Genomic DNA, 69581 nt, shown 5'->3' with positions numbered 1-69581 from the left:
CATTGTTGACACGGAGCTCAAGGACTTTAGCAAGGTGCCAAAGATGTTAATGTTATTCATTGATACTAAGAGTGAGGTGCAAACGCCGGCTTAGAAACTTAGAGCGTACCACTTAATCCCATAGTTTGATGCAAAAATAAATGAAGTAAAACCTTTGTTATAGGTAACGAGTTTTTACTTATAGAGGGAGAGGCTACCTAGTTGTTGCTTACCCATTTTTTACTAAGAAAGGAATTTTATTTCTGTCTATGCATAAGTTTTGCACACCCTTATACTCAATCTTCCCCTCTTACTTTGCTTGCTCTATCTCTAGTAGACTTCTTATTGTTAGGGGGGCAAATGCAAATTTTGTTAAAATTTGGTTGAATTTGGATTAAATTACATCAGCTTAGGGCCGCTTGGGTCCCCCCTTGCCTCTCCCTACCCCCGCCACCGAGTGACCACATATTCTCCATTGTGCCAATCTTGTATCTTGCTTTCTCCTTCTCCATTGAGGGATGGCTATGGCGAGTTGGCTTATCTCACATGGAGACAGTTGATGGGCACTAGGCCAGATGATACCGGACGTGGTGGAGAACAGCCGATGGGAAAAGGTAAGGTGGGGGTGACAAATCAGATTGTGGATGCAAATATGGATGACAGATCAGTCGAACAAAAACTAGAACTAAAAGTAGATAGGTGTTCCACTTGCAACTAGTGCAAATGTCGGGACGAGGAAGAATCAATAATGTGTTGAGTGCCTTCCATGCTGAGGTGATAGCCTGTTTGCAAGGCGTCCAGGTGGCGAGCAGTTTGGGTATTGGGAAGCTAATCCTTGAGACAGATGCGCTTAATATTCAGAAGGCTATGCAGTCCCAAAACTTCGATGTTCGACCTGAAGGGGGCCTGATTGAGGAGCTAAAGTCCTTTTCTAGGTTAAATTTTAGTGATTTCGTTTGTAATTTCTTGGGTAGAGCTGGGAACAGAGCTGCTCATGTATTGGCGAGTCTAGGTTATGGGTGTGTCGAAGGTGAGGCGCTATTCACTAGCGTCATCCCCGATGATGTTCTTGTAATCGTTTCTGAGGATTTGTCAGAAGAGTAATGAATCAGCCAAGTTTCAAAAAAAGAAGAAGGATGTTGGGAGCATCTGCGAGAGATGGTGGAGGTTAGGGTCTTTGGTTTTTGTTGTGAAACAATCATGGAGGTTAATTAGATAGAACAACCCACTCCCTCGTCTTTGTTCACTGGATTGGAAACAGGCTGGGCCAAGGGATGCCGCATCTATGGCTCTCAGCTGGGCTGGGTGCTCGGCCCTTGGGTTAGCTAGCTGCTACAATTTTGGCCCAACAGAGTTACTTTTTTTTTAGGGGAAGCAATATGTATTACATGTAGCTGTTACATTTTTGGCCCATGCGTGCGCACCTGCTGCCGGTTTCAGCCCAGAGTAGGATCACTGGATCATCAGAACAAAATGGAATCCATGTATGCATCGGAATCCAACTACACCCGCCATGTAGACATAGGCACGTAGCACGTACATAGGTACATACATACAGCTCATTAGACGATTTGCTCATCCGGACTGATGGCGCAGTGGTGATGCCTCCATTGCAAACAAGTCCTTGAGCTGCTTCTCGTCGCCGCCGCCCGTGTTCTGCACCGCCGCCGCCGGCTGCTGCTTCTCCTCATCGTCGTCATGGCCGTCGTTGCTGATGGTGGCCAGAGTTTTTGGCGCCTCCTGAGTCTGCTTCTGGTGGAGGTGGTCCTTGCTCTTGCCCCAGAGGACGCTGTAGAGGCCTCCGACGAGGAGGCCGCTGCCGAGGAGGCTGCCCAGGCGCACAATCTCGCCGAGGAAGAAGGAGGAGCAGAAGATGGTGAGCAGGAGGCCCAGCGGGTTGGACATGGCCAGGAACACGGGCCCACGCTTCTCGATGCACCACGCCTGTAGGTAGAATGACACGCCGGTCACCACCAGCCCCTGCATGCACGCATTGTTCATTCGTCGTGCACATGCTTGATGATCAGGACGTTCATCTGCTTGATGATGAGAATCTGATGAATCGTCAATTGTTACTACTACTCACAGAGTAGGCGACGGCGAGGAGGCCGACGTCGAGCTGGAGCTTCCAGGCGGCGGGGTCGCGCTCTATGGCGACGGCGAGGAGGAAGGACTGGGCGGTGCTGAGGCCGCACTGCACCAGCGTGGACAGCAGCTTGTTGGGGTACTCCTTGAGCAGCGACGCCTGCAGGACGATCCAGAGGGACCACGTCGTGTTGGACAGCAGCATCAAGAACGTGCCCTTGATCCATGTCCCCTTGCCGCCGCCGCCGCCAGCAGCAGCAGCATGAGGATGCTGGTGCGCGGCGAAGGCGCGGTGGTGGTTCACCGGGCTCATCGAGGGACCCGCGTACAGGGCGATGGTCAGGACCCCGGCCAGGCACAGCGCCACTCCAACCGCCTTCGCCATGCCTGACGGGCTTCTCAGCCGAACCACTTCCAGCCTGCATGCACACACATGTGTATATAAATAAAACTATTATAATGTTCAGGTTTGCTAATATAATGATGACTTCCTTTTCTGCTTCATATTATTGCCACCAGTCAAATCAGCAATGATAAGTACAGTTAATTATAGATTAATCTAAGGAAGGCGCACGCTTAATTGGAGACTAATTAACTGAATTTGGTAATTAACGCCGGCCAGGGGCTTATTACCTTAACAGGACTGCCAGGAAGAAGGTGACCACAGGGACAGAGTTGCTCGTTGCCGATGCTACGGTTGCAGAGGTGTACTTGAGGCTTATGTTGTACAGATTCATGCTCAATGTGTTGCTACAAATTAAGTTCATCAAAGACACCACGTGTCATATATATGGTGTTAATCATCAGTAGTTTTATTCAGTACAGGAAGCTTAGCTGCTAGTACCACTGATGGATCAAGTGTTAGTTACATACCCAAGCAATGCATAGAAGAACAGCTTCAGAAACAACCTGAACGACATGGGTGGTGCGTTCTTCCTGCCATCAAATCAATCACAGATACATCAATCAATTGTTTCACCGATCATATATATTATTAGAAGAAGAAAATTGAAAGGAAAAAGCAATTTCCAGTTTTAATTATACAGACTGCTACTGCTTAGCCTTAGATAAGTTCAGTTACCTTTCAAGAACAATGGCTAGGGGAAGCAATAGAGCAGTGGCCGCCGCCTGGCGGTAAAAGATGAACACGTAGGTGCTCATGCCATGGTTGAAGGCCGCCTTGGAGACAACATACATGCCGGTGTAGATGAGCTGTATGATGATGGCAACCCCATAGGCTTTCTTGCTGGTGGCATCCATGGCCTCTCCTACACTTCTACAGAGAAATGAGTGAGATGTGTTTATGTCTATCTAGCTAGCTAGCTGCAGTTACCTGGCTACACTTCTACAGAGAATGAGTGAGATGGTTTATGTCATCAGTGGCTGCGATGAAGAAGAAAAGGAGAGGAAGGGGGGCAGCCTTATATAAAGATGAAGATGCTGCATGATCTGCTCCTCTGGTTGGATGTTCCAAAGTAGCTAGAGTAGTGTGTGTAGCTTTTTCCTGCTGGCCTCCTCTGAATCACAATTTTTAGGTGTTTGGCGGGCGAGAGTCATCTTCCTCTCTCCTCCTGTCTTGGGAAAGAGTGATGTGGTCGTTTGCCTTAGCCCTTTGGTTATATCATCAATCTGCACTGCAGAAATGAATAAATGCCCGGTGAAAGGAACTAGCAGCAAGTGCATGCTGAAATGGTTTCTGTATAGCTCCCTGCTGCATTCTGCTGCCAACGTAGTGATATGCATACATGTCATGACCGCTTATTAGCTATAGCTGGATTTGTTAGTGCAAAGAGTGATGATTCATGCGCTTTGCGTGCCCATTATTGCACTTTCTTTACCTTTTCCGAGAAGCCATTTACTTTCTTCCCGAATCTACTATCTGACACCGAATTTTCTTTTCTTATTTTACATAATGGAGGATAAAACCGTCTTCAGACTTCACAGAAGAGGCATCGGTCCAAAACTATTACAAAGTTTAACTAACTCCACACACTAAGTTTAACATTAATAGCCAACGCGGAAAAAATAAAAGAACTCCAAATGGACCATAACAACCTTGACTCAATAGCTGACAAGAGTGAACTAGGTGATCCTTAAGTTCCTCAATGCGCTGTAAGCCTGTAACTACTGAGTCTAAAACCGAAGGCAATTAATGTGTGTCCTGAATAGAATCCGCAAAAAACAAAAAAAAACAAAACAAAAAAAAGGTTGATAATAGTTAAACACAAAATCATTTTTTTAAACCAAATAACCCAGCAAACAACCACAACACACTTACACACGTCAATAATAGAATATTTTGTTTTCGGCTTTGCTAGCACCCGCACGTCGTGCCTGAGAGCATCCGCAGTGTGCGGTGCTAGCATGGTCCGATACAATAAATGCGGCTATCGGACCAAGTCCTATACATTGCGGCGTCGATTCGATGGAGACCCCGCGTCTTTGTATCGAACCGGGTTCAAAGCTTCGCCCCTTCCTCTCTCTTCTACCGTTGCTGCTCCCGCCACCAAGATGAAATCAAGGACCGTGCGGAGGGGCTGTGCGGGAGGAAGAAACGGTTGAGGCATGACGACTTTTCCCCATGCGGGTCCCATCTATCGATCCAGTGCTCGGTTCTATCCATTGCGGACTAGTTAACAGATGCGGTCATGTCGTTCCGTAGTACCGAGCCCGGTTCGATACACTACAGCTGCTCTGATGCCCGCCCCCGTCCAATCAATTAACTCGGCATGTCCGAAGGCTGGTCCCCCTGGACTCCCCGTTGTTATTATATTATTTTGCATGTCCGCAGTGCAGTTGCATGTAGCTCTTGCCGCCGCCCGCACGCTGCTGCGCTTGCCCAGCATGCTTCGCGCCCCGCGCCGTGCTGCTGCGCGCGTGCTAGCAGCTCCGACGCCTGCGCGGCTCCCCGCGTCCACATCCCGCCTAATCCCCCCCCCCCCCACCCCACAACCCCCCCACACCACACCCCACACCCCCACCCCCACACCCGATCAACTTCTGCAACATCCAGATAAAATCTTTTGCAACATACGTCTAGAACAAATAAAACATTTGGAACATATAACTGAAACACCATTGCAACATGTGCAACATTTCGATCTACTTTTCAAACATACAAATGCAACACCTGCAACACACAAAAGAAGACTGATGAAACACTTGGGACATGCATCTGAAACACTTGCAACATACGTGTACAAAAAAATAGATGAAACATCGGTGATTGACGCTTGCAACATACATGTGTAACCATTGCAACATATGCAACATTCCGATCTACACTTTTGCAACATCCACATGAAACAATTGAAACAACTGAACCACTTGAAACATGGGCTTGCAACATGTATGTCTGAAAAAACATCCAGAAAACACTTGAAAACACATCATCACCGCACGGCCATGACCTACCTGAAGGACAACTGCGGTGGCGCGGGCTCACTAGATGGTGCGCGCCACACACTCCCCCGCCATGCCCGCCATCAGCCGAGGGAGAGGAGACGCTGCCGGCCGAGGTAGGGAAGGGTCAGCAACTTGCTTGAGCTCAGGCGCTAGTGCTTGCTCCTGCGGGATCTGCGGTGCCTCGCCAGGGCCAAGGCAGGGAGCTTCTCCTTGAGCCATGCTCTCCGGGAAGATGAGCTTGGGGATGGGAAGGAGCCCGTGCTCGAACGCCTCCCGCCGCGGGGCTAGGGTGGCGGGGACCGGCGGCTGGTCCAAGGCCTCGTTGGCCATCGCAGTGACGTGAGAGGGGTGTGGAGGAGGAGGAGATCTGGGAGTACGGTGTGGGAATGGCGAGGGTCAGAGGAAGTCACTCGATGTGGGCCTTCTTTTTTTCGGCATGACCGTCGCTCTATTGGGCCTGCAGGCCAAGCGCACTGCGTCCGGACGGGACGGACGCCCACGTCCTATCATTATCGTTTTGTTTTTGTCCTCTCAACTTTGACCAAGTATATCAAATACGTGTTCAACATTGGTCGGTGGGGGGACCTGTAGATATATATATATATTGGCTAGTACTATTCGCTAATTAGCTCATTGATCATGTTTGAATGAATAACATATTTTATATTTCCTGGTATATATAGTTTGAATTTTGAACCAGCAAAAATCAATGGGCCTGCATAAGTCCAGGCCTGTTCTATATTATTTGCTAGCTAGTGCCTCACTGATCATGTGAATGGTGACGATATTAGTACCTCATCTGCATAAGATAGACCACAACCAATCATGCTCAGTTTTATATAATATAGCAGCAAACGAATCCTACAAGTGCCCCTTTGCTGAGAAGATATTCTTTCTCTAGCTGATTCATGATAGCTTTTTTTATATGTGTATGAGGATGATCCATGATATCTTGTTTCTGCCACGCAGGAGATCCAGAACTTTACTTATATTATATATATGTAAATCATGACCAGCAGGCAGACAGTTTCTCTAGGCATTATGCTTGTCTGAATCATGACAATAAAGATTTCCATACAGGAGATCATTGTTTATAATATATATCTGTAAATCATGACCAGAGCTTTTTTTTGAAAATGTACATTATGATTGAGAATTTGTTCCATGAGAAAAGCACGATCTATCTGAGACAACAATATATATAGACTGCAGAGCTAGGCGAAAAAGCGCACCAACATGAACTAATGCAATTCTATCTTTTCATTGCTAGGCACGCATTCAGACTATATCACCACCTGTTGGATTCTATGCCACGCATTCGATCCATCGTTTCGGTCTTTCAGTTCTTCATTTTATCTATCATCTCCGGCCATTGAGATCTTTATTTGGTCCATGCATATCTTCAGAAATGACATGACATGGCAATATTGGATTCCCTGACTTTTTTCATTTTTGTTGTTGTGATGGTTTTAATTGACAGCTAGCTAGTAATAATGCATGAAAACAGCCTGCTTGGATATGTAATAAGTTTCTAGCTCTCCAACCAAAATTCTCTCTGATATAAACAAGGAAGAATATGATTTATACAAAAGGAGGATGTTTTCTTTTTCTAAATCTAAAATTTTTAGTACCACCATAAAAGAGGATGAGAAAATGTTAAGTGCTTGATGAATGGGACCCAAGAGCATTGCCTAGCAGGGTCAATGTTTAATGTCGGTGTAACCTTTATATTTGAATTGTTCGTCGTTGATTAATTATCACACCAATCTGCTATCCTGGTCATCTTTCAATTCAATCCGACATTAATGACACTTTTTCTGTTCGAAGGGGAATGTGGGGGAGTTTGAAGGCTGCAAGCAGCTTCCCTTTTCATTTTCTCTTTACAAATCCCTTTTCTTTTCTCTCCTCCTTTTTGAGGGCCCTAAAATTAAAAGCCTGTACCTGCTAAAAGGTGCTTTATATTATTTGCATGATTATTATATTGGGTGGCAACTCTAGATTTAATTTTCAAACGACCATTTTTTTCTAAAATACGTAGGAGGACTATATATCATCTCATCGCATAGGACAACAGCTTCTTACAACGTCTCATGGCAGCTTACATACATAGACCTAGACTATCTTTTGCTGCTAAATAAAACTGACAGGATGGTATTAACCAATTTATATTCCAGGAATTTCTTTTATAATCAAACATAACTAAAAGATATTGATGGATCAAGAACAATAAATTTCTTGGACTGTTCTAACAGTCCTCAGAGCACCTATTACTGTATAACTAATTCACTAACCCTAAAATCTTGGTCCTCGCATTTTCTCTCTTGTATTTATTATTTTTTGTTAGAAAATTAAATATAGTCTTAAAAAACTAAATGTAATTAAGGTTTGAACTTTCCCCTTAAATAGTGTTGCATTGTTGGTTAGGTTCCTCGACTTGAATGGATGGTCGCATTTTTTAGGTTTATTTAAAGGAGAAATTGAGCTATCTTTTCAATGAAGTGATATGTCTATTAACAGTGAGGCGGCGATCTAGTTTCTCGTCAATTCTGAGATTTACCATCTTAGCTTTTAGTGCTCATAGTTTGGTAATGTGGGTTAACATACATGCATTTTGTGTGTGCATATTTATGAGCATCTACTTCTATAGTTTTTCGGGTTTTTTGAACTTTTATTGCTTAAGTCATGTCACATTGTTACCGCATATGTAAAATTTGAGGTAGCTACCATCATAAAGAAGAAATATGTAATAATCACTAAGAAACATGTGGACAATACTTGGTCAATTAAAATGCTTTAATTAAAGCTCCTTCCAGGACTATTATTCAAGCCTGACCCTTTTAAAACTGATCTTATCTGATGGTGCACCTTTCTATCATAGATCATAATCTTTAATTTATCAAGTTGTGCCATCTTGATCACAAGATGGTGTAGTTTTCTACCATAGATCACAAATCATTAGTTTAATTTCATAATCCTAGAGGTCACCCACCAGATCAAACTCTTTTTGCAGGGAAGGTTCCCCACTTTGTGACATAAATAGCCTACATTAGTTGAAACTAACGCCCTGTTCGTTTGGGCTTGTTTGGCTTATAAGCCGTGCTTTTTCAGCCAACGAACATTATTTTTCTCTCACACCAAATCAGCCGACATTACTTTCAGTCATGCCTTATCAGCCAAACAAACCCAAACGAACAGGGCGTAGATCAAACTTTTGAAAAACCACGACAACCAGAAAAACAACCTAATATGGAGGATGTGCAACTTGTTTGGCAGCACTCCGGATCCATAAACTCAAAGTTAATCAGATCCATTTATGATGGATCTGGAGCCCTACCAAATCGGACTAGCTCCAACTTTTTTATTTTCTTCTCCGTCCATCGCCTGCCTCCTCACTAACAGCAGACCTATCCCCTGACGAGTTTGCTAGTTGCCTCCCCACCCCAAAGTCGTCGCCTCTGCAAGAGTATGTGCCTCATCCAGCGTAGCCACCATTCCACATGGGCTTGTCATGTGTTGTTCTTCCTCTTTGAGCTCGCTAGTGGCCACAATCACACTTGCCAAGGAGGAGAACTGAGAGAGGTGCTTCTCTAGGACCGCACCTTCACACATGAGGTAGTGATGAATGAGGATTCAGATGGTAGAGCTTAGAGATGTGGTGCTATGGGAGGTGAAGTTCATGGTGTTGGAGATTATTCGACCGAGGAGGCAGAGCTTCAGGTAGCGATGTTTGGGGAGATAGGGGCTCGGGGTTGAGAAGGGAGCTCTACAGATCTAGAGTTGGAGCTACATTTTCCTAGCTCAAAGAAAATGTACTAGGAGGTGTCCTATTTGGTAGGGCTCCAATTAGATCTACGATGGATCTTAGATCTTTGGCCTAGCTAAACATAAAGGAGTGGAACTGGTAGAACAATGGAAGCATGTTAAACACGTCTACAAGGCCACAGGGTTGGTGCTCTCTTTAATTCGGTGTATCACCATGCAGGGACTGTGCTGTCTTTTATGTGATGAGAACAAGAGGTGCAGCTTATATATATGTAAAGAAGCTTCTTTAATTTTATTTTTGCAATGAATGTGAAGCTTCTTGCTCTTACATATATAGAAAATAATAAATGTCAAAAAAGCACGGTACTATATATATATATATATATATATATATATATATATATATATATATATAGGCGCTTAATTTGTGACAAGAAAACTCCCACACTGAGTATGAAAAAGTACATATATAGTATAAGATATTTTCTTATATATATAATAAAACAAAGTGAAAGGAAGTTTATTAAGCTATGCATATGTGTGTGTGTACGTGGCAAGCTAGCTCCGGTGATATGACTGATGCATCTATCAACGTCGTTTGTACAAGTTATAAAAAAAGGAAGGGCTAGCGTACGGACGCCTGTTTCGCGCACCCACGTGGGGGCCCATGCCGTCCGGACATCGCACGTGCCTCCTAACCCCACACGGAGACCGCTCGCGCCCCCTCTGCTTCCCCCGCTCAGAGCCTGCTGCGGCAGGTGAGTCCCCAACAGCAACACTCGATCTGTTTTGGAAACATTTGCAACATATACGTGTGAAGACAGATGAAACACTTGAAACATGCGTTTGAAACACTTAAAATATGCGACTGAAACACTTGCAAAAACAACTAAAAACACGTAAAAGCCATTGAAAAACATATGCAACATCCACATAAAACACTTGCAACGTTTGTGTGAAACATATGCAACATCCAGATAAACGGACTTATAACATACGTTTGAAAAACATATGAAACATTTGGAACAGATGCTTGCAACATACGTGTATAACCATTACAACATATGAAACATCCCGATCTACTTTTGCAACATCCATATGAAACACTTGCAACATACCTCTGAAATATCTGAAACATTCGAAACATACTCTTGCAACATTCGCTTTCAAGCACAACATCTACTTGCTACTTGGACGAACGGAGGCTCGGTGTAGGGCTGGCCGCGCATACCAGTAGCATGTCGGAGGGCGGCACTAGCGCCGGCAATGTGTTGGCAGATATCCACCCTGGCGAGTGCTTGCAGGAGATGGAGGAAGGCGAGGTGGATGATGAGGTAGCATGGTTGGCTAGGTGGAGGGCCACCAGGGACGGCTCACCACGGTTATTGTCCTCTGGCGGCGATGAGCAGGAAAAAGGGGGCGGGGGGGGGGGGGGGGAATTTGCTCGGCGAGCATGCATAGGGGGGACTACGAGCCTAAGGCGTCGTTGGTGGAGCTAGGAGTGGGGCGCGAGAGGTCCAGAAGGAAAGGAAGCAACAGCGACTGGGGAGCTTCAAGCTCGATCGGCCTTGTCCGCGCGTGCGAGCAGCAACTAGAGAGGGAGAGAGAGCAGCGCGACGAGAGAAGGGAGTGCGTGACAGAGGGGGGAGCAGGCATATTGGGCTCCACAGGCCCAGGAAGGCTAACACATGCGGTAGGGCACAGTGGAGAGGGTGGCCGGCGTCGGGCGACGAGCAGGAAGTCGGAGCGAGCGATGCCGGGTGAACAAGAAAGAAAAGCGGACGAGTAATACGGATATTTAGGAGAGAAATTGGTACTTTACCTTCCGTGAATAGAGGGATGTGAAGCTGTTAGACCGCCAAGTTGTGTCTGGAGATTAAAGCCGTCTGGACGGCCTAATCCTATTGATTTCGAAAGAAAGAAAAAACGTTTGTGCAGTACACTGTACAGCAATTGGCCGGTGAACCCATACTATTGTAGCCCTGTGCCGTTATTGTGTGGTCACACAACTTTAGTGAAAGTGTCGTTGTATGATGTGTACCCATTTCACCATCGATCTATCTGGATGTACGTACGCTTTATATAAAAGTTAGATTAGATGTGCACCCGTACACACAATGCAATGCAATCATCTCTCACTGATATATGGCTCGCTCGTGCAAATACTGTTGTGGGCGGCGCGCGATCGATGTGGATGTTTTCAGTTGCACCTGTATGTTGTCCAACCAAGCAATGTAAAGTAATATAAAGCCTACACTAGCTACACACGTATCATATCGTACGTATTGTATGCCGCATGTGCGCCGGAAAATATATAGTACTACTCGTGTGTAAGTATGCATTCATACAGACAGGCAGGTCCACGTTTCGAAAAGAGAAAAAAGCGGTATGTACTTTGGTTCTTTGGCTGTTGATGATATACCGCACGTTTTAAGTACATGCACGTATATATGCATCCAGCATGTACAATACCCTATCCCCGTAAAAAAAAATAAAAGAAGGGCTATTATTGGCCTTGATGATATTAATTGATCGAGTGCACTTTATTTTTCACTTGACAAATAAGTATCTCAGTAGCATATATATTCATGGGTTCACTGTACAAAAGACTACTGCATGCAATAGCTATAGCTATAGTAGGATCGGGGTCCACATCTTGAGGTTATATATGTCCAAGAAATTAAATACATATTAATTAGAGGGTACTGCCATCAGTGGTAAATAGTAGATCTCTAGATTTAGGTTGCATGCATTGGTGAAGCATAGCCATGGCGTTTTCCTAGCCCATCTCTCTTTACTACTTATACTTAGATCCAATTTGTTGCTAGAAAAAAAAAACTCTAGCTGATCAAACAACCTAGCTTATATTCTAGCTTATAGCTCATTTTTAACTATTCATCAACCACACCTAACTTATTATGAAAAGTTATTAGCTGGTTTTCGTCCTTGGCTGTTGCAACATATATAAAGTCTGATCCTAACAGAACCTTAGCCACACGGAAGCTAAGAAGGGTAAGCCCATTGGTATAGCAGCTAGAGCAATGATGCAACATAGAAGGAACTAACCATTGACACCGTCATCCTCTAGGCCTTCCACATTGTGTAAGTGTACAATAATGCTAGAAAAATATCAGATCCTAGCTACTAGAAAGAAGTTGTCATCGATCTTGCTATACTACATCGTTAATTAAGCATCACTTGATTACATTTTGTTGACCCTATCAACCAGGTGGCAGACCCAAGGCTCAGCGACCCAGAGCGTTTGCGCGGGCTCCGCGCTGGCGTACATTTACTAGTGCATGACTGGATAGCAATCTTGGTTGGGAAACCCCAACCAGAACTACGAATTCAGGGCTAAAGGTCTGTCCTTTAGTCCCGGTCTCTCCAACCGGGATTGATTTGGGACTTTTAGTTCTGGTTGGTAATACCAACCGGTAATAAAGGCGGCTCCAGCCCGGGCCTCAGGCGCTGCCACATATTAGACCTCCAGCCCAGGTTGGTGACTGAATGTCTCTTTTTTTTTTCCTTTTTTTCTTTTCTTTTCTTTTACAGTTTCTTTACATTGAATATTGTACACACATATTAAGAGTGAAACTAATTAAGTAAGATGTTATATATATATATATATATATATATATATATATATATATATATATATATATATATATATATATATATATATATATATTACAATGATCATCCATCCCACAATCAAATTTCATACAAATCATAATAAATTTAAACCAAGTTATTACACACTGCATGTCCAATTACTCCCCAAAGTTCATGCAAACATAGTATGTCACCACCGCTACCTAATGAAGTTGACTTTCTCGTATTTTCAATTCGGTGAAGTGTAGGTCACCGATGTTGTATCAAAAACATCATTGATGAAGACCAACACATTAACTAGTGCACTCTCTCTTGTTTCACAACTACGAGCACAGGGTCTACTAACAACGTTTAACGGTGCTCGACAAGTCGGTGGGTCTCCCCTCTTAGTCGCAAGCAGCTTTGCCTGAAATCCTTCCATAATGAGTGTTGGTCATTCATGAGCATATTTTCAATCATAACCCAATTGATACATTATCTGGTTTAGAATGGCTTCAAAACTGCACCCTTTGTAAGTTAAGTCATAGTCCTCAACCTATAAGTGTTGGCAGAAAAAAGGTTATGAGAACAAAGCTTTGCAACATATAACAACAAATCCAGATATAAGTTATGAGTTTGAGTTCGACTTTACCACATCATTTCGGTTGTTTCGAGCAATGCTTGCACAAAAGCCCTCAACATCATGATGCATGTCCGCATTTATAGCTTGTATCAGCACGGAGGATAGTGTAGGCAAGGTGTACCCAATATTCGCAAGCTTAGTTACACATGCAATGACAACATATTTTTGTGCAATAGTCTGCTAGGGTGCCTTTATTCTCATCTCTGAGATTTATACAACACCTCTACTCATCCTAGCGGCGATGGAAAAGCCATTATCAACATGAAAGGTCTGAACAACCAATTTCTGAACCCCAAAATTTTAGATTGTCTCTTTAAGCCAAATGATTGGATCAATTACCTACGGTACATTTAAGAATCACATATATATACATATTAGAAAATATATTTATACAACCGTATTTGACATATTAATTTATTGGAAACATATAGAGTTGCTTACTATGCTTGGATGATTAAACGGTAAATTCAGCAACACTGGATCGAATCCCATCCACTTTACATAACCGCTGAAACCTATGACTTACTGCGGAGGGAGACGATTACGTCCAGCCATCTCTTCTCACTAAAGTCAATATATCAAAAATCATATCACTAGAGGCAATATTAAATTTTTTCATAAGTCTATAAATATCAAAATTCACATAACTAAACCGTATATATCAAAATTCAAATCACTGTAGTCAATATTTATTATATACCAAAATTCATATATGTATGTCACTGAAGTCAATTTTTTTATAAGTCTATTTATACCAAAATTCACATCAATAAACCCTATGTATCAAAATTCAGCATCTGTCCATATATATATATATATATATATTAAAATTGATATATCAAAATATATATCACTAAAGCAAATTTATATCAAAAAATATATATTTTTCATGGTTGAGTGCTCGGTTTCACACAACAGGAAGGGATGAGATCGATGTGGTTGTGTGGCAGAACCGCCTAATCTAATGCCTCCCAGGAGTACTTGTCTTCCATTAGACACTAAGTACTCAAGGGAGCACACCAAATTACGTAGTTCCATCGAGCACACCCCAGAGAAGAACTCGAAAATCTATATTTTTCCATCAGGATCACAAATGAGAGAATAAAGCTTACAATATTTTAGCCATTTCTTACATCACTTTTCATGCAACATCAAGTATAATATTTATTGTTATAACAGCGGAATGGAATCATGTTATCAGAGTTATGAATAATTTAATTTAATAGCGAAATATAAACATGTGATCAGAGTTATAGCAGAAATAAATATCTATTCCCGACATGATGAAGCATTGATATATAAACTATGACAACAGATTATAAAACTTCTATTTATAAAAACATTTAGTGAGAGTTATAAATAAAAACTATGATCGCAGCGTAAATGAATCCTCTCTGAGCTCATTAGGAGGAATCCACACGCAAGGGTCAGCTCTAGCATCCATCTGTCACCTGCAGCAGGGGAAAATAAAACCCCGAGTACTAAATTATACTCAGCAAGACTTACTCGACAGAGGAAAGAAAAGGACTTCAAGAGTATCCAAGGCTATCTGGCTTGTGGGTTTATTACATCTACAGGAAACATTACTAAGCGTGCGTCCTTATATTCAATTTTATTAGCAGTCAGCATTAGTTCATTAACTAACCATTCTATGTAAGCACATGTGCTACTTTCAAATAGATGGTAAGCAATCAGAATCATTTTACCATTTTTCATCTTCTAGTTCTTACTACGGTGCTAGATTATAGACAAGTCATACCGGATCGCCGACGATTTGTGAATCAATATGTCCAGCTAGGTACCCTAAAACACACACCCTGCTTGTACCCTAGACACAAGCAGGACCAACCCACTACCCTCCTATCACGGGGTCTAGGTCCCCGTTCAAACTTGGACTCCAAGCCCTCGCTCCTGAGTTCTGGACTCAGTGCAGTGCTTAGACCTCCACCATCCCCGTCTCCAATCAGTCAGTCCGGAAAGAGCCAGAACCTATGATAAGAGAGCAATGAGCCTTCCTGCGTCCATATACAAGTATGTGTTCAGGATAATAAATCTGTGACCTGCCTAGAATCCAATGCAACGGCCGATCCTTAACCGACACAGGCGGAACAATAATAGGATCAAATGCCAAACCAAGTCCAGATCCAAAGTACCATTCTACCCGGTCTTCAATTATCATTCATATATATTCCATGTGATAATAATATAGTAATAACAATAATATATTTCCTATCTCTCGCGAGTGACAGGCAATCACTCGAATTACCAGAGTCCTGTAGCATAGCAATCTACACGATCTTGTCATACTAGTAAGACTCATAGGATAAATATATTTATATGCAAGTGGATTTCATTCAACTCCTTGAAACTTAATGCACAAATATAATATAAAGTGCAGAAAAGTAGGGGTTATGCGCTGGGGCTTGCCTGGATAAAATATAACTGAAAGTTAGCATTCCATCTTTGTGACATGATCCAAAGCACCATCTTTCCAGCTACCCCTGATGACTCCGCGATCCATCGACGTCCCTATTATGGTATGCAATGCGATGCAGAGATGATGCAAAAGATAATTAACAAGGCAACAACAACTATTAAAACCGAGTACATAATACGAACTAACAAGCTAGCTCTAATGACAAATGTACTAATCTACGTATCACGTCGCCAAGTAATGCTTGTTCTAGAAAATGTTTTCGTTCTACTAACCCTCAATTATTTTTTACATTTGATTGATTAACTATATACTTTTGGACTAGGGCTCATTTAGTTACCTTAACAAACTAATTCCTATGAGGCTACAAAAATTACAGTGAGCACCTAACCATATGATGAACCTACCATAAAAAATTCATAGCATTTGGAGCAAGGAAACTAATTTAATTAATTACAACAACAATACATTAATTTTTAAGGCAAATTATTTTGCACTAAAGCATGTGATTTTATGCGTTCACTGCGTAGTATAATCTATGTAGAGTTAAACAAAAATTGGATTTGTCATTTTATGATTTTTATTTGATTTATTATGGATTTTACAAATCACAACCGATTAAAAGGGATTAATAAAAGTGAAAAAAGGAAAAAGGCTCACCGTCCATTACGGCCCAAGTCGGCCCAATCCGACGGGAGGCCAGCCCACGCGGCCAACCGGCGTGGCCAAGCCGGAGCAGGCCGGCCCACGCGGGGCGCACGGCACCAGGCCCAGGGACGGCGCAAGGCTGGCCTAGCTCGGAAGAGCCTAGGTGGGGACACACTTTTTGCATAATAGACCCTATAGTATTGTGAAAACCAACTCGAGATCTAGAGCACTATTTATATGAGTCATCCAATTTGTATCAAGCACCCTAGAAATGTTTGGCTTCTCCATTCCCCAGTCCTCACGAGCACCAGAGCAGAGCACGCTAGCGTGCTGTGGCTGTTCGGTGGCCAAGCTCGGTCGGGAAAGGCTCTACGGTGAGATGGTGCCGTAGGGGCTTTGTGGGGTCGCGCTGCACCGGTGGGCGCAAATAGCACCACCAGAGAAGCCCCGTGGTGGCTCAACCATGTGTGGCAGAGGTGTGCAGGGGTGATGGCGAACGACGCGTGCGATGGAGAGGGCGTCGGGCTTGGTTCCACCCCAACGGCATACGCGCGGGGCATAGGAGGTCAAGGTCGTTTTCTCCACTACTAGTCGTGTTTGGCTTGGGGGTGCTCCGAGCTGAGCTGGTCATGGACACACTCATGGCGGCATTCATGGGATGACTACGCGCGGTGGCCAGCGATGAGGCCGACCCAGTGAAGCGACGACAATACGGGGAAAACAGGGAGGCGAGGAAGGATCAAGGGCTCACCACAAACGCCACGTCAGGATTGGTTCCGGTGAAAACCGCGTGGAAGGTGCTGGCCACGTGCATGGCGGATCCGAGGCTCCGCAACGGTGGCGTCATCATCGTTCCCAGCAAACGAGGGCTCCACTGTGAACCTACTTAGTGGGAGATACCGTGACATCAATACGAAGCTAAAACATTGAAGATAGGGAAGATAAAACGAGAGTGGAGTTGTTCTTGGCTGAGCTCAAATCGATGGTCATGGCGGGCGGCAGCGGAGAAAACGGCACACATGTGCACACCGTTGAACTAATGGCTTCCAATCCATTTCGAGGCTCTATATAACCTCCTCATGGTGCTAGGGATTCAAGGAATTGGGGGGATATACCTTGTGCACGATGAATTTTGGACCAGAAGGGAGGGCGGTCGTGGCGTCCATGGCGTGCGTGCACTGGTTGTGGGCTTTGTAGCCAACTTGAGCAACGACAAGGGTGCTGCATGCTGGGGAAGGTGCAGGCATGGGTGGTTGCCATCTAGGCATGACGAACCAGCTGGAGGCGAACGAGAGAGAGAGCACGTGGGGGCGAGATTGGCGGCATGGCCGTGAGTTCTAGAGCTCTGCCATGGCATGCGCGTGGCTCGGTAGAGGCAAGCAGAGGGAGAGAGAGAAATAGCGTGAGGGCTCGGCCTCCACTAGAAGGCAGAGGGCAGTGCACAGCGCAGCATGGCACGTGTAGGGGCCTAGCGTGGTCGGCAGAGGCAGGCAAGCAGAGGCAGACAGAGACAAGCAGAGGCAGGAATGCAGAGGCAGCAGTACATCGAGTAGGTGGAGCGTGCGGACAAGAGCAAGCGGGACAAGGTAGTTGAGGTGAGCGGCTGAGATCACTCGCTACAGGCATACCGATTCACGAACAGAGCGCCAACGACACGGCTCACAGCGTGATCTAAGGAGGTTAGGGCAATTTTTGGAGTAACAACGCAACGTCAAACCACTCCACGAACTATACCATGCTATGACATCCGCAAAGGTGCAATCAATAGTGCCAAAACATGACGCTAGCGTTTAAGAATTTTAATCAAAATTTAAATTCTAATTTGATTCCTGAGCCATCAAAAATACTATGTAACAACATCTATTCACCAGTTCAACAGTTGCATTTTCCTCTACACAACATGTACATTAATTTTTATTTAAGTACCAATTACAAGTTATGTTTTATTTTTATTTATAATTTTTTTTAATACTTAATCAAATAAACAAGTCATTCGCTATTTATTTGCTATCAGGCATTTTTAAGCACTTTCTTCATACTTTTTCAAAACAAGCCCTAAACAACTTTTGTCCACAAAATTATTTAAAAGTTATTAAGCACCGAGACAAGTTGACTAGCAACACTTATTTGTTCGTTTTATTTACGAAAGCGAGTCACGCAAGATTCGTTTATGATTCCATGTGTCCTTTAAACTTTTAAACCGAAAAACTTGTTTTACTAATTACCCTTAGGCATTAACCTAGGTACTAAGCAAGCTCATAACATCCGAGGTGTTACAGGTTGGCACTGCTCACCTGGTGGCAGCAGCGAGGGCACGCGAGGCCGAAGACTAAGGCGAGGCTAGAGATGAAAGCACCGCTGGAGATAAGGGCGAGGCCAGAGCTGAGGGCAAGGATGACGGTGAGGCATTGATGAGGACGGAGGAGTGGGCGCAGACGATGGCGAGGGCGAGGGCGAGGGCGACTGTGTGGGCGACGCGACGGTGACGGCGACGGCGCGGACGACGGTGAGGCCGTGGGCGTAGGCGCGGACGACGGTGAGGTCGACGGCACGGACGACGGCGAGGGCGCGGGCACAGATGACGGCATGGGGGATTGAGCAAGCACGGCGTGGCAGCGACGGTGAGTGAAATTTCGGGGAAGAAGAAGAAAGAACACCCGTATATATACGGTAGAACCCTATAGTCCCGGGTTAGGCCACGAACCAGGACTAAAAGTTCTTTAGTCCCGGTTTGTGGCCCAACTCGGGACTAAAGCCAGATTTTGGCACGTAGCGAAACTACAGTTTACCCGACAGTTTCGTTTCCCGCCCTTACAACAGTTTTTAACATATCCTTTAATATAATAGGCTAAAAATTAGAAATTACGTAGTAAAAAATATAGCTCAAAAAATTACAATACAAAATTGCCTTCGTATCCTTTAAATGTTTAATAACATATGCTATAAATTATAGTTAGATTTTAAAAATTCAAATTTCAAAATCTAAGATTTTCAAACGACCATTTTTTTCTAAAATACGTAGGAGGACTATATATCATCTCATCGCATAGGACAACAGCTTCTTACAACGTCTCATGGCAGCTTACATACATAGACCTAGACTATCTTTTGCTGCTAAATAAAACTGACAGGATGGTATTAACCAATTTATATTCCAGGAATTTCTTTTATAATCAAACATAACTAAAAGATATTGATGGATCAAGAACAATAAATTTCTTGGACTGTTCTAACAGTCCTCAGAGCACCTATTACTGTATAACTAATTCACTAACCCTAAAATCTTGGTCCTCGCATTTTCTCTCTTGTATTTATTATTTTTTGTTAGAAAATTAAATATAGTCTTAAAAAACTAAATGTAATTAAGGTTTGAACTTTCCCCTTAAATAGTGTTGCATTGTTGGTTAGGTTCCTCGACTTGAATGGATGGTCGCATTTTTTAGGTTTATTTAAAGGAGAAATTGAGCTATCTTTTCAATGAAGTGATATGTCTATTAACAGTGAGGCGGCGATCTAGTTTCTCGTCAATTCTGAGATTTACCATCTTAGCTTTTAGTGCTCATAGTTTGGTAATGTGGGTTAACATACATGCATTTTGTGTGTGCATATTTATGAGCATCTACTTCTATAGTTTTTCGGGTTTTTTGAACTTTTATTGCTTAAGTCATGTCACATTGTTACCGCATATGTAAAATTTGAGGTAGCTACCATCATAAAGAAGAAATATGTAATAATCACTAAGAAACATGTGGACAATACTTGGTCAATTAAAATGCTTTAATTAAAGCTCCTTCCAGGACTATTATTCAAGCCTGACCCTTTTAAAACTGATCTTATCTGATGGTGCACCTTTCTATCATAGATCATAATCTTTAATTTATCAAGTTGTGCCATCTTGATCACAAGATGGTGTAGTTTTCTACCATAGATCACAAATCATTAGTTTAATTTCATAATCCTAGAGGTCACCCACCAGATCAAACTCTTTTTGCAGGGAAGGTTCCCCACTTTGTGACATAAATAGCCTACATTAGTTGAAACTAACGCCCTGTTCGTTTGGGCTTGTTTGGCTTATAAGCCGTGCTTTTTCAGCCAACGAACATTATTTTTCTCTCACACCAAATCAGCCGACATTACTTTCAGTCATGCCTTATCAGCCAAACAAACCCAAACGAACAGGGCGTAGATCAAACTTTTGAAAAACCACGACAACCAGAAAAACAACCTAATATGGAGGATGTGCAACTTGTTTGGCAGCACTCCGGATCCATAAACTCAAAGTTAATCAGATCCATTTATGATGGATCTGGAGCCCTACCAAATCGGACTAGCTCCAACTTTTTTATTTTCTTCTCCGTCCATCGCCTGCCTCCTCACTAACAGCAGACCTATCCCCTGACGAGTTTGCTAGTTGCCTCCCCACCCCAAAGTCGTCGCCTCTGCAAGAGTATGTGCCTCATCCAGCGTAGCCACCATTCCACATGGGCTTGTCATGTGTTGTTCTTCCTCTTTGAGCTCGCTAGTGGCCACAATCACACTTGCCAAGGAGGAGAACTGAGAGAGGTGCTTCTCTAGGACCGCACCTTCACACATGAGGTAGTGATGAATGAGGATTCAGATGGTAGAGCTTAGAGATGTGGTGCTATGGGAGGTGAAGTTCATGGTGTTGGAGATTATTCGACCGAGGAGGCAGAGCTTCAGGTAGCGATGTTTGGGGAGATAGGGGCTCGGGGTTGAGAAGGGAGCTCTACAGATCTAGAGTTGGAGCTACATTTTCCTAGCTCAAAGAAAATGTACTAGGAGGTGTCCTATTTGGTAGGGCTCCAATTAGATCTACGATGGATCTTAGATCTTTGGCCTAGCTAAACATAAAGGAGTGGAACTGGTAGAACAATGGAAGCATGTTAAACACGTCTACAAGGCCACAGGGTTGGTGCTCTCTTTAATTCGGTGTATCACCATGCAGGGACTGTGCTGTCTTTTATGTGATGAGAACAAGAGGTGCAGCTTATATATATGTAAAGAAGCTTCTTTAATTTTATTTTTGCAATGAATGTGAAGCTTCTTGCTCTTACATATATAGAAAATAATAAATGTCAAAAAAGCACGGTACTATATATATATATATATATATATATATATATATATATATATATATATAGGCGCTTAATTTGTGACAAGAAAACTCCCACACTGAGTATGAAAAAGTACATATATAGTATAAGATATTTTCTTATATATATAATAAAACAAAGTGAAAGGAAGTTTATTAAGCTATGCATATGTGTGTGTGTACGTGGCAAGCTAGCTCCGGTGATATGACTGATGCATCTATCAACGTCGTTTGTACAAGTTATAAAAAAAGGAAGGGCTAGCGTACGGACGCCTGTTTCGCGCACCCACGTGGGGGCCCATGCCGTCCGGACATCGCACGTGCCTCCTAACCCCACACGGAGACCGCTCGCGCCCCCTCTGCTTCCCCCGCTCAGAGCCTGCTGCGGCAGGTGAGTCCCCAACAGCAACACTCGATCTGTTTTGGAAACATTTGCAACATATATACGTGTGAAGACAGATGAAACACTTGAAACATGCGTTTGAAACACTTAAAATATGCGACTGAAACACTTGCAAAAACAACTAAAAACACGTAAAAGCCATTGAAAAACATATGCAACATCCACATAAAACACTTGCAACGTTTGTGTGAAACATATGCAACATCCAGATAAACGGACTTATAACATACGTTTGAAAAACATATGAAACATTTGGAACAGATGCTTGCAACATACGTGTATAACCATTACAACATATGAAACATCCCGATCTACTTTTGCAACATCCATATGAAACACTTGCAACATACCTCTGAAATATCTGAAACATTCGAAACATACTCTTGCAACATTCGCTTTCAAGCACAACATCTACTTGCTACTTGGACGAACGGAGGCTCGGTGTAGGGCTGGCCGCGCATACCAGTAGCATGTCGGAGGGCGGCACTAGCGCCGGCAATGTGTTGGCAGATATCCACCCTGGCGAGTGCTTGCAGGAGATGGAGGAAGGCGAGGTGGATGATGAGGTAGCATGGTTGGCTAGGTGGAGGGCCACCAGGGACGGCTCACCACGGTTATTGTCCTCTGGCGGCGATGAGCAGGAAAAAGGGGGCGGGGGGGGGGGGGGGGAATTTGCTCGGCGAGCATGCATAGGGGGGACTACGAGCCTAAGGCGTCGTTGGTGGAGCTAGGAGTGGGGCGCGAGAGGTCCAGAAGGAAAGGAAGCAACAGCGACTGGGGAGCTTCAAGCTCGATCGGCCTTGTCCGCGCGTGCGAGCAGCAACTAGAGAGGGAGAGAGAGCAGCGCGACGAGAGAAGGGAGTGCGTGACAGAGGGGGGAGCAGGCATATTGGGCTCCACAGGCCCAGGAAGGCTAACACATGCGGTAGGGCACAGTGGAGAGGGTGGCCGGCGTCGGGCGACGAGCAGGAAGTCGGAGCGAGCGATGCCGGGTGAACAAGAAAGAAAAGCGGACGAGTAATACGGATATTTAGGAGAGAAATTGGTACTTTACCTTCCGTGAATAGAGGGATGTGAAGCTGTTAGACCGCCAAGTTGTGTCTGGAGATTAAAGCCGTCTGGACGGCCTAATCCTATTGATTTCGAAAGAAAGAAAAAACGTTTGTGCAGTACACTGTACAGCAATTGGCCGGTGAACCCATACTATTGTAGCCCTGTGCCGTTATTGTGTGGTCACACAACTTTAGTGAAAGTGTCGTTGTATGATGTGTACCCATTTCACCATCGATCTATCTGGATGTACGTACGCTTTATATAAAAGTTAGATTAGATGTGCACCCGTACACACAATGCAATGCAATCATCTCTCACTGATATATGGCTCGCTCGTGCAAATACTGTTGTGGGCGGCGCGCGATCGATGTGGATGTTTTCAGTTGCACCTGTATGTTGTCCAACCAAGCAATGTAAAGTAATATAAAGCCTACACTAGCTACACACGTATCATATCGTACGTATTGTATGCCGCATGTGCGCCGGAAAATATATAGTACTACTCGTGTGTAAGTATGCATTCATACAGACAGGCAGGTCCACGTTTCGAAAAGAGAAAAAAGCGGTATGTACTTTGGTTCTTTGGCTGTTGATGATATACCGCACGTTTTAAGTACATGCACGTATATATGCATCCAGCATGTACAATACCCTATCCCCGTAAAAAAAAATAAAAGAAGGGCTATTATTGGCCTTGATGATATTAATTGATCGAGTGCACTTTATTTTTCACTTGACAAATAAGTATCTCAGTAGCATATATATTCATGGGTTCACTGTACAAAAGACTACTGCATGCAATAGCTATAGCTATAGTAGGATCGGGGTCCACATCTTGAGGTTATATATGTCCAAGAAATTAAATACATATTAATTAGAGGGTACTGCCATCAGTGGTAAATAGTAGATCTCTAGATTTAGGTTGCATGCATTGGTGAAGCATAGCCATGGCGTTTTCCTAGCCCATCTCTCTTTACTACTTATACTTAGATCCAATTTGTTGCTAGAAAAAAAAAACTCTAGCTGATCAAACAACCTAGCTTATATTCTAGCTTATAGCTCATTTTTAACTATTCATCAACCACACCTAACTTATTATGAAAAGTTATTAGCTGGTTTTCGTCCTTGGCTGTTGCAACATATATAAAGTCTGATCCTAACAGAACCTTAGCCACACGGAAGCTAAGAAGGGTAAGCCCATTGGTATAGCAGCTAGAGCAATGATGCAACATAGAAGGAACTAACCATTGACACCGTCATCCTCTAGGCCTTCCACATTGTGTAAGTGTACAATAATGCTAGAAAAATATCAGATCCTAGCTACTAGAAAGAAGTTGTCATCGATCTTGCTATACTACATCGTTAATTAAGCATCACTTGATTACATTTTGTTGACCCTATCAACCAGGTGGCAGACCCAAGGCTCAGCGACCCAGAGCGTTTGCGCGGGCTCCGCGCTGGCGTACATTTACTAGTGCATGACTGGATAGCAATCTTGGTTGGGAAACCCCAACCAGAACTACGAATTCAGGGCTAAAGGTCTGTCCTTTAGTCCCGGTCTCTCCAACCGGGATTGATTTGGGACTTTTAGTTCTGGTTGGTAATACCAACCGGTAATAAAGGCGGCTCCAGCCCGGGCCTCAGGCGCTGCCACATATTAGACCTCCAGCCCAGGTTGGTGACTGAATGTCTCTTTTTTTTTTCCTTTTTTTCTTTTCTTTTCTTTTACAGTTTCTTTACATTGAATATTGTACACACATATTAAGAGTGAAACTAATTAAGTAAGATGTTATATATATATATATATATATATATATATATATATATATATATATATATATATATATATATATATATATATATATATATATTACAATGATCATCCATCCCACAATCAAATTTCATACAAATCATAATAAATTTAAACCAAGTTATTACACACTGCATGTCCAATTACTCCCCAAAGTTCATGCAAACATAGTATGTCACCACCGCTACCTAATGAAGTTGACTTTCTCGTATTTTCAATTCGGTGAAGTGTAGGTCACCGATGTTGTATCAAAAACATCATTGATGAAGACCAACACATTAACTAGTGCACTCTCTCTTGTTTCACAACTACGAGCACAGGGTCTACTAACAACGTTTAACGGTGCTCGACAAGTCGGTGGGTCTCCCCTCTTAGTCGCAAGCAGCTTTGCCTGAAATCCTTCCATAATGAGTGTTGGTCATTCATGAGCATATTTTCAATCATAACCCAATTGATACATTATCTGGTTTAGAATGGCTTCAAAACTGCACCCTTTGTAAGTTAAGTCATAGTCCTCAACCTATAAGTGTTGGCAGAAAAAAGGTTATGAGAACAAAGCTTTGCAACATATAACAACAAATCCAGATATAAGTTATGAGTTTGAGTTCGACTTTACCACATCATTTCGGTTGTTTCGAGCAATGCTTGCACAAAAGCCCTCAACATCATGATGCATGTCCGCATTTATAGCTTGTATCAGCACGGAGGATAGTGTAGGCAAGGTGTACCCAATATTCGCAAGCTTAGTTACACATGCAATGACAACATATTTTTGTGCAATAGTCTGCTAGGGTGCCTTTATTCTCATCTCTGAGATTTATACAACACCTCTACTCATCCTAGCGGCGATGGAAAAGCCATTATCAACATGAAAGGTCTGAACAACCAATTTCTGAACCCCAAAATTTTAGATTGTCTCTTTAAGCCAAATGATTGGATCAATTACCTACGGTACATTTAAGAATCACATATATATACATATTAGAAAATATATTTATACAACCGTATTTGACATATTAATTTATTGGAAACATATAGAGTTGCTTACTATGCTTGGATGATTAAACGGTAAATTCAGCAACACTGGATCGAATCCCATCCACTTTACATAACCGCTGAAACCTATGACTTACTGCGGAGGGAGACGATTACGTCCAGCCATCTCTTCTCACTAAAGTCAATATATCAAAAATCATATCACTAGAGGCAATATTAAATTTTTTCATAAGTCTATAAATATCAAAATTCACATAACTAAACCGTATATATCAAAATTCAAATCACTGTAGTCAATATTTATTATATACCAAAATTCATATATGTATGTCACTGAAGTCAATTTTTTTATAAGTCTATTTATACCAAAATTCACATCAATAAACCCTATGTATCAAAATTCAGCATCTGTCCATATATATATATATATATATATTAAAATTGATATATCAAAATATATATCACTAAAGCAAATTTATATCAAAAAATATATATTTTTCATGGTTGAGTGCTCGGTTTCACACAACAGGAAGGGATGAGATCGATGTGGTTGTGTGGCAGAACCGCCTAATCTAATGCCTCCCAGGAGTACTTGTCTTCCATTAGACACTAAGTACTCAAGGGAGCACACCAAATTACGTAGTTCCATCGAGCACACCCCAGAGAAGAACTCGAAAATCTATATTTTTCCATCAGGATCACAAATGAGAGAATAAAGCTTACAATATTTTAGCCATTTCTTACATCACTTTTCATGCAACATCAAGTATAATATTTATTGTTATAACAGCGGAATGGAATCATGTTATCAGAGTTATGAATAATTTAATTTAATAGCGAAATATAAACATGTGATCAGAGTTATAGCAGAAATAAATATCTATTCCCGACATGATGAAGCATTGATATATAAACTATGACAACAGATTATAAAACTTCTATTTATAAAAACATTTAGTGAGAGTTATAAATAAAAACTATGATCGCAGCGTAAATGAATCCTCTCTGAGCTCATTAGGAGGAATCCACACGCAAGGGTCAGCTCTAGCATCCATCTGTCACCTGCAGCAGGGGAAAATAAAACCCCGAGTACTAAATTATACTCAGCAAGACTTACTCGACAGAGGAAAGAAAAGGACTTCAAGAGTATCCAAGGCTATCTGGCTTGTGGGTTTATTACATCTACAGGAAACATTACTAAGCGTGCGTCCTTATATTCAATTTTATTAGCAGTCAGCATTAGTTCATTAACTAACCATTCTATGTAAGCACATGTGCTACTTTCAAATAGATGGTAAGCAATCAGAATCATTTTACCATTTTTCATCTTCTAGTTCTTACTACGGTGCTAGATTATAGACAAGTCATACCGGATCGCCGACGATTTGTGAATCAATATGTCCAGCTAGGTACCCTAAAACACACACCCTGCTTGTACCCTAGACACAAGCAGGACCAACCCACTACCCTCCTATCACGGGGTCTAGGTCCCCGTTCAAACTTGGACTCCAAGCCCTCGCTCCTGAGTTCTGGACTCAGTGCAGTGCTTAGACCTCCACCATCCCCGTCTCCAATCAGTCAGTCCGGAAAGAGCCAGAACCTATGATAAGAGAGCAATGAGCCTTCCTGCGTCCATATACAAGTATGTGTTCAGGATAATAAATCTGTGACCTGCCTAGAATCCAATGCAACGGCCGATCCTTAACCGACACAGGCGGAACAATAATAGGATCAAATGCCAAACCAAGTCCAGATCCAAAGTACCATTCTACCCGGTCTTCAATTATCATTCATATATATTCCATGTGATAATAATATAGTAATAACAATAATATATTTCCTATCTCTCGCGAGTGACAGGCAATCACTCGAATTACCAGAGTCCTGTAGCATAGCAATCTACACGATCTTGTCATACTAGTAAGACTCATAGGATAAATATATTTATATGCAAGTGGATTTCATTCAACTCCTTGAAACTTAATGCACAAATATAATATAAAGTGCAGAAAAGTAGGGGTTATGCGCTGGGGCTTGCCTGGATAAAATATAACTGAAAGTTAGCATTCCATCTTTGTGACATGATCCAAAGCACCATCTTTCCAGCTACCCCTGATGACTCCGCGATCCATCGACGTCCCTATTATGGTATGCAATGCGATGCAGAGATGATGCAAAAGATAATTAACAAGGCAACAACAACTATTAAAACCGAGTACATAATACGAACTAACAAGCTAGCTCTAATGACAAATGTACTAATCTACGTATCACGTCGCCAAGTAATGCTTGTTCTAGAAAATGTTTTCGTTCTACTAACCCTCAATTATTTTTTACATTTGATTGATTAACTATATACTTTTGGACTAGGGCTCATTTAGTTACCTTAACAAACTAATTCCTATGAGGCTACAAAAATTACAGTGAGCACCTAACCATATGATGAACCTACCATAAAAAATTCATAGCATTTGGAGCAAGGAAACTAATTTAATTAATTACAACAACAATACATTAATTTTTAAGGCAAATTATTTTGCACTAAAGCATGTGATTTTATGCGTTCACTGCGTAGTATAATCTATGTAGAGTTAAACAAAAATTGGATTTGTCATTTTATGATTTTTATTTGATTTATTATGGATTTTACAAATCACAACCGATTAAAAGGGATTAATAAAAGTGAAAAAAGGAAAAAGGCTCACCGTCCATTACGGCCCAAGTCGGCCCAATCCGACGGGAGGCCAGCCCACGCGGCCAACCGGCGTGGCCAAGCCGGAGCAGGCCGGCCCACGCGGGGCGCACGGCACCAGGCCCAGGGACGGCGCAAGGCTGGCCTAGCTCGGAAGAGCCTAGGTGGGGACACACTTTTTGCATAATAGACCCTATAGTATTGTGAAAACCAACTCGAGATCTAGAGCACTATTTATATGAGTCATCCAATTTGTATCAAGCACCCTAGAAATGTTTGGCTTCTCCATTCCCCAGTCCTCACGAGCACCAGAGCAGAGCACGCTAGCGTGCTGTGGCTGTTCGGTGGCCAAGCTCGGTCGGGAAAGGCTCTACGGTGAGATGGTGCCGTAGGGGCTTTGTGGGGTCGCGCTGCACCGGTGGGCGCAAATAGCACCACCAGAGAAGCCCCGTGGTGGCTCAACCATGTGTGGCAGAGGTGTGCAGGGGTGATGGCGAACGACGCGTGCGATGGAGAGGGCGTCGGGCTTGGTTCCACCCCAACGGCATACGCGCGGGGCATAGGAGGTCAAGGTCGTTTTCTCCACTACTAGTCGTGTTTGGCTTGGGGGTGCTCCGAGCTGAGCTGGTCATGGACACACTCATGGCGGCATTCATGGGATGACTACGCGCGGTGGCCAGCGATGAGGCCGACCCAGTGAAGCGACGACAATACGGGGAAAACAGGGAGGCGAGGAAGGATCAAGGGCTCACCACAAACGCCACGTCAGGATTGGTTCCGGTGAAAACCGCGTGGAAGGTGCTGGCCACGTGCATGGCGGATCCGAGGCTCCGCAACGGTGGCGTCATCATCGTTCCCAGCAAACGAGGGCTCCACTGTGAACCTACTTAGTGGGAGATACCGTGACATCAATACGAAGCTAAAACATTGAAGATAGGGAAGATAAAACGAGAGTGGAGTTGTTCTTGGCTGAGCTCAAATCGATGGTCATGGCGGGCGGCAGCGGAGAAAACGGCACACATGTGCACACCGTTGAACTAATGGCTTCCAATCCATTTCGAGGCTCTATATAACCTCCTCATGGTGCTAGGGATTCAAGGAATTGGGGGGATATACCTTGTGCACGATGAATTTTGGACCAGAAGGGAGGGCGGTCGTGGCGTCCATGGCGTGCGTGCACTGGTTGTGGGCTTTGTAGCCAACTTGAGCAACGACAAGGGTGCTGCATGCTGGGGAAGGTGCAGGCATGGGTGGTTGCCATCTAGGCATGACGAACCAGCTGGAGGCGAACGAGAGAGAGAGCACGTGGGGGCGAGATTGGCGGCATGGCCGTGAGTTCTAGAGCTCTGCCATGGCATGCGCGTGGCTCGGTAGAGGCAAGCAGAGGGAGAGAGAGAAATAGCGTGAGGGCTCGGCCTCCACTAGAAGGCAGAGGGCAGTGCACAGCGCAGCATGGCACGTGTAGGGGCCTAGCGTGGTCGGCAGAGGCAGGCAAGCAGAGGCAGACAGAGACAAGCAGAGGCAGGAATGCAGAGGCAGCAGTACATCGAGTAGGTGGAGCGTGCGGACAAGAGCAAGCGGGACAAGGTAGTTGAGGTGAGCGGCTGAGATCACTCGCTACAGGCATACCGATTCACGAACAGAGCGCCAACGACACGGCTCACAGCGTGATCTAAGGAGGTTAGGGCAATTTTTGGAGTAACAACGCAACGTCAAACCACTCCACGAACTATACCATGCTATGACATCCGCAAAGGTGCAATCAATAGTGCCAAAACATGACGCTAGCGTTTAAGAATTTTAATCAAAATTTAAATTCTAATTTGATTCCTGAGCCATCAAAAATACTATGTAACAACATCTATTCACCAGTTCAACAGTTGCATTTTCCTCTACACAACATGTACATTAATTTTTATTTAAGTACCAATTACAAGTTATGTTTTATTTTTATTTATAATTTTTTTTAATACTTAATCAAATAAACAAGTCATTCGCTATTTATTTGCTATCAGGCATTTTTAAGCACTTTCTTCATACTTTTTCAAAACAAGCCCTAAACAACTTTTGTCCACAAAATTATTTAAAAGTTATTAAGCACCGAGACAAGTTGACTAGCAACACTTATTTGTTCGTTTTATTTACGAAAGCGAGTCACGCAAGATTCGTTTATGATTCCATGTGTCCTTTAAACTTTTAAACCGAAAAACTTGTTTTACTAATTACCCTTAGGCATTAACCTAGGTACTAAGCAAGCTCATAACATCCGAGGTGTTACAGGTTGGCACTGCTCACCTGGTGGCAGCAGCGAGGGCACGCGAGGCCGAAGACTAAGGCGAGGCTAGAGATGAAAGCACCGCTGGAGATAAGGGCGAGGCCAGAGCTGAGGGCAAGGATGACGGTGAGGCATTGATGAGGACGGAGGAGTGGGCGCAGACGATGGCGAGGGCGAGGGCGAGGGCGACTGTGTGGGCGACGCGACGGTGACGGCGACGGCGCGGACGACGGTGAGGCCGTGGGCGTAGGCGCGGACGACGGTGAGGTCGACGGCACGGACGACGGCGAGGGCGCGGGCACAGATGACGGCATGGGGGATTGAGCAAGCACGGCGTGGCAGCGACGGTGAGTGAAATTTCGGGGAAGAAGAAGAAAGAACACCCGTATATATACGGTAGAACCCTATAGTCCCGGGTTAGGCCACGAACCAGGACTAAAAGTTCTTTAGTCCCGGTTTGTGGCCCAACTCGGGACTAAAGCCAGATTTTGGCACGTAGCGAAACTACAGTTTACCCGACAGTTTCGTTTCCCGCCCTTACAACAGTTTTTAACATATCCTTTAATATAAATAGGCTAAAAATTAGAAATTACGTAGTAAAAAATATAGCTCAAAAAATTACAATACAAAATTGCCTTCGTATCCTTTAAATGTTTAATAACATATGCTATAAATTATAGTTAGATTTTAAAAATTCAAATTTCAAATCTAAGAAATTCAAACATAGTTTTTCTTGACAATATGATTTCAAATAAAAAAGTTGTTAACTACAAAGTTGCATAACCTTTTGAGATCTACAACTTTCATTTTGGTCATTTCTCCATTTGAGGACATTAATCGAATTTCAAATTTTAGAAATTCAAACATAGTTTTCCTCGACAAAATGATTTCAAATCAAAAGGTTTTCAACTATAAAGTTGTGTAACTTTTCGAGATCTACAACTTTTATTTTAGTCATTTCTTCATCTGACAAAGTAGTAGTGTATATTGTTCATAAATTTACATCTCCCTCTTATAGTTACTATAACTATACAATAAATTTATGAACACTGTACACTACCACATTATCGGACGAAGAAATGATCAAAATAAAAGTTGTAGATCTTGATCAGTTCTACAACTTTTATGTTTATGAATTTCCCAGATGAATTCATTTACTTCTACAAAATGTTGTTTGAAGTTGACATTTTTTAAGAATCAAATTTTGAATTGATAAAACAAATTTACATGAAAAATGACCAAAATTAAAGTTGTAAGAACATAATAAATTAATAGAGCATGAATTTAGAAAAATTTAAGGAAAAAATCATTAAATTTGAAGTTAGTATCACGGAAAAAGACTAGTTACAAGTTTTAGCCAGAGATTAAAAAGAGAAATCAAACTTCTTTAAAAATTTAATTTCAAACAAAATTTTGAGCATAGCTTTCCTTGACAAGATGACTTCAAATGAAAAAGTTGTCAACTACAAAGTTATATAACTTTTCAAGATCTATAACTTTTGTATTGATTGTTTCTCTGATTTTTTATTTGTATATGCATTTCAATCCTACACGAGTTAAATTTCAATCCATACAAGCATAATTATAATATCCATACAAATAAATCTAATGAATATAATTAACTTGCATACAAACATAATTAAAATATCCATACAAATAAACCAAATTAAACATAACCATTTGAATAAACCTAATTAAATATAACAGTACGAATAAACCTAACTAACACATGGATCCTACAACCCTAGCTTGTCTCCACTGCCAGTAGCGTATGTCTCGGATTATGTAACTACGGTCATTATCTATGTAATGCAAGGCCCACACTACAACACTCTCCATTGCCTTACAATGCCGAGGACATGGCATCCCATAGATGTAGCCTACTATCGGACTATCGATGACTTGGTTCTGCCTAAATCTCATGCAATACTGGATGCCAGCTGTCGTCCTCTGGCCCATTGCTTCCACGAAGTCCCAGGCATACCCCATTTGCTTAAGAGCTTGCGTGAGAATGGGCTACAAGCCACATGTAGCATTCGTAAAATCATAGAGCAAAACCTGCAAGCGGACAAACAAAAAATATCAGAAAGTGTTCATATAATAATAAGAATAAATAAACATTACTCTCATATCATACACGACGTACCACATCCATATGGTTGAATGTTGCGTGCCTCTCGCTTACTCACGGCACGTCCAGACTATGCTCACGTAAAGCTTCCATCTAAAAGGACTAGAAATTAGGCATACGGTAGCCAATTCGCTCAATTGCGTGCAAAGAAAGCGGCACAACATCAATCTAGGCGCCTATCTTAGTCGGCGACTGTCGGCCAGTCTGCACGATGTCCTGGCACACCTCATTATTGTACCTAATGGGGATGTAGAAGGCGAGACTACACGTCCATAACTCGTCTCCTTCATCATTCATGACCTCACTTGTCATCGTCTCGAAGATGTCCCACACCCCGAGCAGCCATAGTGCTGCTTCTAGCCACTTGACCGGTTTTATAGTCTGTGACATATGCAACAATCATGTTATGAATGAATGTATATATGCAAAAAATTATATTAGCACGCAAAACTTAAAATATTCCATACTATTGATGGGTCTAGGTGACGCGGAACGGCCCTATCTGGCGATGGCGCAAATGAAAGATCGCCAGGGTGGAAACCTGGTTCCTGTGGCTTGGGAAGTTCACCGCCATTCATTGTAACTAAAAAAACTGAAAAAAACATCCCAATAAATATAGAACCCCCATATAAATATACCCTGCAACAATATATATTAGAGAAACATATAAAAAATAAATCATTAAGATATATATATATATATATGTATGTATGTATGTATGTATGTATATATATGCATGCCAAGTAACTTAAACATTTTGCACATAATTTTTTAACAATTATTAACTCTCATCAAGAAATAATGTTGCTAACAAAGATCTAGAAAACAATAAATGTTTGAGGTTATGTAAAAATGATGTATAAATAAAAATAAAATCCACCATTATTATTCCTAATCTAAAAAACCACATATTTGAATATTTCTACGCTTATTACTAAAGCATGAAATGATCTACATTATTAGCAATAAAAGATTAGAAGATGAAGTTGCTAACCTTTAGAAGATTGAAGATCAAGCCGGCGGCCGAAAGCAAGAACTTGCTCCCCAAAGCAAGAACACAGATGAACAATAAGCAAAGACCAAGATTTGACCGGTGTGTCTCGGACTGGGAGGACAGTGGAAGCGGGTATATATAGATGGGGACCTTTAGTCCTGGTTGGTGGAGCCTACCGGGACTAAATGATCAATCTATAGTTTCGGTTGAAGCCAAAACCCGGGATAAAAGGTCAGCGGGATCTTTGGTCCCGGTTGGTGGTTTCAACAGGGATTGAAAGGCAACCTTTAATCCCAGTTTGAACCACAAACCGGGACTAAATGTCCATGCTGCAAAAGTCTGCTGCATTATTCGTTGAGCAGAGGATTCTAGTTCTGGTTGGTGGTTTCAACTGGTGCTAAATCTTCTATTACTCTCGGACCAAATTTTGGTCGGGACTAAAGTCAAAAACCGAAAGTCTGTTGGTATATATTCAACACATCGCACTCATCTGCAAGCTTAAAAACGTACAACCTCATCAGTGTCTTGAGTTTTCCCTGGCTCCATTTGAGCACAGGGTTCGCTACTACTATCAACCAATAAAAAAACGAAGCCAAGTTTATGTCTCACGCTTCTTGGTCACCTAGCTTTAAGCGGGTTAGTTTTTCTAATCTTCAAGCACTAAAGCATCGTTGTTGCGTCGCTTCCAATATTTTTGGCATCGACATCACTACCAGCACGCAGTGTGTGGAGCAGTGCTCTCTCTCTCCACAAAGGGATGCTTTCATAGCGCACAGGTGTTGAGCAGTGACCCCTCGGCGTCCAACAAATTCATTTATTATGAGCACCGAGGAAGTAGTCATATGTTAGAGAGACTTGTTTTATGACTTATTTGGATGCACTTTAAACTATGCTAATACATATGGATTGAAATAGATTTGGAGCTTGTTTGGCTACATTCATGTCATCCTCAATCCACGTGGATTATAATAGATTGAGACAAAAATTAGTTAATTTTTCATCTAGTCAATCCTAATACATTTGAATTGAGGTGGGCCAGATGAGTGCGGCCAAACAGCAAAACAAAATCTTCAAGGACGATATGAGATCGGCCATCAGTGCATCATAGTGTGATGATGGTATAGTTGGCCAACGGGCCGGCCCAGCCCATAGGTGGCTGTGCCTCCCGTGCCATGCCCCTCCAGGCGTCGTGTTTGGCCTTCGGCCTAAGCATGGCCCTACGGGCCATAATTCGTGTCGTGCTGGCCCACGAAGTACGGCCAGAACTATGGGTCGGGTTGGCCCAAAGCCCGGTGATCTTAAGTCGCCTCAAAATTCTTCTCATCCAACAGTTAGCATAGATTCATTCATTCAAATTTCATAATCTCAACTCACAAGTCAAGAACTTCTAAGTCACAAACTGATCACAGATTCAACACTCAGCAAACTCCAAATGACCAAATTCTTCTCAGATTCTAATTTCTAAGTCAAGAACTGAGCAAACTCCAAAATTTATCTCATTCTCATCCAACAGACCAACACTCAGCCACAAACTGATCACACAGAGATTCTAACTTCTAAGTCAAGAACTTAGCAAACTCCAAATGACAAAATCCAACAAAACAAAAGGCACCAAAGGATATAAGATAAATGAGCTATTTGTGCAATGCCGCCTCATTAAAAACCTTTCTAGGTAAAACTTACCCTTGTGAGAAACCCTAGAAAGAGAAAAAGAGTGCAGCACAGCTCTTAATAACTCTTCCATCATTGTTCAAAGGTCCCAAGTTACACTTATCAGTCATAGATGACAGATACAAAATGGAGATAACAGATTAACTACCAGCGGCCCTAGTCCTAGATGTACCAGCCCTAGATGAACTAGCCCCAGCCCCAGATGAACCAGCCCCAGCCCCTGATGAACCAGCAGTACCAGCAGCCCCATCTGCATCATCATCGAGGTATAGATTCTTGAAGGAGTCCTCTAGCTCTTGGTTGTTAACAGTATGTTGTAATCTGCTCTCTCCCAACTCCCAATCCTTTATGTAGGCCAGCATCTCCAAAGTTTCAGGCAATAGGCGGTGTCACCGCTCTTCGATTATCCTTCCTGTCAAGCTAAAACATAATTCCGAAGAGACAGTAAAAACAGGAACAGACATAATATCTCTAGCTATTATAGATAGGATTGGATAGGTTAGTTTGTGGTCACGCCACCAGAGAAGTAAATCAAAATCATGCTCATATGCAGTGACATTGTCACTATCCAGATAAACTAAGAGCTCATTAGCAGTAGAAGCAGATAAAGATAAAGTGGGGGCACAAGCAGGGGAAGAACCAACAACAGATCTAGGGCCTCCAAAGATTCTTCCCCATGCCTGTTTTCTCTTACCTGTATGGCTTGCAGGTTGTGCAACCCTTTGACTCATAGCTGCACCAAACTTTCTCTCATATTTGTTAAATAACTTGTAAATTTCAGTTTTCACATCAGCATAATATGAAGTATAATCATAACCAGTGCTCTCTTTAAGTAATTCCAGGACTCTAAATAAACCTATCATCTTAGCTCTAGGATCAAGAATGAATGCAAATGAATATAACAAAGGTATATGCTGTCAGTATTTAAAGAATTTAATCTTCATAGGATATACAACAGCAATTAGATTTTGATCTTTTTCACTTACATGTAAATGAGAAGCAATTTATAGCAGATGGTGCAGGATAAGTGGACTAGTTGGATAGTAAACACCAGAAAGAACAACAGTGGAGTCATAAAAGAGTTCCAGAAACTCTAATATCTTTTCAGCTATATACCAATGCCTTGCAAACAATAATTTAGAGCCATAATTGGAATTAATGAATACAGAAAAAAACATGCTTATATGGAACCAAGTGTTTAAGCATAAGATATGTAGCATTCCGTTGAACATCCATATCTAAGCCAAACTTTCTAGGTCTAATACCCTGATCAGTACAGTAGTTCTTAAACATAGCAATTCTTTGATTAGAGGAATTTAAGAAGTTAATAGCAGTTCTAAAATCTTCTGTGTAAGGTTTGAACCTCTTTAAACCAGATTTTACAATCAGATTAATGATATGATAAGCACAACATTGATGCACAAGACTGTACTTACGCTTAGAAGGATCAACAGGCTCACGTGTAGAATCAAGACCTAAATAACCAACAAATATAGGTGTCAAAGTTTCCATAGCCTTAGCATTAGAAGAAGCATTGTCTAGAGTTACAGAGAAAATCTTATCAATGAGACCAAACTCCTCAACCACATAAGCAATTCTTTCAACAATATTTTCACCAGTACGTTTCACCTCAATCAACCTAAGCCCAATAAGCTTTTTCTGTAACTCCCAATCAACACTAACAAAATGAGCAACAACACTAATGTAATCCTCCTTAGCATTACCAGACCAAATGTCTGATGTCAGAGCAATAGAGAAAGCAACAGACAACATAAAATTCTTAAGCATATTATGACGTTCAGTAAACAGTTTACTCAAATCTCTAGTGATGGTCTGTCTAGATACTTTAACAAACCTAGGATTATGAGCACGAACAATGTAATCCTCCTAGGCCTCTGTCTCACCAATACCTAACGGCAAATCAAGCCTAGCAATTAAACGACATAATTCTGATCTAGCAACATCAGGTTTATAGTCGCAGTTATGCACACAACCATCAGCATTATAAGCAAGCCTAGACTAAACCCTAGCAGCTTGATCAGTTTTCTGCCTACAAGATTTCTAGTGCCTCTTCAAGTGCCCAGTGCCAGCATTAGATCTAGCAGACAAAGTATGCTTACACATTTTGCAGGTAGCTTTAGTGCAAATTTTTCTACCATTCACAGTCTCATCAAAATCAGCCCACACAGCATATTTACGCTTACCAACAGCAGTTCTAGAAGAGGTACCAGTACTAGCAACAGATGGAGTTAAGCTGTTGGAGCAGACCGGGGGCCCAATCGCCGTCGCCCCTTCACCACCGCCGCCATCCAGACCGAACAAGGCAGCAGCGTCCTCTTGGGTGTCGTCGTCGTCCTCAGGTGCTAGGCCTGCCGCGATGAGATCGTCGTTGCCGGTGAGCGGCCAGACACTATCGTCATCAGCACCAGCCATGGCGCCCTCGACCGCGAAGGGCTCTCCAGCATCGTTCCTCAACGGTGCGCGGGGCCGCCTTGGTCGCTCTATGCCACAGCTAGAGGACGACGCATCGGCTACCGACCTGCGTAAAGACATGGAGGAGGAGGAAAACAATATATCAGAATAGATCATAAACCATTCATCAATGGAAGAAGAGAAGGGTTAGGGTTAGGGTTAGGGTTAGGGATGTACCTGCCAATCGGAGCCCGGTGCCAAAGAAGACGAGGGCCACCCAGAGAAGACGACAGTAAGGTTAGAAGGACGGTGAGCGGTGGAGGAGGGGCAGACGGGGATACGAACTCACATAATCACCCAGGTCTAGAGGGGAGATATGGATAGGGAGAAGGGAGAGGCGGAGAGGGAGCAGGGAGGGGATCAGGTAGGAGTAGTAGAGAGCTGCTCGCCGACGGCAGGCGGGGTTAGGGTAGGGTTAGGGTTAGGGTTAGGGATGTACCTGCGCAACCGGAGCCCGGTGTCGGAGAAGACGAGGGCCACCCAGAGAAGACGACACACCAGTTAGAAGGACGGCAAGCTGCGGAGGAGGGGCAGACGGGGACACGAACTCACATGGTCACCGAGATCTAGAGGGGAGATAGGGATAGGGAGAAGGGAGAGGCGGAGAGGGAGCAGGGAGGGGATCAGGTAGGAGAAGTAGGGAGCTGCTCGCAGGCGACAAGTGGATCGTCGAGGTCACCTCACCAGAGTCGGGGAGGACGAAGCCGAGAGCGAGACTGCGAGGGCGAGACCGCGAGAGCCGAGAGCGAGGCGAGGCGAGTGAAATGAGCTAGGGTTCGGGTGTGAGAGCCGCCGCGGTTGCGACGTGCGCTTATATATGAGGAGGGGGGAGCCGGGGACGGTGGGCCGACCGCGCTGGGCCGTGGGGAGGGGAGGAGGAGTGGGGAGGGGGAGGGGGGAGGCCGGGCCGCTGCCGGGCCGACTGACGTAGGCCGGGTCGTGCCGTGCCAGCCCACGGGCCTAAGCAGCGGCCCAGGCACGGCCTGCTCCCTCGGGCCGGGCCAGCCTGGGCCCGCGCATCACCGGGCCATGCCGTGCTCGTGCCGGGATAAAAAAGCCGACTTCGTGCTATGCAGTTGTGTCTCGGGTTCCGTAGACATTTATAGATGACGGTGAAGAACGCCATCAGTACATGACACTGCATGAGAACAGTGGCAACAGTTGGACTAGGATATGATGGATCATCGGAGAGGCCGTACAAAAGACGCAGCACACGTGTCCAAAAAAACATGCTTGATGACACAGCAACTCAACTAGCTGATGATGGAGCTCAAAAATGACACTGTACATTTTTATCTGTAGCCGGCGCACGTGTCAAAATATACTTGCATGCAGCAATATCCTGGTATAATAAACAAATTACGAAGCAATGTAATTGTTTTTTTTACCCGTATAAAAACTCTCCGGAAATGAGATGACATTAGGTCATATTTTGGCACGTCATAAATACAATGTAGCGAGCCATATGCGGTGTCCAAGCTACGTAGTGGCCTGTGGATGCGGATGCACCCTAAAAAAATTGAAAAATCATCAAATTTTCACCATGAATTTTCACACCTACAAGAGAAGTGCACCCTCTCATAGGGAGCTTATTATATACTGGTGGTTGCTCTCAAAAGAGCGAGATTGCTTACTGTACTGGCGGTTGCTCTAAAAAAGAAAGATATAGCTTACTGGTTAAGGTTGTAATAATGCATCCATGCATATTGGCGGCAAAAGCACAAAGCAAAGCAAAGGGGTGTGTGTGCGCGCGCGCGCGCATGCATGGCAGCCGCCGTACGTAGATCTACCACATGATGAACTAACAGCCGACATGCATCGGGACCGCAAAAACACAATACTGTACTAGTGACTGTGTCGTCAACTCAAATGTACTGTCTGCAGGGCTTCCTCTGCTAGCAAGGATTGATTGTTCATCATCACATATAGTACGTACGTAGCTTAGCTTGCAGGTGTGTAGCTAGCTAGATATATATGCTTCATTCATCATTTCCAAATTCTAGCTTGCTTTGCCTTTGGTTCAAAGCGTGTGAAACTTAATATTGATCAAAGTTTTAGAAGAAAATTAACATATGTGCAAGATAAAGTAAAACACACTATCCGGAATCCTGCTCTTTGCCGAGTGTTTTTATGTTTGCCGAGTGTATTCTCTCGGGCACTCGGCGAATAAGTGATTTGCCGAGTGCTGCGCTAAAAACACTCGGCACAAAAAAAACACTCAGCAAAATAGGGGGTTTGCCGAGTGTAAACAAAAAAACACTTGGCAACGAGCAGGTTTGCGAGTGTAAAAAAAACACTCGGCAAAGAAATAAAATATTATTTCTAGAAAAGAAGGAGAGGAAAAAAATAAAAAAAAATCATTGCCGAGTGCTAGATCTACGACACTCGGCAAAGAAATATAAAATATTTTTTCTGGAAAAGAAGGAGAAGAAAAAAATAAAAAAAATCTTTGCCGAGTGCTAGATCTGCAACACTCGGCAAAGAAATATAAAATATTTTTTTTCTAAAAAAAGGACAAGAAAAAAATAAAAAAACCCTTTGTCGAGTGCTAGATCTACAACACTCGGCAAATTTTTTTTTTCCTAGAAATAAAAGCCGCACACCGCCCCCTCGGTCACCCCACACACCGCGCCCTCCGTCACCCCGCACGCCCCTCTCCCTCCTCCTCCTCCGGCGCCCTCCCCTGCTCCCTCTCCCTCCTCCTCCTCCGGTGCCCTCCCCTACTCCCTCTCCGGCCCGGATCTGGCGCGGCCCCCTCCTCTTCCCTCTCCTGCCTGGATCGAGCGCGCTCACTTCCTCTCCCACACCGAGCGGCGCGCAGCCTCCGCTCCCTCAACACAGCGGCGGCGCCGCCTTCTCTCCCTCCACAGCGGCGACGCTCGCCCTCTCTGCCCCCACAGCGGCGGTAGGCACCCTGGCAAGGAGGAGGCCTGCCCTCGGTGAGGAGGTGCCCCAGCGGAGAGTGCCCTGGTGAGAAGCCCCGGCCCCACGACGAGGAGCCCCGACGGGTGCCCTGGCAAGGAGGATCCTCGACGACCTCCCCGACGGCCCAGAGGAGCAGCGCCTCGGCGGCCCAGAGCCCAGATCCGGCCTCAGCTCTCTCTCTCTCCCCTCCCTCCCCACAGCGCCACCCTCCAGCGATGGATCCAGAGCTCCCGGTGGCGGATCCAGGGCGGTGGCTCCTTCCTCCAGCGGTGGATCTAGAGCTCCCGGTGGCGGATCCAGAGCGGTGCCTCCTTCCTCCAGCGGCGGATCCAGGGCGGTGGCGCCCGTCGGCGGTGGATCCAGGGCACCGGCGCCCCCCCGGTGGCGGATCCAAGGCGCTGGTGGATCCAACGAGCGGCGGTGGCGGGCCAGCGCGGGAGCGTCTGATGCTTTTTTTTTTCAAAAAATGTTTGCCGAGTGTTTTTGGGGCACTCGGCAAAGTCTTCGCCGAGTGTCCGACGAAAAACACTCGGCAAAGTTAGTTTGCCGATGAAATTTTTGCCGAGTGCCCTTTACCGAGTGTTACACTCGGCAAACTCTTTGCCGAGTGTATTCGTGGCTTTGCCGTGTGCCCTCCCGTTCCCGGTACGTATTGCATATAGCTTCTATCTAGTATTGGAGACTTGCATGGGATTTTTTTTGCTCCATGCTACCCACTTGCATTGGGAGGCACTTCTCATTTAGAGCACCAAGCTAGTGAGTGACATGTGAGGTGTGGCCATATATGTGATTGAAATAAGAGTAAAACGCACCAGCAACCCTAAATTTACATCATTTGGTCCGTTAACCTAAAAGAATGTATAAAACTTTTATTAGGTCGTTCACCACAAGTCCGTACTCTTCGTCTCTTCCACACGAGATGGAGGTAGCTTAGTGCTGACATGCGTGCATGGCATGTTTGACTCTACGCCTCCCTCTCCCTCAGGGCACTCCAAACCTTAGAAAATAGAATAGTTTCTATATTCATTAGTTAGGATGCTAACTGAGCAAAATTATGATGTGATTTTAAAATTAAAGAAGAGGCATGAGAAAATAGTTTTCATATAGACAAGAAACTATGTCTCCATGGAAACTAATATGTGAAGAGATGTGATAGAGAAGACACACAATTAGACATTTTTTTAAATTATCCATTTGACATATGATTTCTATATATAGTGTCTAGATGATTCTTTTTTTTTTGTGAACGAGTGTCTAGATGATTCAGCAGGTATAATAAAAACCATCTCATTGCTTTGGGACTATATATTCTCAATCTCTCTACCAAAACGGTCTGCATTCATGGAGCATGGGCCTAGCCCAAAGAGGGAGGTCATCATTAGTGACGGATGTAGCCCTGGGCCTAGTCCAAAGAGGGATCTCAATCTCGGCCCATGACGGCATGAAGGAATACCGGTATATTATTGTACTACCTCCGTTTTCGTTTACTTGCCACCGAATTTTTACTGTAGCAATTTTGACCATATGTTTTTTTCTGCAAAAAATTTTTAGATACATCAAGTTTTTACATATATGATTCTTTATCGAACATACTTCATTAGTGTTATATACATTGAAGTATCTAAGATTTTTTTAAAGAAAAAACAGATAGTCAAATTTGCTACAGTAAAAAGTTGCTGACAAGTAAACGCAGACTGTGGGAAGTATTTTTGTTCTTGGCCATGGCAATTCCAGTCCACAGAAACAAGAAAGAAGAAGAAACGGGGAGGCAGGCAGATCCAAGCGAAGCGAAGAAGCTGCGTCGTGGCCTGACCCTGACCCCGTCCCTCCTCTCCTCCGGCGAGAGCAAGAAGAGATCCCGCGCCGTCCTCTCCTCCACCTCCACCCATGGCGACCTCCACCTTCAGCGGCGACGAGACGGCGCCCTTCTTTGGCTTCCTCGGCGCCGCCGCCGCGCTCGTCTTCTCCTGTAAGCACCCATCAGATCTCTGTCCCTAGCTCTTTCCCGCGGGGATCCATCCATTCCTTACTCCCCCTCCCCTCACCCTCTCTCTCTGATGATGCCTAGGCATGGGCGCCGCCTACGGGACGGCCAAGAGCGGCGTCGGCGTCGCGTCCATGGGCGTCATGCGCCCCGAGCTCGTCATGAAGTCCATCGTCCCCGTCGTCATGGCCGGAGTCCTCGGCATCTACGGTCTCATCATCGCCGTCATCATCTCCACCGGTATCAACCCCAAGGCCAAGTCCTACTACCTCTTCGACGGCTACGCGCACCTCTCCTCCGGACTCGCCTGCGGCCTCGCGGGGCTCGCCGCCGGCATGGCCATCGGTATCGTCGGTGACGCCGGAGTCCGGTACTGTACTAACTCTGATTGCAGTTGCCATCCTTTCTACATGTCCTACACGTTTTAACTGACATCGTCATCATAGTGCTAATTGATTCCCAGTTAAAACTAAAGCTGCCGTCAAGATAGATCAAGCAATTAGCAATGTAGGATGGGTGATTTGATTAGCCTGGCCTAACTATCACGATAGTTCCAAGGCTAATTGATCAGATTTTGTCTTGTACTCTTGTCAATCGACTGATGAAAATGATTAGATTTTCTATCTTGTGTTGCTTGATTGATTAATATGAGTATTGTGTTAGGCAAGATGAGTTGGTGTGTCATATATGTTGATTTAGCTATGCTATGCTTGTCATTCGAGGACCTGACCTGTTACTATGCTGTTGTTTGTGCCTGGAATATCTATGTCCCCGTGGCTCTACAGCATCTGAACGTCAAGGAGACAAAGATTAACATTGTGTTGCTACTTTCTCTGAATTGAGCATACTTCAACGTCAGTAGTTATGTATATCAAAGTTGTCCATCTTTGACCCTAGAGGAATTGTAATCAAGAGAAAAGCTCATTCATGAGGTTGGTGTGTCCATTTACCTTGCGAATTAGAGTACGGTAGTGGCTCATCCACTGAGACCTTGCAAACCTTCATGAGGTTGATTGATGCTTATATATTATAGACGAGTTATTTTCATTTAACTATGTCTATGCTTCTCGGTTTAAGGATTTTTTGAGTGTGACAAGTGACATGATACTATGCCTTTCTGGAGGGCATATCTATGGCCCTGTCCTGCAGCCCCCGAATCTCAAAGAACCAAATATTTGTGCTATGTTACTACTTCCACTGAATTGAGCATGCTTCAGTAGTTGCATATAGCAAGGTTACCAGTTTTAGCTCCTTTGCATCTCTCAAACATGCAAATTACGTAGATAGTGAGATAGCAGTGGATTCATTGATACCTCGCAAACCTGTTTTTAGCTCTGATTTTGAATTTCACAATTTACACTCCTTCAGTCCAGCTATGTGAATCTCATTTCACGATCTGTTCCAAGGAATGGAGTTTTTAAGATACTCATCTGTTACACTGCTCCATGTGAGCTAGGCATGTTCCCTGGACTTGGGGAATGGGTAGGGAGGAAATTGTTAAAGGGCTGTGGCCTGTGGACCTGTGGCATTAAGGATCCCTTTTGTAATTTTGGTTGTTGGGGTTTTAGGAAATTCTGTTGTGAAATCCCTAACACTTCCGTTCCGTATGCTAATACCATCACTAGCAATTTGCCTTGATTTTTCTCAGCTGACCTGCTTTAATGAGTTCCGTCAATGAAGGGCATGCAAACACTTCTATTCATTTCTGTTCCTATGTTATGCTTCTGTACTTATGAAGCTCTGTTATACCAAGTTAGTTCTGGTTGAGTACAAATAATATGCCATTGTACCCACCAGTTTCTGTTATTTGTTGCTTGTATCCAGTTATCCACTATATTTTATTATCAGGGAATACATTTTGTTATGCCTCTAGATTTTCTACATATTCGCCTTTGTTTGCAGTAAGTTGGCACCCTTGCCTTATTTCCAGTTGACCTTCTTTAACATATTTGTAAATGAATGTCAGGAAAATAATTTAATTGGTTTCTTTTGTTACCTTAGCTTTTTGGTACTTCTAGAGCTCTCTTGTACTAAGTTTATTCAGAGTGAGCATAAATAGTATGCCCGTTATAGACAGCAGTTTATTTTATTTATTGCTAGTATGCACTAGATTTTCTTTATCAGGGGGTATATATTCTCTTACACAGTCAAATTTTCTACAGCTTAAACCTTATATAATTATATCCAGCAAGGTGTCATTCTTATCTTATTCTGATTTATTATCTCCTCTCCAGGGCGAATGCACAGCAGCCAAAGTTGTTTGTGGGCATGATTCTGATTCTTATCTTCGCAGAAGCTCTTGCTCTTTATGGTCTCATCGTCGGTATCATCCTCTCATCCCGTGCTGGCCAATCTCGCGCCGATTAGAAGGCTTGATATATGGCACACGAGTCATCTGCCATTGTATTCAAAGTGTTCTTCTCTCGGTGAACATTGTGAGGGATCATGTTGAGCCTGTTCCACCTTTGTAATATTATATTACTATTCAGCGAAGACAAACCTAGCTAGCGCTTGTAGTTGTGCTGTTGTATTTATTTGAAATAATAGGCAGCAAGCCCCGGATGTGATGAATAATAAGCAAGCTGGATTAGTTTTTTTCTTTTAATGTGGATTGGTTTTGTTTATGTCTAGTGTTTGCAGTTCTTTCTTTCCTTCACGGGGTGTTGGCGATGCCACATTGCCATTGCTGATTACGATTGCATTGATGAGAATTGCTATTGATTTTAGTATAGTTTCTTGTTACTTCCATAAAATCCTGTTGATCTAACTGGCTATTTACATCCATTTTTTTTCCCAAAAAAAGAATGTAGTGCAAGATTAAGTATAATTGTGTGACAGGGTAGATTTGTGCACATCTCATTTAAGTAAGGTCGGAGACTGAGCAAATCATTAAATAACGTTCTTTTATTGATTAAGGCCTCCTTTGGTTTATATATATTGGACAAATGGAGGAAAAGCATAGGATTGGGAATCTTATAGGAATTGCTATTGATTGACTTTGGTTCACACGAATAGAGTATATAAATAGTCTAGGGAATTTTTCTTTCACTCCTGTTTTGGAGGAAATTTAGTATCCACTCAAACCTCTTGGTAAAAATCTTATATTTTTTGTATGGCCTATCTAAGTGATCATTCCTAAAAGTGTTTTGTGTATTTCCAATCCTCTGTTTTGCAACTATATTCATGTGGAACTGTTTTTTTTTTTTTGCTTTCCTGTTCGAAAAGGGGGCCTAAAAGTTATTCTAGGCCTGTTAGGAATTTGGTTTCTTGAAGCAACATTTTTAGAGAGGAACCAATTTCGCTTCTAGTTCTGACTTAGGGATTCTCTTGTTTGGCTCCAGAAACAGATTTTATTTGGTATCTCTTATTTTCCAAGAGGAACAATTTGGAGTATTCCTACCAAAGACACCCTAAATAGTAAAAGAGCTGACACTTGATATTTTATATCTAAGGGTGCCACATAAGACAATAAGTGTCGAAAAATCGTAAATTATGGCCTCCGTATCTTGGAAAACTACCACATGCAAGCATTTTAAGCTTAGGATTATGCTTTAAGGATCCTCTCTTGTATGTAGCCCTAGAGGAAACATTGGGAGGTTCGAAGGGATGTTGGCAAGTACTACTAGTGTTGTGACTCGTGACTCGCAAAGCAAGAGCGGGCTTGCTAGCGCCTGGACGTCTGGGCGGATGGGGCGTCCGGACACCCGCGCCTGCAGCCATTTTGCGCGCCCACGTGGGGCCCGCGCCACCCTAAACGTCACCAGCATCGAGAAAGAGGGGAGGGGGCAGCGGATGCCGAGCCGACGCCGGGAGGAGGACACCAAGGCAAGGTAGCAGAAAGCAAGGAAGGAGATGCAACACCCGATCTACTTTTGAAACATCCAGATGCAACAATTGCAACATACGTCTGAAAGGCAGTTGAAACATTTGAAACATGCATATGAAAAGTTCAGAGAGCTCCAGTCGAAGACGTCCGACCGGGACTCTGACGACCTGAGTCGGAAATGTCCGACCGGGACCCGTGCTCGTCGTCCGCGACAGAGTCGGCGTGGCCTACATGGGGCGCCCCTTCGCTTCCTTACCTGTCAGTCGGTGTCTATCCTTACCTGTCGTTCTGGTTCCTTTAGGTCTGGCCTGGGGAAGTGGGGAGCCGCCTGCATGCGGTGGCGCTTCGGTTCCTGCGCCCGTCGTGTGGTAGTGGTTGATCGTGCGGTAGTGGTGGGCCACGGCTAGGCCACGTCCCGTCCGATCAGGAGCCGTTCCATCGAGCAGGGCACGTCTTATCTGCATTTAATGAAAGAAAGAGAAAAATCTCGCCCCGTCGTTCCGGCTTCCCTGATCGGTGCGTCCCTCCGTAACCGCCGCTCCCTTTTCCTTAAGTAGGAGAGGGAAGGGGGTTTTCGTTCCGCTCTCTTGCCTGTTCTTCGTCTGCCGCCGCCTTCTCTCCTCCTCTTTGTCGTGAGCGTTCCCAAGAGCTGCGGAGGTTTCTAGGAAAGAAGGGGAGAGAGCAAGGGAGGGAAGATAGGTACTCACAAAATGTCAGATTGGAGGTCATCCACCGTGAGGGCGTTGGTGCTGGAGGCGTTTGTCGCGAAAGGGTTCCTGCCGCCACAGGAGGTGGCGCATTGGAGGGTCCCTGGGAAGGAGGAGTTCCCGCAACCTCGTCTCGATGAGGTGGTTTCTTTCCTTACCTTCCACGAGCGTGGATTAGGATACCCCGCGTACTGGTTCTAGCGCGGGCTCCTCAACGAGTGGGGTCTAGAACTGTAGCACCTCAACCCGATGGGGGTGCTGCACATCGCTGGCTTTGTCACCGTCTACGAGGCCTTCCTCGGGATGGAGCCGCACGTGGACCTCTTCCGGCTCTTTTTCTCTGGGAGGGCCATGGCGGACTGGAGTTCGGCCGAGATCGCTTCGGTCGGAGGCTTCGCCCTACAGCAGAAGCCGCGTGCAGGAGGATCGTATCCCGCGTACTCCCCATGTGACTCCAACTAGGGATGGCATGAGGAATGGTTCTACATTAGGAATCCGGTGGGGGCGCTGTTTCCGGTGTTTACCGGCGGAAGGCCGGTGAAGCAAAAGAGTTGGTCGTGGGGCTGCGCCCACACGGAGAGGCACAAGGTGGAGGACATCGAGGAGGAGCTGCAGAAGCTCGTAAGGGACGTCCTTGATAGGGTGCGGGTGTTCCACACCATTTACCGCCATCGGGTCACGCCATTGGCGGAGAGGATGCACCCGATGTGGAAGTATGATGGCCGGTCAGACCCTAACCGCGCATCGTCGGAGGAGCTGCTGGACGATGAGATCTGGAGTCGCGTCGGCCGAGTGCTGCAGCTGAGGCCTAACGAGACGGTGGTGGGAAAACCCATACCGTTTAATGCCTCGATCGTGCCCTCGCTGGTATGCTCCCTCACTTTGCTCGTGCCTTTTCCTCTGCCCCTCTTCTTTTTTGATTTTGGTTCATTTGTTCTATAGGGGCTTGGGAGGTACAAATCCCGGCCGCACCTTCCTAAGGGGGCGGCGGGCCAGGCCCAGTAGGCCGCCAGAAGGAGGCGGCAGACGCCCGAAAGAAGAAGAAAACCAAGGAGGTTCGGCGGAAGAAAGAGAAGAAGAAGGAGGTCGCCCGGCGCGTGAGGGTCGGGGAACGTGCGAGCGACGTCGAGTTGAAACTCGCGTCGGATGATCCTATGGATCTGGACGACATGGCCTTTTCCGACGAGGAGAGTCGGGAGGTCGTTGGGACCTCGACGGTGGGTCGTGACCCTACAGCGACGTCTGCTGGCGAGGAGTAGGAGGCCGCGCGGCGCGTGGAGGTTCCTGTATCAAGGAAGCGTGCGGCTAGCGCGGATGTCGCCGACGAGCGAGCGGTAAAGCGGGCGCGGTCACCGCACCCCTCGATGGTGTTGCCAGCTCCGTCGCCGCCTGTGGCGGACGCGGCTGGACGGGCTAGGCGGTCCGAGGGGCAGCCCGGCGACTATGCGGTGACAGGACCGGTGCCGCTGTTGAGCTTGTGGCCGGAGGAGGCCCTGCCTGCCGTGGGTGCGGCCGAACAGTCTAGGTGGTCCGAGGGGCGGACTGGCGCCCGGTCGATGCGCGACTCGCGGTCGGGGACGCCCCGCCTGCTGCTCCGGTCGGGGAGCCCCGAGCCAGAGGTCGTAGCGACCCGCAGGCCGGGCAAGAGCAGGTTGGGATGACTCCAACCCCGTCTGAAGTGAGGGGGCGTAGGCCGTGGTCCGAGAGCGATCCTCGTCCTGTGAGTTCGGCGTCGGAGCCTGTCTTCAGAGTAGTGCCGCTCGCCACTCGGTATGTTTCTTTTTGTTGCTTCTTTGACTTTTGGTGGTCGAGTCTTTTTGGAGTGCAGCTTACTCATGATTTTTGTCAGCGGTCGGGGGACGCCGGGGTTGAGTATCGCCCTGGCCTCCGTGCAGGAGGTTTGGAGGCCCACTCTGCAGCGCGTTGCGGTGAGCGAGGGGGGCAGCAGGGTGGCAGCGGCGAACCTTTCCCTTCTAGGGGTGGTGTCCCCTAGGGCGGCTGCTGGTAATGTGATAGCGGCGGCGACGTTGTTGGTGGCGATCCTGATGCTGGTGGCGAAGGTAACCCTTGCGGCCCCTCCTCCGCCGGTCACGGTGGAGGAGACAAGGGAGGGCGAGCTCCCCACCGCGCCGGGTGGAGGGCTGCACGCCTCATCCCTGCTGTCGGAGCCGAGGTCACAGTAGGGAAGCGTGGCCAAAACATAGTTGGGGCGTCAGGCGGCGTCTCATGCGAACGTGGTGGTGGAGATCTCGTCTGACGACGAGACGGATACCGTGGTGGATCCACTGGTGTCGCCGCGGGAGCTAGCGGTGGTCCGGTTGGAGGCTGGGCCCTCCGGCGGTTCGTCGGAGGGTGACCTAGAGTGGCCCTTCCCCGAGGACCTGTCGAAGGTGAGGTTCGTCCTCTGAGATTCCCGGGAGCACCAGCTCTGGGAAATTTTTGGCGGACAAGGGCACACTGTGGTGTCCGAGCTCACCGAGCTGTCCGCGAAGCTGGAGAGCGCCCAGAAGCAGGCTTAGTTTGCCCGGCAGCTGGTTGAGGTCGACCTGCAGCTTGTCATGGAGGTGAGTTTCTGGTACTTCTCCTTGCCCTTTGAATCTTTCATCAGTTGTTTTTATAACGCCTGTTTTCCACAAGAAATAAGGAAGGTGTCGTCTCGCAAGTCTCAATTCCTCCGGGCGGAACACGCCCGGATGGCCGAGCTTGAGCGCCGGGTGGAGTCCGCTTGCCATGAGTCCCAGGTCCGAGCGACTGAGGCGGCTGCGGCGCGGGTAGAGGAGCAGCGTGCGGCAGAGCGGGCGACTGCTGCTGAGCAAGGGCTTGAGGTGGCAAAGGCCCGCCAGGCGAAGACTGAGGCGGGGCTGCGCACGTCCCTAGCGAGCACCGAGGCGGCGCTCCAAGAGGCCTTGGTAGCCCTTGAGCTAGAGCGAGTCGCCCTAGAGTCGACACAGAAGGCCCTAGAGGCAGAGCAGAGGGCCCGATCAGAGCGGATCGGGTGGTGCTCACGCTCCAGGACCAGGTGATGGTGATGGAGGATGCGAGTGCCCGGCTGTGCGAGCAGGCGGCTCGGTAGGCAGAGGATCTCTCCACACTTGAGGCCTCTCGCGTCGGTGCATACCTTTTTGTTTTCTCATGGTGTTGATTCCTTTTCCTCCCAGCCTGTTTTTGAGCTTGTCGCCCTTCTCGCAGAGCTGGGAGAAAAGGTGAAGGCACTAGAGCGAGACCTGGAGACGACCAAGGTGAACTTTAGCCGGAATGCCGAGGAGTTGTCCAAGTCCCGTGAAGAGCGACGTGCTCTCGAGGGGGAGCTTGGTCAGATTCGCAACACTGCCCAGCTCGTCATCTAGGAAAGTCTTCGGGTCGGCGCCAAGTACCAGCGCGCCCGCGGTTCAGCTGGCGGAGGTCCCGGACGCGGTCAAGGACCTCGTCAGGAGCGGGCTATTTTATGGAGCGTCGGGGGTGCTGACCTCGGTGGCGACGTACCACCTGAACCTAGACTTCGCCACTATCTATGGCGGGTATGCTGAAGGCCTAAGCATGGAGGACATCCAGTCAATCGGGGTGAGCCTGCTGCCGCACGCGCGGTTGGTGTCAGAGCAGGTCTCTGCCGAGTGGGTGATGGATGTTCGCCGTCAGGACATGGCCCGAAGCATGCGTGGAGAGGATGCCTCTGAGCCTACAGATAGCACAGAGCCTGGTTCGGGGGGTAACGTCGCTTCGGCCCTGATCGAGCCAAACGTCGTGCTGCCGGAGAGCGAGCAGCCTGTGCCTTCATTGGTCGCGCCGTCAGCAGGTGCCGCCGGGTCGGTTTAATACCTTTTTAAATACAAGTAGTTAGTAAATGTAAGAAGTTTAAGTTCGTGGGGGGGGGGGGAACCCCTGTGTAAAAATGTTTGTGTGTGTTTTAATGACTGAAATCGTTTTTTTTGTTTTTGTAATGGAGTTGCTCCGTTCGGGGAAGCTTGTTCCCTTTCGTTCCTTAGTTCTCCCTTAGCATAATTTTGTTTTAAATTTCTTTCTATCTTGTACATGCCTGTTTGTTCCGTAGGTCGCAACTTTGTGAGCCTAGGGCGTGGCCCGCGAGGCTCGGCCGGTCGTAACCGTAGGAAAAGGCGGGGTGCGATCAGTCAGAATGTTCTGAAGCAAAGTTACGTAAGGTAAAACAAAGGAACGAACTACCCATTTGTTCAGGTAGGAAGGAGTTTCTTCATACAAAACCAAAATAGTACTTAAGGTAAAAACAAAAACAAAGGGGTAGTAGAGCCCCCTAGTGGAGCCCTCGAGCGCCCCGAGCAAAAAAATGTTCGGGTTGGGGTGCTCTTACAGGAGCGTTCGCTAAGTAAAGGTAAGACTAAAACTTAGGAAGAGAAGAAGAGACATAGTTGTTCCAAGGTCATTGGAGAGAGCATCATCATCGTTGTCCTTCAGTTGGTAGGCTTCCGGTCGGATCCCTTCATGCTCCAGTCGTCGGGATCCTTGTCCGCTGCGCCCCTTTCTTCGGTCGCTGCCTCCTCGCCTTTTTCTTCCCTTGGCATGCCGGCCTACCTCAGCAGGCGCCTGAGGAGCTGACAGTCCTTGTAGAGATGGTTGACGGGATAGTTGTGGTTGGTGCACGGGCTCTCCATGAGATTGTGGAAGTGGCCCGAAGGGTCTTGCTGGGGCTGCATGCCCGTGTGATCGGCCGCGACGACCGACGCGAAGTTAGCCGGTTGGCGGCGATCGTTTCTGTTCTTTTTTCCCCTCTGCATGGAGGGGCCCTCGTCTTGATCTTGGCGCCTGGCCTTACCTTTGTCGTGGCCCCCGTTGAAGCGCGGTAGAAAAGGCACTTGCTGGGGGTGTTGGACAAAGGTCCATGGTTCTAGACTGTTAGGGCTGGGACTTCGGTCGACGCTGCGCGTGTCTTGGTTCGGCCCGAGCCATGCGTAGATAGGCGGTCAGCACGGGACGGTCGTCAAGTCAAGATGAGGAGCGGTTGCGGCTTCTTGTGCCGCAATCGGTGGTTGAGACGATGACAGGGTGTAGTGTCCCATCTATTGCATCCCTATTCCTCGGACGGGGAGCAAGGTCGCGAGTCGGCGTCATGATATGGAGTACTCTGCCTGTTGAACGACGGCGGTCTCCAACAGTGCCTAGAGGTTCTGGTGGATTGCCCATCCGCGAGGGTCGTTCGGCTCGGGCAGGTCACGCAGGAGCATTGACGTGGCGACAACGTTCTGACTGGCCTGAGCAAACTGTGGGGGGTCGGTCCCCCAAACCGAAGCGTTGCGCTAGGGCTGACGGGCGTGACCTCGAGCGCCGCTCGTAGGTCTATGCGCATGGGGCGCAGTGTGGTGCGCCGAGCGCGTTGGTGCAGTTGGTGGCTGATACGGCCACTGTCGTCGTAGATCCTCCCCGTGCTCACATGTGAGCTCTGGGGTCTCCATGTGAGGGCCCAGTGGGGCGTGGGTCCGGAAGGACTCCGTTACCCCTAGCGGGCGTTCTGGGGCGTCCGCCGTAGTGTATTCCTAGGACCGATGGTGGCTAGGTGCCACATCACCGATGCTGGAGCCGTCGCTCCCAACGTCGTCATCCATGATGTCGAGGAAACAGGTGGGAGCATAGCTCGCCATCCCCACAAACTCAGACGCGAGAGGGTGCGGTGCCAGCACCTTTTGGAGTCCCCGGGCATATGCGTCTACGGAAGACGCGAGGCCATAGGGGAACCGGCCGTGTGGCGGCTGCGATGGGGACAACAGTAACCCACCGGATATTTGGCGGAAGATAGAGCGTAGCAAGTAAATAACAGTATGTATATTACTCACAGCGAGGTTTGAGCAGAGAGTTTGCTCGGAATGAAGTGCAGATGCCACGGCGTCGAAGTTGCGTGTCCCGGGGTCGATGGAGGACGTCCCTCCGATGGGTGCTAGGTCACGAGCTTCCGCGCGGAGGTGGAGTACGCCAAGCCGGTCGGCGACGAAGTCCAGGCTCCCGAAGCGGAAGGCCTGTGATGGCTCGAAGAGGGGTGGAACCCGCATCCCGGTGGGCGAGAGTGCGGGGAACTCCAGCGAGCCGAAGCGAATCGTATCGCCCGAGCCCGCCACGGCGGGGGTGGTGGAGAAATGGGCCATCCGATTACCAAAAAAGTGTTGAACGTACAGCGTCTTCCCCACGGACGGCGCCAACTATCGGTGCAGAAAGTGACCAACTAGTAAATATTTGTAGTTTTGCTGTACGTTGTGATCGGAGGTGGCCTAGCACTCAATGACACATGATTTATACTGGTTCAGGCAACGTGCCCTACGTCCAGTCGAGGTTGGTCGGTGACTTTATTCCTGAGCCCAGGTGCTCGAAGTCTGTAGTGGGGTTACAAACGAGAAGGAGAAAGGAGGGGGTATACAAGAGGTTCGGATGGCTCCGACCGGAAGGGCTGCGGTCGGAACTTGGTGGTCCTGCGGTTGTAAGGGGTTGGTGTCGATCTAGTGAGTCTGAGCTTTGTGAAGTCAATCCCCCCTGGTTGGAGGGAGCGCATCCCCTTTTATAGATGAAGGGGATGGCTTTTACAGGTGAGAGGGGGAGAGTGCAGATATTTCTAAGCCTTGCTGCCTACGGTGAAGAAAACTGCATAATGGTTGAAGCCCCCCAATACTGTCGATGTTGCTGTAGGATGCCAGATGTGCACGGGGGGTCGAGCTATCTTCTTCAGGAAGGATGGACGCCGGTACCTACAAATACTTCTGGATGCCTAGTGGCATGTGACGAGCCACGCTATGTTCACCCAGTATGGCAAATCCTGGAGCCCATACCGTGATCGATGTCCAGAGACACGCGGAGGAGGCTTACCATATGGGAGTTTCTAGCGGCCCCTACAATACTTTGTGTCAGGGTGGCTGAAGAGCACTGTTTCGTGCAGGGTATGGTCCCTGGTACAGTGGTTTTGACTTGTGAGCCATGCCTTGCCTTTCTCCGCATATCTTCTGGTTCCCTCCGAACGGGGAGCCCCCGGTCGGATGGCTCCAGTTGGCCCTCAGTGCGCCGGTCTGAGAAGAGCGGTGAGCAGGCTTCCCGCGAGCCCCGGTCATGGGGTCAGAGTCGCGGGGTCGGAGTAGGAAGCAGTGTTTTGGGCCAAGCCTTCCGATTGGAGAGACTGTTTGGAGACGGCTAGTGCCTGAAGCGAGTGCTCCGGTCGGAGAGGTGGGCCGAAGAAGCTAATGAGCGGGCGCCTGTTCTTAAGGGTAGACCTTCTGGTCGACGACCGGACTACCCTTCCGGCCTGCTGTGTTTTAGTTTTTTGGGCCGGCCTATGAAATATATGTTGTTTTCCTAGGCCGAGCCCGGGCGTGGAAGCCGGTCCTCGAGGGACCCCGGGTTTATGAACCCGACAGTGATGGTTCATAAATAGTGTTGTGAAGAGCCAAAAATGAAAAATGTGTGCTCTCTCTATTTTCTTCAATATGTTGTTTCTAGCCCCTTTCACTCAATATGTAGAAAAATGATGTCTTTTGGCTTTTGGCTTTTACCGTAGCGTTAGCATGGGCATATTAATAGCTTTGAAATTAGCTGACAAAACTTGTATTTTGTTTTCAGCGAGGTTGCATATATTAATCTCTGGATAATTAGAGTCTTAATAAGTATATATTTTGCTTGACCTGTTGAGGAAGGATTAGAAACCTTTGCTTGAGCGTTGATTCAACAATTTGCCTATCTCCTTTTGTACAAAGTGAAAAGGACTCTCCTTTGGTTAAAGTTGGAGTCAGTTATCTGAAATATACTCTTTCTCATTTTTTTGGTTAACCAATTAAATGTTAGTGATCTTTTAATTGGCTATTGAGAATTTCCAAGGTTTCTCAGGAACAACGTGAAAGTGATTTTTTTTTCTTTGAAAAAAAATGCAGGCAATTTGTGGATTACTGATTATGAGAGAAAAGATACAAGAATTTTGCAAGGTGCTCTCTAAAATAGTTGGAAGGTTCTTGTTGGATATTATTGTCATTTAATTTGTAGAACCAAATAGCAGCTGATGTTGTATTATCTTAGGTCAACTCAAGTCCTCCTATACTTCTGTTAGATAGAAAGTAGGTAAATTCTTGGGATATTATATTTCTTTAAGTCTGTGTCGATGTTCACAAAGATTATTACTTGACTTTTCAAACGCTGCAGGGAAGAAAAAACTATTCACCACCCCTTCTTAAAGTGTGTTGTGGCTAAACAGATAAGTGCACTGGACATCCAGAAGACCATGCATTCATGTACCAGTTGGTTGGCAGCTTTGATGGCGGCTTCTGAATGTAGGGGAGCTTGGAGACGTCTGCCAAGGCGTGTGCTCTTGCACTAATGTTGAAAAATATTATTGTTCACATTTTTAGTCAGTTAAGATGGACCTCCATTTTAGTTTTTCTTTTTTATGTGAATCATAAATATGTCTCATTTTATTTGCATGAATCATAATATATCTCAATGATGCTTAATAACTTGACATATAAGCCTTTTTAGTTATTTGATTTGCATGGTTATGTGATGCCATAGCGTTAGGACGGGCATTATCAGCCTGTTCGTTTCATCGTAAACGATCGTGGATTATTTACTGCTGGCTGGTTTGGTGTGAGAGAAAAATACTGTTCTAGCTTATAATTCACGATCGTATACGAGCAAGCGAACATGCTGTATACTATCTGGTTAGAAGGGATGTTGGCTGTTTCAAAAGAAGAAGAAGAAGGGATGTTGACAGACACCAGCGGGTCGCAAATTCCATAGATTGATTGATAGTCCAATCTATATAAAAAAACATTCAAGATAAGACTTAACCAAACCTTAAAAGTTATACAACATCAATAACTATTGTGTCGTTTACTTTGGAGACACATGCTCCCTCCGTTTCGAATATAAATTATTTTGACTTTTCTAGATACATAGGTTATTGTATGCACCTACATATGTTATGTATAGATACATAACAAAAATTATGTTATATATAGATACATAATAATAACTATGTACATAGTAAAAAAAATATGTATTTAAAAAAACAAAACGATTTATAATTTGGAAAATGAGGGAGTGTAGATTTGTATCCAAATTTCAATGTATTCTAGAAGGAATTAATGGTCCGGGAGTATTATGTAAGGAGTGCCATTTAGCATTTGTCCAGTCAATGTCAAAGATGGAATATAATTCGGAGGCTAAAGACCTGCCGTTGAATTGCTTTGAGATTCGCGCAGCAACACTGGGGAGTCGTGACGGAGGGGAAGAAAGCAAAGGTGAGGCATTCTCCGGCCGCCGTTAAACCCGCGACGCCAGCAAAGGTGAGCTCCGACCGACCGACCGAGCAACCCGAACCGACCAAGAGCCCCAGCCGCCGCAGCCGGCGAGAGAGCGAGACACACACGAAACCCTAGCGAGGATTCCTTCCACGCCACAGGCAAGAAGCGAGGGGGGAGGCGATGGAGTACCCGGCGGCGGCCGCCGGATCGGGGGGCCACAAGTACTACTACCCGCCGCAGCACTCGCAGCCGCAGGCGCTTCGCCTCCCGCCGCGCCCCGCCGCTCGGTGGGTCAAGCAATGGTGCGTTCTTGGCTCCTCTCCCTCTCGCTCTCTCTTCCTGAGAAGGAGAGAATTTCCGCTTCTTCTGACTGGAATTCACCTGAGCTAATAAATTGCGCGCGCTGCATTGTTCTTGGTTGCGCTTGGCTTCGCAGGATCCCGCAGGATCTTGCGTGCTCTGGCGGCAAGTGCTCGCTCTTCAAGTGGGTCAGAGGTACTAACTGTTTGTTCCTACTAAATCTCCCCCCTTTTCTTCATTCCCTTGGTTTCCTCCCGCTTCACTGAGGTTGTATTGTAAGATACTAAGATATACATGGGTTCTTGAATCTGTGACAAGAGTCTAGGTCTAGATGTCCATTGATGACGCTGATTGTTCATTTGTCTAGAGCAGTAGCTAAGTGCAGATTTGTGGTACTCCACAGCTAGCTAGCCGGTGATTACAGTTACAACCCCTTTCCTTACCTGTGTGCAGAGGATGGGTACAGAAACTCCAAGGAGAACCCCAGAGTGCTAGATGTGGAAGCCCCCAAGCCTGAACCTACCACAGAGATCCTCTTCCTCTGCAGCTACGACAACTGCGGCAAGAGCTTTGTTGATGTCAGCGCGCTCCGCAAGCATGCTCATGTGCACAACGAGAGGCAGTATATCTGCACCGAGCCCAACTGTGGGAAGGTATCTCCGCCTGGATCTCAGTTGGAACGAGCATTAGTACCACATACTTATTGTTTGTTATTGTGATATGCACTTGAGCCTTGCTGTACTTATCTGCTCTCAAACACAAAACATCTCGAGATGTTCTTGTTTAACTGAATATGTCTACCACTCCCTATTCCTTATACTGAATATTTCTATCACTCAGGATGTACCTGTCCAGTCTTTATCCTGAGTTCCTGAGCAGTCCTGTTATTTATAATTGTATTGTTTTTTCTAAGATTTACTTCTTAATTGCATTACAACTAATGGCAAAGTAAATCATAACTGAATTTGATGGTACCTATCATACTACGAAGCCTTAAACAAAAATTATACATTCAACTTTTCAGCCCTTTTGCTCTGTCTTGTCTTAATTACTTATAAACCACACGTCAGATATTATGTATGCCGAGAACTTTCAAATTGTCATTGTAGACCCTAACTACTTTGTTGTTCTATCTGGCAGAAATTTGTTGATAGCTCCAAGTTGAAGAGACATTATCTTATCCATACAGGACAAAAGGATTTTGTCTGTCCACATCCAGGCTGTGGTAAGGTAATCACCTCATCCCTCTCTAGCAATGCACTTATAAGGTATCATGGATTTCTAGTGCACTGGGGCTCTTTTGCTTTCAACCATCACCACACCCCTTATCTTTTCGGAGTTGTAGATATCCATGCATAGCAAATGTTGTATCGAATGGTGAACTGTCATATGGTATTTTAATTCTCTGTAATTCAAGATGTTCCTTTGATGTTTTTAGTTCAACCTAATCTCTAATCTGATTTCAGTAGATGCATCCAGCCCCATTGTATGTTTGTATACTCAAGTACTCAGTTGCTGTGTTCCCAAACTTGTGGCTAAATTTTGGGCTTTATACAATGAAAAACTTCCAACGTGCACATCCATGACTCCATGAATGACTTGTTTGAAGTAATTTTTTTCCTTCAAAAAATAGGGCCTTTAGCCCAGCCTTTTTCTTTTCTGGGTGTCGGTAGCAGGCCTAACCCAGCCTTGTTCAAAGGCCATTTGGGGGACAATAGGATGGTGGCCTGACCCCAAACATTCTAGCCAACTGGTCCTTGGCAGTTCCTTTCTTTTAATGTGAATGGATATCTTTTCTTAGAGTCATGTGTCTTTGGCTATAGTGCATTTACATTTTCAAACAAGCAAATGTTTTGAATTTCAGGCCTTCTCATTGGATTTTAATTTACGGTCACACCTGAAAACACATGCATTGGAGAATTATCACATATGCCCTTTCCCTGCATGTGGCAAAAGATTTACAAGTGACTTCAAACTATCAGCACATGTCAAGTCACATGAAAAGGTATGCTGCTATTGTGCTTAAACTTCTGTAATCATCATTCAAGATGCATTTACCCTTGTGGTTGATTGTTCGCTTCAATATTACTGTTCTTTTATATGATAACTAAATTACATCCTGAGTCCTAGATCCGCATGTGAAATATGTAAAAAAATGATAAAAGATTCTCTTAACTAAATATTTTGTAGACCGTAGTGCTGGCATGCCAGATTGCAGTATGGCTCTGTGCAGCTGTTCAGTTTGCCCTTGTATTGTATGCTGTGCTTATCATATAGTTCTTTGCTGTCAGCCTATTGAGCCTCCTTGTTGATACACAATTCGATCATATACATCTGTTTTTTATATCAGGTGAAGGATATATCATTGCATTGGAAAGTTCCATAATGTTACATTATAAATATATCACACTTGTCAATACAAACTCTGTATACTTTTCCCTTGTGTAATTTATTCTGTCTATTGAACCATGGTGCAGATTGGAACTCCTATTGCAGTGCAACATGCGCCAGCGCCAGCAGCAGAAAAACCGCGTGTCGCCCAGAAGCCTTCGACTCCAGCAACCACAAGCTATGCTGATCGCCCATATGTCTGCCCCTATGAAGGTTGTGACAAAGCATACATTCACGGTTACAAATTGAACCTTCATCTAAAAACTCAGCACCCTGAACACGGTCAAGAGGAAAATGGTAAGGTCGGTGCTTCTGCTGGTCAGCATGCTGCGAATGAACAGACCTACCAGTATAACTATGCTGAGGTTGGTGAGATTGCACCAAACCCCAAAAGGAGCAAGCATAAGGTCCACTCATCCAAATCCTACAATGCCAAGACCTCGAGAGCGATGCCTTCTGACATCGGTGGTGTCAGGAACCAGTGGCCAGGTAAAGCTACGTACCAAGATGATAGTGAAGAGACCGAAGAAGACGGAGGCAACAACATTGAAGATGGCTGGAGATATGGCAACAATGATGACGACGAGGAAACACCAGATGAAGATTGACCTTTATATAGGTTTGGACATTTAGATATATGAGGTGGTCTGTTACCCTTTAGTTTCTGCAAACTCTAAACCAATGCAGTCACGGGGGAATTTCAAGCTTTAACCTTAGGTAGTAGTTTGTTCAGATGGTGCATCGGTATATTGTACTCAGTTCTCTGCTCCTAAAGGTTCACTTCCCTATGTTCCAGAGTGGCTAATTGTCACATTTATGTGAGATAGTTTGAATATGTTTTCCTTGGAATAAAATTTCATTTGAAATGTTACTCACTTCATTATTTTATTAGATGAACTAGGTAGTTGCAACACCCATCCATGCAGACATGCAGTTTAGCCATAAACATGTTTTATTTACTACAATCTACATATTTTTCTGGCAAATCACTCAGAGTGTCAGAACAGTTTAGCCTTAAACATGCATCGATATATTGTACTCTGTTTTCTGCTCCTGAATATTCGGTTCCCCATGCGACAGAGTGACCAATTGCCACATCTGTGTGATGAGATAAGTTGGAATCTGTTTCCTTGACACAAGTTGTAATTTGAAACGTTGCTTACTTCAGTTCAATTGTTTTATTTGACGAGCTATGTAGTTATGAAAGACTCATCCATGCAGTTTAACCATGAACAGGCTTTGTTTTATTACAGTCTGCGAGTACTTATTTAGGCAGATAACTCTCAGGTGGCCTGCCTACTCTTGGTCCCTGCCAACATGACCTTGAGAATAGGTGTCAGTGTCACCAGGAGTAAAGACAGCGAGCTCATGCTTTCTATATTGTTCTTCAGCTCTGCAGCTTCCTCCATGGAGAATTGGAGGTGCCACACGCGCTGGCGATGACGCCGAGCGGCAAATCGCTCAAGACAAGAGTTCTTCCCAGCAAGTCGATCTACATTCCCACATCAGGTTCAACTCCCTGAGATGAGATGTACATAACCACACCAGCTTCGTAAAACAGGCTGGTGCGAGCTGATGATTTTTGTAAAATAAAATTTGGCATAGTAGTATCGAATGGAAAACTAAGCCCAGCAAAAAAATGGTCATGAAACACAATCAACTCATCATCACGAGCCTACTTGGAACAATTAAGGCAAACAAATTAGCCGAGAAGCCAACAATTGCTTTAAAAAAGATACAAGCCAACAACAGAGGTACGATCGACATTATTACAAAGCAAAAGGTTATTACGCAAACCACCTCAAAAGGAAACCAGAACACGAAGAGCGTCTCGTCCAGCAGAGCAGTCCCCACCCGCAGCCTCAATGTATATCAGCTGAGAATTATTAAGAGAAACTACCACAGCGGTATTATATTAATTTAATTATTAGGTGCAGCAGCAGCAGCAGCTGGGTCGAGCCAGCTTGTGATGGCGAGGTTGGCGCCCTGTTGGATGGGCAATGAAAGAAGGCGCGCCTTGTTCCTCCCGCCTTTGATGGCGCCCTCCCATTCCAGCACCTCCGTAGCCTCCAATGCCTCCTTCACAGATTTGTTCCAGTAGCCGTTGCCGTACTTGTCCGCGAAGGGTGTCTTGACGTTGATCCACCGGGCGAAGTAATCAGGGATGCGCAAGTCCTTGCGATGGCACTCCTGCTTCAGCATCGTGCGGCAGTCCCAGTTGCCCCACGTCACGACGACGACGGCGGCGCTGCTGTTGACGTCGAGGCCGCTGCCGCCGCCGCCGCCGCCACCACCTCCTCTTCCATTATTGTTCTCCTGTATCCAGGCTTCGTGCGGCTGCAACGCCTCGGACAGCGTCACGGCGCCATTACCGCGTTGCACATCTTCCTGCTTGATGCCGTTGTAGTTCTTGCAGAACTCGCTCAGCTCATGATGTTCTGTTGGGATGACATACTCGTGGAAGGTGGACGACATGGGGTGACCGGTTGCAGCGTCGACGAGGATGGACGAGAACTCGATAATCTCTTGGCTGACTCCATACTTGTTGTCGTCCCTGTTCCAGCAGGTTGCCTTCAAGTCTACGACCACGAATTGGTCGGACAGGCAAAGCCAAACTCCGCGGCCAACGTCCAGACGATCGCCAGCTGCTGACCCACTACAGCGGCTCGACAGCATGCTTAGGGCGCTGGTTAGAGCACTGCAGCGATGGTGAGCCACAAGAATCGGAGAAATCAAATCGCAGCTGTTGATGGCCCGCGAACTCATCTCACGCCTCGACACAGCTCAAGAGACCAGGACGCTGTCTGAGGAAGAAGCAGCTCTCAGGAAGAGGATGAAAGTGCGGTGCCTCGGGCTATCATCGCTAGAGCGCACAATGGCCAGGCAGAGATCGCGGGTGCGCCAGCTGAGTGAGGGTGATGCTAACACCGCATACTTCCACCTCATTGCCAGAGGACGAAGGAGAAGAAACTATATACCGTCCTTAACAGTGGCGGGGCATGTCATTGCCGACCACGACGCCGTGGAGCGGGCACTTCACGACCACTTCGCAGGTGTCTTCGGATCGCCGTCTACTGCCCGCACATCTCTGAACTTCGACGCGCTGGACATCGTCCCAGTTGACCTCTCCGATCAGGAGGTTGCTTTCAGCACCGAGGAGGTATGGAACGCGATCAAGGCAATGCCCAGCGACAAGGCGCCCGGACCTGACGGGTTCACGGGGGCCTTCTACAAAGCTGCTTGGTTAGTTTTTTATGGATGTAGACGACGGTTGACGAGGGATGAGTGACAAAACGTTATTCTGGTCCATTGCGCAGCGAGTTCACGGTTGAGTAACTAGAGAGGCACAAGTTGAAGTGGAAAACAAATGGTTTTCTGGCCTTTTATTATTAGCATGCCCATTCTGAATCTAGGTCTCCCAGCTCCACTGTGCCGACCACCGACCGCCAATCAGCAAACACATCCTCCGTGTCATTGGCCAGCGCACAACATTTTGATGCCCAACGTCGCTAGCAACAAACCGGCCCTGTCACCCCCACCGCCCACCACAATGTTCTGATGCGTAACGTCGACGGCCACCTGCGGGCATGAGATTGTTTTAGAAAAGGGGAGAAGGAGCTCATTGAGAAATTGGTCGATCGCGTTCATCCAATGTTCGATTTTATATTTAGTTTTGTTGATTAGTCATATTGAAACGTCCATCTTTAGTGTATTTGAAACATTACACATATTTTCATGGCTATATACTCTAGCGAAGCTAGAGCAAATTAAAAAGATGTGCGCTTGTCTTGTGGATGCATAGATATTTACTAAGGGGTGTATATATGGTGAAATTTTAGACATAATCATTGCTTTTATTTTTTTTTATTGGGAGGATGTATTTGCACCCCCTAATCTATATGTACCTTTGCCCCGGATTATATGTATATTTTTACTTTTTATTTTGTTTAATATATGATCTTTTTTAAACAGACTGATATTAGAATGCTCGTCATAGGTGAATTTTCATTCTAGACCTGCCACTGTATAGTGAAATGACCATGTCGCACCCACAAACAAACTCAAAGGAGGGGGGGGGGGGGGGGGGGGGGGGGGGGGGAGAACCCGCGGGAATATGAGCTCGTGCGTGCACCCAGCATGGGGGGGGGGGGGGGGGGGAGCATGGAGTTGGGCGCTTGCCGTTGGCTTTGCTTGCTTGGCTAGCCGTGGGCTTTGCTTGATTGGTCACTATCTTAGTTTACGGTTGATAACGTGGACGGGTGCAACAGATCAGTGGACTTTTTCTTTTATTTCAGAGTTCATACACGTTGGATTTCTTTTCAACTCTCCTTTCATTATTTATTATCTGACCAGAAGGTACGGATAATTTACTGTGGCAATAGCGACTAGCAGATAAGAAAAGATTGACCTCTGTACCTTGTACACACGTGCTCACACCTGAATACATATATGTATGTACACCAGTTCACCTAAGCTATATACATACTGTGATTTCCTTTATTTGCTCCATATACAAACTATTGTGGTACTCGACCCCCTCCATTTATACCGTGCAATTTTACTGGACAAACAAAATAAACCATGCACAGTACCAGCTAGTGGTAGCTGTAGTAGCTCCATGCATTGTCGTGGTACGTACTCCGTGCAATTTGCTGAACAAAGGAACCGTGTATATATGTACAGTGAAGTCCCAACCAGTGGTAGCATATATATAGGTACTGCTACTACAGAAGACGGTCGGCGGCTGAAACTCGCCAACACAAATAGCATGGCTTAGGAACGGAAGGTGCACAGAATTTTTTACAATTTAGCCATTTATTTTAAATTTCTCACAAATAGATCCCTGATGAAAAAAATTCAGAAAATAGACCTTTAGCTCGGCGTCATTGATGCTGGCGCCGAGGTAGACGCCAGCGTCTCTGGCGTCGAGCTCCTGGATGACTAGTCAGAGGGCTCGGCGCCGTAGATCTTGGCGCCGAGCCTTTAATACCTATTGGGTCCGCGCCTTTCCTCTCTTCTTCTCCCTCTCTCGCCCTAGGATAGCCGAGCTCCGCCGCCGCCGCCACCGCCCTCGCCCGCGCCGCGCCGTGCCACGCCGCCCCACGCCGCGCACCCAGCGGACGGCCCGCGCCCCTTGGCCGCGCCCCCCCCTGCCCCGCGCCCCGTGGCTGCGCCGCCCCCCGTGCCGCACCGTTGCCCGCGGCTAACCGCCGCGCCGCCTCCGCCGCCCTCCACCACCGGCCTCGCCCTGCCTTGCCGCCGTCCAGCGCCGGCGTGCCTCCCGCGCCCGTCGAGCCGGACTCGCCGCGCGGAGCCCCGGGCATCCCGCGCCCACCGCGCGCCACCGCTGTCGTCGGCCGCGCCACCTGCAGCGGCCGGCCGTGCCACCGCCGGTCCAGATCGTCGGCCTGACCCAAGCCCATCGTCCGCTGTGACTCCATCGACGTCCGCAGAGCAGTCGTTGGAAAGATAAAAATTATGAATATGCAATGTATCTACTTAGTTGGCATTTGTTATTTACTAGTTAATGTGATGACTCGGGTAGTTGATTTAGTTAGTGATCTAGTGAGATATATATGTAGATAGATAGTAACATGGATACATAGGTTCATAGATATAGTTAGATAGCTACTTAGATATGTAGTTACATATTTAGTTAACTACATATGATCTAGCTATTTAGTGAGTACACTGTATATATATACGTAGTTATTATCTTGATTACTTAGTTTGTAGCTAGAAAATACTTGTTAGGTACTATCTATCGTCTAATTTTGACTAAAGGACATGTGTTTCGTTACGTGTTTGAATTAGATGGACAACCTAGTGACCATATATCATGGAGGCACCGTTGAAAGCGATCGCTATGGATATGTTGAGTTTCTTGATATGCAAAGCGTGCCTGTGCTATTCAATAATAAGCCTTCATTTAGTGAGATGGTTGCAAAGGCTTGTGAGGAGCTACATTGCCTTAGAGATGATGGCATTGTAGTTGATGATGTGCTGCACCTAGGTTCTCCTCCGAACATCTTCAAGCGAATGATCTCAATTGGTTGTGCGGATCAGTGGGAGAACTATGTGAGATCGGCTATGAAGAGTCAGCTGCAATGTTTGGATGTGGTTGTGCGTCGGGTGTTAGTTGATCCCATCCATCATGGGTTTACCCTACCAATGGATCATCAGGCACACATCGACCCTCCCATTTCGGAACCTTACCTGCATGTGCAGATTGCACCTATGGTTCCCGATGCTCAATCTGCCCCAATGCGGTATTTGTAGATGGTTGTCAGACTCATGTTTCTGTGATAGATCCTCCTTATGAGATCCCTTTGATACAGAATCATCCGAGTAAGTGTCTTAACCGCATGGTTTTTGGGAGCTTACCCCGTTCCTTACATCTATTTCTTTTATTCTTTCCTCATTTCTATACTGATGTTGCAGGAGACATTCCTGAGAATGTGGATGTGCCCCCTGTTGCTGCGCAAGTGCACTTTGGAGATGGATTCCATGGCTCCAATAGTGTTGAAATTATTTATGATTCGAAGCCATATGAGATGGCTAGGGCTCTTGATTCTAATGATGATCGCCCTGTTGGAGAGCTGACGGAGAGTGATGTTGAGATGATGATACGTATCTTTCCCGGCCGCCGTGATCCTAGAGTTCACGAGTTCAGCGATCTTGCTCATTCCGATCAGGCGTTTGTAGAAGGACGTGATGATAAGCTCCTAGAAGCTCCTGAGGCCGGTCCTAATGTGGTAATTGAGAGTGGGAGGGTGTTCAATGACCTCCCTGCTTTGAAGAGGTGGTTGCAGGCTTTTGCAGTGATACGAAAGAGGCCTTACAGGGTATTGCATTCATATGCGGAGCACCGTTACACAGTTGTGTGTGATAAGGAATGCTGCCCATGGAGGATTTGTGCAAGGAAGCAACAGTTAACTAGAAAATGGAAGATCACAAAAGTTGTCGGGCCACACAATTGTGCTGACCATGAGCTGACACTGAGGCATCGGCAGTTGACATCTACCCTCACTGCTAAGCGGTTGATGGGAATTTTGCAGGGAGAACCCAACATGAAGGTGAGGACAATTATCAGGACCGTTGAGGCGTTGTATAGAGGATATGTGTTAACTTATGGTAAAGCATGGAGGGCTAAGCAGTGAGCATGGAAGATGATATATGGGGACTGGGAGGATGGGTATGAGCAGCTGTCAGTTCTTTTCAACGCAATCAAAGCGGTGAATTCAGGCATGCATTATGAGTACATCTCAAAACCTAATGCATGGAAGGATGGGAGGTAGATATTCTTCCGTGCCTTCTGGTGCTTCCCTTAGTGTGTCGAGGCCTTTAGGCACTATCGTCTCGTCTTCTCCATTGATCGTACGTTCTTGATTGGCAAATACCAGGGCACACTTCTTATAGCCATATCCTATGACGCGAACAACAAGTTAGTTCCTTTGGCATTTGCTTTGGTTGAGAAGGAGAACAATGACAGTTGGGGATGGTTCTTGAGGCTAGTCTGGATACACGTGGTTGGTTCTAGCAGGGAGGTTGGCGTCATATCTGATAGGCATCAGGGCATACTTAATGCCGTGTGAGAGCAGATAGAGGGGTACGCACCTTTGCACCATCGTTGGTGTACTCGGCACCTTGCCGAGAATCTACTCCAAAAGGATGGTGTCAAGGGTAACTTTGACCTATTCCAGGAGGCTGCTCGACAGCTTGAGGATAAGTACTTTAAGGAAAAGTTGGAGCAAGTTAGAACCGCATCAAATGCAGAAGGCAGACAATGACTCACATGTTTGATGAGGGATTTGGAGAAATGGATGAGAGCTCACGATGCCGGTGGATGGAGGTATGAGTTTTAGTGCAGCAATATGGCAGAGTCATTCAATAAGTTGCTATTGGGGATATGTGGTATGCCCATGAATGCAATCGTTCAATTCACCTTCTATAAGCTTGTTGCCTAGTTCAACGATAGACACGCCCATGCATTGTAGATGCGGAGTGATGGAGAGATATGGGCTCCGAAACCAAAGGCACACCTAGAGAAGGCAAGAGAAAGGGCTGGCACACAAGAGGTTGCATGCTTTGACCATGCCACAGGGACTTATCAGGTCGAGCATAGGGGCGGTACAACGTCCGACGGCGAGGTCCAAGAGTCGAGGATACATGTGGTTGTCCTCCAAGATTTCAAGTGCACTTGTGGTAAACCAAGGCAGTACCACTTTCTATGTTCTCATTTGGTGGCAGCAGCTAGGCATCGCAACTATAATATCGAGAGGAGTATACCTCACGAGTTCAGTGTCGACATGCTTGTGCACACATGGAGCCCCCGCTTCGTGCCTTTTTGGGACCCTAGAGAGTGGCCTCCATATGATGGGCCGAAGTACATTGCGGATCCAGCTTACCGTTGGAACAAGCGTGGATCAAGGCAGAGGACGAGGCACAGGATGGTTGATACTCGGAAGAACGAGGAGTGGGAGAGGAACTCCATTTGTTACTGACCCCGAGCAGTACGAGTGCGGCAAGTGCGGTAGACTTGGCCACAATTCACGAAGTTACCATTGGCAGATTAGTGAGGTGCGACTATTGGTTCATTTTATTATTTTATATTTGTCGTCTTCATTTAATTAATTATGCATGTCTCTTTTTATGCTTGTATTTGTGTCAATTACTTATACATTTGTAAGTTCATATTTCATTGTATATTGAAATTCTAATTCATTCACTTTTTTGTAGGATGGAGCAATTCCACCTGCTCGACCTGACGTACGAGGCGACCCACCGAGGATGTCTCATAGCGCTAGGGCAGGTAATAATCTATAAGTTTTGTTCAAAATTTGGTGAATGTACATGTGTTCATGAAGTAACAGGAGACTATGTTTTATTCGATGCAGGACCTTCCGCTCCTTCGTCCTAGAACCCACAGTGGGTTCTTGGACATGCGGTACGACGATAGGTACACTCCTTTCCTGCAAAGAGCTGGCCTGGATGTCATCTCTTTTTAGGTTTGTCGTGGGTTGCCCAAGTTCAACTCAGCGGCCATAACTGCGCTGGTTGACAGGTATTAAATTGAATCATTGCCTCCATTCATGGCCATTTGTTCATGCGATTGACTTTTTTTACAATTAATATTGCTTTGTCTTAAATATAGGTGGCGGTCGGAGACTCACAGCTTCCACCTACCTTTTAGGGAGATGACAGTCACGCTCCAAGACTGTCAAAAGATGCTAGGCCTAAGGATTCATGGCAACCCAGTCACCGGATAGTGTAGGTCAGAGGGCTAGAGAGCATGAGTGGAGGCCTTCCTTGGGCATGAGCTTGGCGAGCAAGTGGCTCACACTTCTGGAGTTCCCATCTCTTAGCTACGGGAAGAGTTCGCACAGTGCCCCGAGGAGGCAGATGAGGAGACAGTTAGGTACTACTGCAGGGTATGGATCCTATACCTATTTGCATGTGTTCTCTTCCCTGACGCCACAGGTGATAGTGCGTCCTGGATGTGGATCCACTGCCTCGGTGACTGGGACCAGGCGGGTCACTATAGTTGGGGCTCTGTAGTCTTGTGTTTTCTATACTGGCAGTTATGCGAGGGTTGTCGTCGGTCTTCATCAAACCCGTCACTTGGTGGATGCATGTACCTGTTACAGCTATGGATGTGGGCTCGTCTTCAAGTTGGCCATCCAGAGGTTCTGGATCATCGTGAGTGGTTCCAAGGTCAGCCTCTAAGACGGCAGCCGACGTGGGCGTACCTTTGGGACCAGGCCAGAGTTCCATACGTGAGGTTAGACCGGGCATACATTGAGTTCACCAACGAGCTAGACACGTTGACGGTGTCTAGTGTAAGTATATTTTATTTCCCATGCTGGGTTGAAAAGGATTAGTATACCATCTAACATCTTGTTTGGACATGTTGTAGGTGGAGTGGGAGCCGTATGGTGGAGAGGACACACTTCCTTTTCAGCTAAGCAATGTTTGTGGGGCCGACGACGACTTCTATAGGATGAGGTGCCCTCTAATCTACTTCTATGCTGTCGAGTACCATCTGCTAGATAGGG

At 45.7% G+C, this 69581-nt stretch overlaps 4 protein-coding genes across 5 annotated transcripts; 2 read left to right on the top strand and 2 right to left on the bottom strand.

Moving 5' to 3' along the window:
- Positions 1-1265: 1265 nt before the first annotated feature.
- LOC136480476 (WAT1-related protein At5g64700-like) lies at positions 1266-3446 on the bottom strand. Of its 2 annotated transcripts, XM_066478013.1 has the most exons (6): positions 3398-3446; positions 3146-3332; positions 2938-3000; positions 2698-2814; positions 2066-2483; positions 1266-1959 (listed from the first exon to the last, which is right to left on the bottom strand). In XM_066478013.1, the coding sequence occupies exons 2-6, from the start codon at positions 3322-3324 to the stop codon at positions 1555-1557; spliced, it is 1182 nt and encodes a 393-aa protein (XP_066334110.1). In that variant the 5' UTR covers positions 3325-3332; positions 3398-3446; the 3' UTR covers positions 1266-1554. The 2 variants fall into 2 exon arrangements, with proteins under 2 accessions (XP_066334110.1, XP_066334105.1); XM_066478008.1 differs by having other exon boundaries at positions 3146-3428.
- Positions 3447-42827: 39381 nt separating this feature from the next.
- LOC136480465 (V-type proton ATPase 16 kDa proteolipid subunit-like) lies at positions 42828-45690 on the top strand. Its single transcript, XM_066477999.1, has 3 exons — positions 42828-43051; positions 43151-43436; positions 45301-45690. Exons 1-3 carry the CDS (start codon positions 42970-42972, stop codon positions 45431-45433), a joined length of 501 nt encoding a protein of 166 aa, XP_066334096.1. The 5' UTR covers positions 42828-42969; the 3' UTR covers positions 45434-45690.
- An 11132-nt stretch (positions 45691-56822) lies between these two features.
- LOC136480455 (zinc finger transcription factor YY1-like) lies at positions 56823-60509 on the top strand. Its single transcript, XM_066477992.1, has 6 exons — positions 56823-57137; positions 57272-57330; positions 57589-57788; positions 58276-58365; positions 59000-59140; positions 59613-60509. Exons 1-6 carry the CDS (start codon positions 57016-57018, stop codon positions 60132-60134), a joined length of 1134 nt encoding a protein of 377 aa, XP_066334089.1. The 5' UTR covers positions 56823-57015; the 3' UTR covers positions 60135-60509.
- A 730-nt stretch (positions 60510-61239) lies between these two features.
- On the bottom strand, positions 61240-62852 carry LOC136480445 (uncharacterized). Its single transcript, XM_066477985.1, has one exon. The coding sequence runs from the start codon at positions 62290-62292 to the stop codon at positions 61447-61449; it is 846 nt and encodes a 281-aa protein (XP_066334082.1). The 5' UTR covers positions 62293-62852; the 3' UTR covers positions 61240-61446.
- Between the last annotated feature and the right edge of the window lie 6729 nt (positions 62853-69581).

This window comes from Miscanthus floridulus, chromosome 1, assembly GCF_019320115.1.
Source record: "Miscanthus floridulus cultivar M001 chromosome 1, ASM1932011v1, whole genome shotgun sequence".
NCBI lineage: Eukaryota > Viridiplantae > Streptophyta > Magnoliopsida > Poales > Poaceae > Miscanthus > Miscanthus floridulus.
This window is presented reverse-complemented; position numbering and strand designations above follow the sequence as displayed.

Excerpts from the sequence above, each read along its gene's own strand:
- LOC136480476 (XM_066478013.1), bottom strand. The coding sequence starts at position 3,324 with ATGGATGCCACCAGCAAGAAAGCCTATGGGGTTGCCATCATCATACAG. Across the intron at positions 2,484-2,697 it reads TTCCTGGCAGTCCTGTTAAG|GCTGGAAGTGGTTCGGCTGA; the intron begins GTAATAAGCCCC and ends GTGTGCATGCAG. Across the intron at positions 1,960-2,065 it reads TCCTCGCCGTCGCCTACTCT|GGGCTGGTGGTGACCGGCGT; the intron begins GTGAGTAGTAGT and ends GCGTGCATGCAG.
- LOC136480465 (XM_066477999.1), top strand. The coding sequence starts at position 42,970 with ATGGCGACCTCCACCTTCAGCGGCGACGAGACGGCGCCCTTCTTTGGC. Across the intron at positions 43,052-43,150 it reads CGCCGCGCTCGTCTTCTCCT|GCATGGGCGCCGCCTACGGG; the intron begins GTAAGCACCCAT and ends GATGATGCCTAG. Across the intron at positions 43,437-45,300 it reads GTCGGTGACGCCGGAGTCCG|GGCGAATGCACAGCAGCCAA; the intron begins GTACTGTACTAA and ends TCTCCTCTCCAG.
- LOC136480455 (XM_066477992.1), top strand. The coding sequence starts at position 57,016 with ATGGAGTACCCGGCGGCGGCCGCCGGATCGGGGGGCCACAAGTACTAC. Across the intron at positions 58,366-58,999 it reads CACATCCAGGCTGTGGTAAG|GCCTTCTCATTGGATTTTAA; the intron begins GTAATCACCTCA and ends TTTGAATTTCAG. Across the intron at positions 59,141-59,612 it reads ATGTCAAGTCACATGAAAAG|ATTGGAACTCCTATTGCAGT; the intron begins GTATGCTGCTAT and ends ACCATGGTGCAG.
- LOC136480445 (XM_066477985.1), bottom strand. The coding sequence starts at position 62,292 with ATGAGTTCGCGGGCCATCAACAGCTGCGATTTGATTTCTCCGATTCTT.